Source organism: Sphaerodactylus townsendi, linkage group LG09, assembly GCF_021028975.2.
Source record: "Sphaerodactylus townsendi isolate TG3544 linkage group LG09, MPM_Stown_v2.3, whole genome shotgun sequence".
In the NCBI taxonomy this organism is placed as follows: Eukaryota; Metazoa; Chordata; class Lepidosauria; order Squamata; family Sphaerodactylidae; genus Sphaerodactylus; species Sphaerodactylus townsendi.
Window position 1 is genome coordinate 85,859,313 of NC_059433.1, and position 72,089 is coordinate 85,931,401.

General features: G+C 44.4%; 1 protein-coding gene across 3 annotated transcripts; it reads left to right on the forward strand.

Annotated features, from left to right (window-relative positions):
- The first annotated feature begins 23,235 nt into the window (after window positions 1–23,235).
- Window positions 23,236–34,656, forward strand: ZNF706 (zinc finger protein 706). Of its 3 annotated transcripts, none has more exons than XM_048507736.1 (4): window positions 23,236–23,346; window positions 31,277–31,413; window positions 33,649–33,753; window positions 34,275–34,656. In XM_048507736.1, the coding sequence occupies exons 2-3, from the start codon at window positions 31,279–31,281 to the stop codon at window positions 33,742–33,744; spliced, it is 231 nt and encodes a 76-aa protein (XP_048363693.1). In that variant the 5' UTR covers window positions 23,236–23,346; window positions 31,277–31,278; the 3' UTR covers window positions 33,745–33,753; window positions 34,275–34,656. The 3 variants fall into 3 exon arrangements, with proteins under 3 accessions (XP_048363693.1, XP_048363692.1, XP_048363691.1); XM_048507735.1 differs by lacking the exon at window positions 23,236–23,346 and adding an exon at window positions 23,497–23,650; XM_048507734.1 differs by lacking the exon at window positions 23,236–23,346 and adding an exon at window positions 23,518–23,669.
- The last annotated feature ends 37,433 nt before the right edge of the window (window positions 34,657–72,089 follow it).

A 72,089-nucleotide genomic window follows, 5' to 3' on the forward strand; every position in this document is an offset into this window, starting at 1 on the left:
GTTGCTTCTTACAGAAGGGGTAACAGATCCATAATTTATCATACAAATTACCACCATCCCCATGAAGATCCTCCAGCACTACTATCTACCACCAGTGCCAAAGAGATCCGCCCTGGCACTTATAGGAAAAGACTACATTGTATGAAATCCTGGCACCCCACACACACAGGCCGATGGAGGGAACAAATCCTGTCACAAAGCAGAAACATAAAAACTGTTGGTTTGATACCAGCACTAGATATTCTGTCAAGTTTCGTTTTTACATTCTGATTTGCAGAAGGGGATTAGAGGTTGAACATCAACGATTTCGGGAGTTAAGCAATCCTCTCCCATAACCAAGGCTTTAGTTAACAAGACTCCGTGTTCCACTAACAAATAAGATATGCCTAGGATTGTTTATGCATAATAAATTAGGAGCGACAGAGTATGTTCAGCTATCTCTCTTTATGTATTTAGAGAGAGATTAGCTAGATGCTGATGTGATGCTAGCATTGTGGCAGCAGTTTCTCTGTTCTGTTTATCAGATCTGATCAGCAATGAGAGAATTTCTCAGGCACAAATGATCTAACAATGAAGCTCAGAGTGGTTATGAGCAAACATCTTAATGATGACTTTATGTTCCAGTCTTTGCCGAGGAGGGGAAGAATAAAGGCAAAAGAAGTTGTTTGGAGGGGCACCACAGCAAATTATCCCTAATATCAGAGTGATATGGAAGCCAGGTACAAATTGATCTGACACAAGCAGACTTGGCCTGCTGTATCTGTGGAGTGATGGATCATGGGAGGGGCTGGGGGGGTTGTTTTTAGAAGCGTGGCATAGTATGATCTAGACCCAACAGCTTTATCAAATGGAATACTTTACCCAGTGCCTGAACTATGAACCGGTTGAGGCCTTTAGAAGCATGCATACTAGCCTGTGCTGCAATGCAGTGCCGGTACATTCCCCATTTTGAGGAGAAGTCAACAGGGCCACTAGAGGCAGGGACAATCATATTGTTTTGCACTAAAACAAGCCATATATATGTAGGGATGAACTGCTGACCCAGCTTGGCACCCGTGAAATAGTGCGGCTGGGTTTACCGGCTCTCCTCACATTACTCTGGTCGCACCGCTCCCCCACCCCTCATCCCCCGATGAGTCACGGGTCATGAACTACCTGGCTCACAACCACGGGTGTCCCGGACAAAGGGACAATGGTCTTGCCCCCAGGTGAGGATTAGGCCCAGACGCTGATGCTCTTCTTCGCACGTAGCAGCCAGGTGAGATCATGCATCACATGATGATCTCTCAGTCTCGGCTCTCCCGCTCTCGGAATCCCCGTTCCGCCCTCCTACTGCAGCCCGCTAGAATCATAATAAAGGTGCCAAGAACCAGCACGCGAGAGAAATTAAGCTAGGAACACGGACACCCGCCACTCCCGGCTGCTGGCTCTCCACCAGATGTTATCACCGGCGTCTCGATCTGCGTTCTTTAAGCTGACCTCGCGAAGGCCGCGACTACAAGCTGGTGCCCAAAACCGGGAATCCTCAGAACTTACTCCACCCTGCTCACATTAAGCGCCTGGGAAAGGGCAGCGGTGCGAAGTCCGCTGGATCGGACGCATCCAGGGACCCGAGTTCTGGACACTAACTCTCGATCCGGCGAAACAATGGTGAGTATGGGAGCTTGCAAAAGCAGGGCTTATGACAAAGCTTAGTTAACGAACTAAGCGTTAAGCGAAATGCGAGCAGGAGTCTCCATAAAGAGAGGGGAGCTCGCGCAAATTGGTTGAGGAGATTGAAGCTCAATGTCCATGGGCGAATTACCCGGAGAGGGACATTGAATCTTAAGGATTAGGGGAAAACATCGGGCGCACTCTTCGCTTTTGGGAGCCTTGAAGCGCCGATGTCACTGCTACTGGCGTGGAGAGCAGTGTTATGTAAGCCATCAGCCTGCAGGTCTATGGCTCCCTTGCTGTAGATGCGGCATCACTCCTTTCAACCCTTCAGCTTCAGTTTCACCCCGAATTTTCTCTGTATCCACTAAATTGGACGCGTGTCCTCCTTCTGCCGCCCATGCGCCCCCGCCTCCTTCAAATTCTCCAGCGGCTCGGCCGCCCCCTCACTGCTCCATGCCTTCATTTTCTGATAGCCGCGGCGCCTCCATCAGAAATACGTAATGGCGGGTTTCAAACATCCCTGCGCGGATAGAGCGTGTGCTTAGCCACGAGCCTCGCGAAAAAAAGGAAACCCTGGCGGGAAGAGCGATGCCGATATCCTCGCCCTATGCCCGTTCACTTCACGGATACCGAATGGGAGGGTGGCATTATTGACGGCGGAGTTGTCGAGTACCATGCCCTTTAGGTTATAACATCCTCACGAGCTCCGCATAGGCGATCGCGAGGGCGTAGGAATCACCAGCCCCTATGTGAGAGGCATGCTGAAGCAGTCGCTTAAAGGGAATCACCCTAATGGTTCAGGATGACTGGAAGACCACCTTTCGCATGCTTTTGAGCCCTGCACAATATGTGATCTGGGAAAGCGAGTTCCATGCCGGCAATGTTTCGCTAGGGGAGCAGCCTACCGGTACGGCGCCTACACCGCCCAGCGCAGCTTCTCACAGCCGATGCATACGCCCGTAGCCCAGCGATCAGATTGTCCTGCCAGAATGTCACGCCTTCACGATGCGCCTCTGAATGTACTACTAAGGCGTTCATCCAAAGGTTCCCAATGCCCGGCCAGCCAACCCAAAGCTTCTCCGCTTAAATCCCGGCAAAAACCCCAAGAGCCCTCACAGCTGAATTTGTGAACCCAGGCTCCAGGAGGCTCTCAAGAGGCAGGTAGAATAGCGAGGAGGCCCAAAGCGAGAGCTCCTCATGCGCCTCGCCATGGAAGAGCGCCTCCACTGAGTGCCGCAGAACAATCACGGGCCTAGGCAAAAGATCCTGAACGTAGCCGATATGGCTTAAGGCTTTGCCAGGACATCGGATCCTCCAGCCCACCAAGCTAGTCTCCTCGCCATGCAGCACTCTCCACCGCCAGGGGAACAGCCCCAGGATGATTGCCTTCAATTCGCGGCAGATCAGGACACTTCGGAGGGAGTGTAGGCAGCCCGGCGGGGGGCCTACAATCGATGGAGGAGGATCCCCAGGAGGCCGAGGCCGAGGCCGCCAAAAACCCGATGCCCGGTGCCAGAAAGGCTTCCACTGGAAGCGATTGCCCGTCGGGAAACTTCGGCCGGGCATCTCCCCAGCCCAGGACCAGGAGAGTACCCCAGAGCAGCCCCGAACACCAGACCCACACCCAAACCACCCCCTCTTGTGGCATCACTGGCTCACATGCACCCAGCCCATCTCCTTTAAAGTTCCCCCACGAGGTCCTCGTTGCCCCAACCCAGTATAAGCGACCCCCCCCATCCCAGCGAGGGGACCGATTGGGCTGGTGCTGCCAAAAGGCACCTCCGCCCAGCTGAGCAGCGGTTGTTCATCATCGAGGTCATCGACTCCACGCACCAAGGGACCCATCCACCTCAAGTCTGGACAAACATCCGCGCAGGAGCTGCCAAGCCGGAACCAGCTGCGCACAGCTGATCCTCCACTGCCCCATCAAGCTGCCAGCCACCAATGCAATAATAAAGGCCACTGAGCCCCGGCAGCCATCCAGGGCGCAGCTAACACCACCATCGCTTGGCGGTGGAAACACCCATCGAGGAAGCTCCGCCGTACCTGGAGCTCACTATAGAGGGGTGTCTGTTCAAGGGCCTTGGTGGACACCGGCGCTGATGGTGACTGTCATCAGGGCAGCCGAGTGGCCTGACCAATGGCCAACCCGAGACCTTGTCCGGCACATCTGGGGGTGGGGGGGAAAACAAACCGCTTGAGGCGGAGCATCCGCCTCGCTCATCACGGTCCACAGCCCAGGACTTGAGCTGCCGCTCGCTGTCCGCATTCCATCGTTTCCTGTGGGACATCCCATAGTTAACCTCTGGGGAAGGGACTCCTCATGAGTCAGGTCAAAAGCGCACCTTGGTCTGGGATGGATAAACCCATCACATAGGACCATTGATCCTGATGGCGTGCCTTCTGAAATTCACATTCAATTCCCGCGCCAAAGAAACTGTTTTTCCCTCCTGTTTCTCTCCCTTCTATTCTTCGACCCGCTTAAAGGTGGGAGGGCCAATTTGGCTGACTGTGGCCCTCCCTGGATTAAAAAATCTGGGGCCCATCCTGGTACCGCAAGAGCACTGCCAGGACAGGCCCCAACTCATAGGGGTTGCTGCAAACACACATCCACTCATGATTTGGGTGGGTGTGGTGTTTACCAAAGCGCAGGGAAGCTGTATGAATTCAAGCGTGCAGGCCCATGCGCTTGGCCAAAGCCGCCCCTTAAGGAAGGCCGGTCTCGACAAGCAGCATCTCCCTGAGATAATAATTCGATCACAAATTTAGCACCACTCCAGCCTTCCTGCGTTAACCACCAAGATCCACGGTAAGGTACATTCCCTTGCAAAAGAAACCCCCCCTTGTCCTTTGTGTTGTGGAAATCCACCCCTATTTGCCCCTGTAATCGCCTTACTCTCCCTGATGTATTAGAGTCACCCCCAAAAGCGCTCCCAAAGTCCTCTCTTTGTGTTTGCAGAATTAGCATGCATACCCACAATTACCCCCCCAGGGTCCGCTCGCCCCCTCACTCCCTTTGAGGCTTTCCGGACCCTCTCGACTTGGCGCACTCCTGATGACGCAGCTGAAGCCAGCGCTTCCATCGGGGATCGCCATACCCTCTGCCACTCCCTGTCCAAAACAACTTAAAGAAAAGAGGGAGTAGGCGTGCCCCCAACTTAGAGGCGCATTAAAAGCAACCCCTACGCAGGCTGCAGGATAAGCCTTCGTATATAGTCTTCTTTATATCAAACACTAAAAATCCAACTTAAAAAAGCTTGATCGCTTGACCTCCTCCCGCCATGTCGGCTCTTCCAAGCCTGGCAGGACCCGGCCCCCTCCTATGTAACCTGGGGAAGGGGGTGTGTTTTCAGTCCTTCTTCCTACAGATCTCCTGTGGATCCCGACTCGGCCATGACAGTGCCAGCCCATGGAATGGCGCCAGGGAGGAAACCGTAACCCCATCCCAGAGATGGAACGCCCATCTCTGCTGGAGGATCCCGCCCAGCGGCCTCAACGGAAAGCGCCGCCAATCCGGCGCCCAGATGGTCCAAAGACCCGGATGACCTGGGGGGGGGAATGTCGGCAGGCGACCTTGCCAGCCAAGCTCAAGAGCTGCATAATCGCGCAGCAAAGCCACCCGAAGGCGCCAGCGAGGAAATCTCTGTGCCGCCCTCTTTGCAATCATCACTGCCAACTTTCGGCGGCCACCATCCCTTTGCTCGGTATGCTCTGCTGCCTCCTGCCAGTGGCAGTCGGCCACCCCCTGACGAGCTTTGACCAAACCAACATCTGGGAGCAATTTGCTGCCGCTGCCAACGTTTCATCCTTCTGCCTGGGCCAGTACCTAGGAGTCGGGAGCCTACTAAGCTCCTGCCTGCTCCCCGTTTGCAAAGCCCCTGGAGACTTCCTAGCGGAGTCTGGCTTAAGCCCCTTTATGAATGCTTCGTCCATCAAGTACTCTATAGGGCAGTGATGGCGAACCTTTTTGAGATCGAGTGCCCAAATTGCAACCCAAACCCCACTTATTTATCGCAAAGTGCCAACCTGGCAATTTAACCTGAATGCTGAAGTTTCAGTTTAGGTAAAAAAACGGTTGGCTCCGTATTTCTCCACCCACCCCCCCTCGAGCAGGGGCCAGCCTGCTCTAGCCTCCAGCAAGTCCCGTGCGGACCGTTCTGTGCCTCTCTAGCATCTCTGCCTCCTCTGCGCCCCCACCCCTCGGGCAGCAGCCACCTGGAGCACAGGCACCAGGCCCGCCAGCCGAGTCCTCCCTGGTCACCACGGTGCACGCACGTTGTGCTCAGTGGCCCAGGCCAGCCTAGATGTGTGTGTGTGTGTGTGTGATTTTCCACCTCACACACGATGAACTCTGTGTGCGCGTGCCCACAGAGAGGGCTCCGAGTGCCATCTCTGGCACCCGTGCCATAGGTTCGCCATCACTGCTATAGGGGTACCGAATTGATCCATCCCCAGTACTTGCATCTTAAGCTGACTTGCCTGCAGTATGACCCTGTTTGAGTACTTCGTGCACCATCTTCTCCATACATCTGGGACCAGTTTTCAGCACTTGAGAATGTGAGAAGCAGCTTATTGTAGATGTGATTAATTAAGTCATAATACAACTAAACACAAGCAAAACTAAACAATTAAACTTCCATACAAATAAATTATTAAATCCCTTTTAAAAACAGCGGTTAAAACAGATTTAAAGTCAAATTCAAAAATTCAAAATTCAAAGTGCCCAGCAAACCCATTGTTAAAAACCCTCCCCACGGGAAGACTGCTGGCTCCGTCAATAAGATACAGGTAGAAACGAGAACGGGGGGAGGGGCACCATTCAACGGCTGGTTACTCCAAAGGCCCGGTGGAACAACTCAGTCTTACAGGCCCTGCAGAAATCACCAAGGTCCCGCAGGGCCTGGACAGCATTTGACCCATTTGTTTCTCCCCCTGCTAAAATTAGTGAGGGCAGGGATGGGAGGTTGCCTCCTACCACCAGGTAAATGGCAACCCTAGCTGCCACTCAGATCCGAGCAGGCTCAGAGCAGAAGCACAAAAAAGGCTAAGGGCATTTTTCCTTGGGGCAACCAAATACCTTGGACCAGAGTTGGGGCAGTTCCAGTGAGTGCCAGAAGTGACATCAATATGTTGCTGATGATGTGGGGACTAGGCCTCAGTTTGCCACTGGGAAGTTTCCCACTCCCAACCCTCTCTCCTGCTGGCTACCAGGGGTTAAATGGCAACCCTAGTAGAGATTCTCTGGTCCCTAACTCCATGCAGTCTGTTGGTCCTTTTGGTGTTTTGAGAACAGGAAGTTGCAACAACAAAATAGCTGCCATGGGGCCAGGGCAAAAAAAACAACAGCAAGAGGATCCAAGCCAAGAATTCTCCCATGTTGGAGGAACATGCTTCCAAATGGGACTGTCCCTGAAGACCCAAAGAACCTCCAGGGCTCTTCATACTCCAATAAGCTCAAGAAGAGCAAGAACTGGTATTCTGTTTTGGGGTATAAGATGCTCTGGGAAAGAAGCAAGTAGCTGCCATGCACCCCAAAGGTGGGTTTCATGGTAAGAACACCACATTAAGGATCCACCTTGAAGATCACCATCTATTACTTTGTTTTAACATTTCAGGATCCATTTGGTACTATAAACTTTTTGTGTCTGTTTTTCATCCCTCTACTTTTCAAACAGAATGAGAATTATCTAGGTAGTTTCAGTAGTGAATATCCTGCATATCTAACTCTGTATGTGAACCACTCATGGTATTGATATTTGTCATCTTTGCATATTTCTGTGTCAATTGCCTGGAGTCATTAATATTAAACCTTTCTGTTTTAATTTCAGCAAATATTATAGAGGAACAACCTGAAAGGATTCAACAAATAGACAATCAGCATTTAAAAGACTGGCCTTCTTTCTAACCACAACAACAAAATGAAAGAAGTATAAGAAACCTTAGGCAGAAAATGATGTACTGATAAGACAGAATAGAGCATTCAGCACCAAAATATGGGAGTATAATATAACAATTAAATTCACAAATTGTGTACAATATATCAATAAGTATGGAAGGCATAATATGAATACATTTACAATGATATAATGATATTGATTATTGAAAGCCAGACCATAATTTGTTTTGATTCAATCTTCAAAATTTAACAAAAGTTCTGAAATCTGCAGCCATAATTCACATGAAGAAACAACCCGGATCACAATACAATCTAATACATGTCTTTGAAATAGCTGAACAAATAAAACATGTGTTAATATAGACACATAAGATACAATAAATAAATAATCTAGGATTTCAATAATTACAATTATAATGATTTAATATTTTATGTAGTGAGCTGCTTCAAGCAGGTCTCTGTTGCCATATACATTTTCTTATAAACAAATGAATTAACATGCTATAGAAATCTGAACATTCCCAAAATCATAAAAGGACACTAATTCTTATTCAAATTGATTTTTTAAATTTTTTCAAAATTGAAAAGTATAATGCCCAGTCTCAAAAAAATGGAGCAGCCATCAGGAAGATGAGGAGAGAAAACATCCCAAAGCCAATTCCATGGTTGGCCATAGGTGCAAACCTGCAACCCTAACACTGGGTTTGTCTACTTTGACCAGAAGGAATGATGGGATAAGGATTGTACAGGCAGCACCTTCTACTTGGCAAAGAGGTGAGTCTTTCACTGGAGATGGTACTACAATTATCTTCTCTGGATACACCCAGCAACCTGGAGATGACCCAGCTATGTCAACACGGCAAGCCATCTGGAGTGCTAATTCAGTACACGCAAACTGCAAGGATTGGACATGCAGCTGAGCTTGTTCTCCGGTTTAATGTGGCCATTACTGTCAGAACATCACCTGGAAAAAAAATACTTCATTCCCTGGAAAATATTTTAATGCATCAAATAAAAAAGACTCTCTCGTCCTTTTAAATAAAGGCCCTGTTCCTTTAAGCCAGTAACTGGAAGTGCTTTGGGAATGTTGATTATTATGCTTCATAAATATTCATAGCTTGCTTCCTATTCTTCTTCCCTTGATGACTGAAAGGTAAAATGTCTCCTGAAAGTCAGCACTGACTGATGCTACAGCGAGGATCAGCTTGGAAAGAAGCTCTGGCTTCAGTCTGAATGTACAATTCTGAACAAGCTGGAAACCTCAAACATTTTGGGCAGAGCTTACCCTTATGATGTGGTAATCCTGAAACAAAGCCAGTTAATTAAACCAATAGCTCTTGGAAGCATTGAACCAAAATGCATTTGTACCTAATTTCCCCACCACTTGTAATGTCAAGATCCGTACCACTAATTACACCAAGTATTTTTGAGAGGGGCACTCTGGGGGCAACAGTAACAGAACGGTCCTCTGCATCTTTCCTCAGAAGGATGTTTTGCTGAGCTGAATGAGAATGACTTCCAAGAACGGGTCCATAACATTGTAGGTTCAGGCTGCACTTATGAAGACACTTGCTATGGATTAGTCCCACTGCAGCAGGGTTACAGTGGAGTCAAGTGGCCAACTGGTGGTCATGGGGGGAGAGGGAGGAAATCCTGTCCCTATAATAAGCGGAAGTTGCCAGTTGAAGCTTTTTATAACATGGAGCTAAATAAGGTCACCTGATAATCGCTGTGGAAAGGTACAGCTAGACTCTAGAGCAGAGATTCCCAACCAGGGTGTCATGAGCACGTCCCAGGGGTGGTAGAAGAAGAAGAAGAAGAAGAAGAAGAAGAAGAAGAAGAAGAAGAAGAAGAAGAAGAAGAAGAAGAAGAAGAAGAAGAAGAAGAAGAAGAAGAAGAAGAAGAAGAAGAAGAAGAAGAAGAAGAAGAAGAAGAAGAAGAAGAAGGAGGAGGAGGAGGAGGAGGAGGAGGAGGAGGAGTTTGGATTTAAATCCCCCCTTTATCTCCTGCAGGAGACTGAAAGGGGCTGACAATCTCCTTGCCCTTCCCCCCTCACCACAAACACCCTGTGAGGTAGGTGGGGCTGAGAGAGCTCCGAGAAGCTGTGACTAGCCCAAGGTCACCCAGCTGGCGTCTGTGTGGGAGTGTACAGGCTAATCTGAATTCCCCAGATAAGCCTCCACAGCTCAGGCGGCAGAACTGGGAATCAAACCCGGTTCCTCCAGATTAGATACATGAGCTCTTAACCTCCTACGTCTTGACAATGACAATGCTACCGCCTCCCCCCCTCCCCCCATACCGGAATCAAATAGATTTTGATGGGGGGTGGTGGAAACCTCATGCGTTCCCTTTAAACAACAATGAAAAACAGCATTGTTTTATTTGCCTAAATTCAGCATGGATTGGGGGGTAGATTTAAAGGGAGCTCTCCCTTTAAATCCCTCCAATCCACACCAAATTTAGGCAAACAAACAATGTCAACGTTGCTTTCCCACCCCTCCCCTCCCCCTGCTTGCCACTCCTCCCACCTACAGGCCAAAACAGAAAAACCCTAAAAAATGCAAAAAAAAATTCACATGAACCTCAAGGGTACGCTGAGATATGAAGAGCGAGGTCAAGGGTACCGCGACATCGAAAAGGTTGGGAAACACTGCTCTAGAGGAACCAATTTAAAAGTTGGCACCCCTGCTGTGAAGGGAAGGGAAGGTCTTTGCCTGGGTGCCATCAGTCCTGCACTTTTATGCAGTCATGACAGGGAAAAATGAGAGATGAGAGAACTAAGCAGCACAGGAACAGACGTGAGTGGATGCTATTCCTGTCCCCTCTGGCCCCTGGCTCCCACTGTGGTAATAAGGGTGTGTTTTCACACCCTGGGCTGGATGCAGCCATATTCCTGAGAGTTAGCAGTCCAAGAAGGCTTCTTCTTGATATGCTGCCTACCCACAAATGCTGCATTCACACAGCCAGTTCAATATTATCTAGAATTTACTGCCTCTCGGGTTTTTTTTAAAAAAGGAAATCTATTGTCCAAATTTGTAGGAGCGAACCCTCTCCCCAGCGGTATGTCTGTCAAAGGGCACACCACAAGCAGTATCTCCTATGTTGCTTATAAATATAGCCCAATGACAGGCGAGGGGCATTTCCTGTGTAATACAACTCCTTCCCACGCCATTGAGGAAATGTCAGCCCTGGGTCAGGCACGCTGAGCCCATTCATAAAATAGGGGTGGGGATAGAACATTGCCTGCCTAACCAAACTGAAAGAAGGATGGGCTAAAACTGATCAACAGACAGGCCAGCAGCAGGCAAATACCCTATGGCTCTTCTATGCCAGCATTGCCCTAGTTTTCAGAAGGGGCAACAACACAGAATCAGGATAATATGACCATATGGCCTCCTCTCCCACAGCCCAGAGCATCATCACTAAGGGCAATCTAAGAACTGTAGGGTGAAGTGATAGAACAGACAGTAGTGTTAGAATTCTGTACATCTAGATCACATGGTGAAGTGTTCCTGGTGTAAACAATCTCCTGCAAGAACTAAAATTAGAATATCCCGCTGTACTAATTTATTATAGGCAAGTAGTCTTTGTTAGCACAGGAGAACGTTCGAAATCATGATCCCCTCATGGGCTGTCTGAAGTAGCACAGTCTAGAATTCTACCATCTTATTCTGGATCAGATGCAGATTAGCGTGGACAGCTTGAATTGTATGGCATTTTATTATCGATTTGAGTGAGAAATATAGCTGCACAGCAACCGCAGTTCTCCCACCCCCTTTTGAAGCAGCATGCCTTTTTGCTTCCTGTTTTTGCTTTTTAAACCAAACTCTCCCAAAATTTAGATAATGATCAGCCCTCATTGGGGGGGGGGGGGCTGGGGGTTGGAAGGGAGTGACATTGCACCTTTATGCTTGAATGGAAGTGTTTGTATTATGGACAAAATCCCCTTTTTTGCAGGTGAGATTCTGACTTGCACAAGGGAGAATCAAACATTGTTCCAAACCCACAAATTACTCATAAGTTCAAAAAAGGTGCTCCATTTTCATCTGCCTGATACCCATGATACCCTGTTTTGGCTCATAATATGTCTCAGTGTGAGAAAACGCCAATACATCATGCGATTGCACAGACCTTGGGACTCCTGTTGCATTAACTGCGGAGACCACCAGATGGCATGAGGATGTGAGCCTAGGGGGGAAAACTCTGCAGTTATCTTGCATGCTACTCTTTTAAAATCTCTTTTAAAAAAATGCCTAAATTACAAATGTTAAAAAATGGCAAGTTTGATATCAAGATTTTTCAAGAGACAAACTGATCAGAAAGCTGCGCATGAAACAGATATTAGAGAGCTTTTGGTGCATCCATGAAGTGCTTTGGTCCTGCTTCAGAGTAACCCCACTGTGTAAAGCAGGCTGCCCTGAATCAGGAAGGGAAGGGGGGCATTTGCTTGCAGCCAGCTTCAACAGCACTTGTTTGTGTTTTGTCAGACTTAATCTGACGAGAAGCACATGTGGGGCAAGAGGAAGCACACTGGGACAAGAAATCTTGCTCCAACTCGCCTCTTCTCTCGGCACACCAAAAACAGGGAGAGCGTCAGTATGTTCATGGACTGACCAGTATGTCTGCATTCTGCAAATTTCATAAACACCAAAGAGGAATAGCTTTCAGTTCTAAAGAACTGTTCCGTCCATTGCAGCTGTCTCTATTTCACAGGGAGAGCCCTTTATTCTGGCCCACGTCTTTGCTAAACCACTGTTCTTGTTTTTCCTTTGGGGGGGAGCAATTTTAGTATTGAATGTTAGAGCTCCAGGGAGGTGGGTCAGCTTGGTCTCCAAGGTCTCCAGGAATTAAATCTGAATGGGGTAGTGGTGGATGATCTAGTTTCTAGATGCATATTCATGAATATGAATCCACATATATGAATACAAATACACATTCCATACTACACACCCTGGCACTTTGATATGCTGCAGCTGAGGTAGAGCAGAAGTCCCAGAGAGCCTGGTCTGATGTCACATGATGCAACTGTCTTGCTGGAGCTAAGCTGGGCCAGTTTCTAGATAGAAGTCTGGCTGGGAACCTTATCTATCTGCCAATCTATATAGTTTGTATCCACTTCTTTTTCCAAAGACCTCAGAGCAGCTTACATGGTTCTTGGTTCCTCCCTTTTATTATCACACCCAACCACCAAAACAGGTTAGGCAAAGAAAGTGTGAGTGACCCAAAATCACCCAGTCATTTTCAGCACTGAGTGGGAATTTGACCCCAGGTCTCCCCTGTTTTAGCTGCTCAGCTCTCTCATCTATGGCTGATTACCCATTCCACAGCCGCACCCCGCTGAGAGCATCAGAAGTGCTCTCGCTTTCCCTGGGGAGAGCGAGAAGCACATGTGGGGCAAGAGGAAGCACACTGGGACAAGAAATCTTGCTCCAACGCGCCTCTTCTCTTGGCACACCAAAAACAGGGAGAGCGTCAGAACAAGATCACTAGTGAATAATTGGCCTATGAAGCTACTATACCACACCACACTATGGCACTCCAGATGTTCATGGACTACAATTGGCCATGCTGGCAGGGGCTGATGGGAATTGTAGTCCATGAACATCTAAAGTGCCATAGGTTTGCCACCATGGCCCTAGGCTGTCTTATCTGTAAAAGAAAGTGATTTTTTTGGAACAGTTGTTGGACAGCTAGACTTTTCTAGCTGCTTCTTTTTTCACCAAACACCATCTTGGTGTTCAAATCAAGGGTGAAGAAGGTATTGGAGCAATTAATTACATTCAGAAGGCTTCTGTAAGAGAGAGTCAAGTCGGGTAGCTGGCGGCACGGTGGTCAGCCCCCACACATACAGAACCCAGGAGAGTTGCCATGATGCCAAGTCCACCCCTGACTCCCACCATGGTGAAAAAGTTGAAAGGCAGCAAAAGCCAAGAGGAAGCAAGATGCTGCTGTTTTGTGTGTGATTTTGCTGTCTAGTCACAGCTTATTTCAAGGAAAGTTTTTTCAAGGCAAGAGATGTTCAGAGGTGGTTTGCCATTGCCTGCCTCCATGTGGACTGAGATAGTTCGAAGAGAATTGTGACTGGCCCAAGGTTACCCAGCAGGCTTCCTGAGGAGGAGGAGGAGGAGGAGGAGGAGGAGGAGGGAATCAAACCTGGTCCTCCAGATTAGAGTCAGCTGCTCTTAACACTACTCCACACTGATTCTGTGCTTTATCTATCCCCAAATTCCTATCCAACAGAGGAGAGAATGCAGGCAGTAGTGACAGACAGAAAAGGGAGAAGGCGTTGCTGCTGACGATTTCTCTTCCTTCCTCCCCAACCTGCTACCCCAGCCCCAGGTAGGTGAAGGGAAGAGGGAAATGCTTCTGTCCATCTTTACCTTCACAAGTTTTTTGCATGTCTCTACTTGTACATGTCTACTGCAAATGCTAAACAGGAACAGCTGCATTAAGGCATCACAGGAAGATCGTTTCAAATACATCTCATAATTAGCTGTACTGCTGATGACACTCCCGCTGGTTCAAAAGCTTGTCATCAGAGGAAGAATGACAAGGAATGAGATTGAGTCAGTCTCTGTGACCGACTGTCATCAGCAAAAATGCAACAGCTATTTCCAGTACTGGTAAAACAATAAGGGCATGTGGTGTTCTATAAGCATGCCCACTGCCTTGAAGGGTTTAAGTGCCCCAAACACACATGTGAAAAACAACATCATACAGCAGAGGGTAAAAAGGGGGATTAGGGAAGAGACTGTCTGGCTCATTCCTCACATGCAGAATAATGCACTTTCAAACTGCTTTCAGTGCTCTTTGAAGCTGTGCGGAATAGCAAAATCCACTTGCAAACAGTTGTGAAAGTGGTTTGAAAACACATTATTTTGCGTGTGCGGAAGGGGCCTCTCAGTGGAAGATTATATACTTTACAAACAGAAAGTCCCTGGTTCGGGGTCACTGGAATCTCCATTTAAAGCATTTCAGGTAGCAGGAGTTGGGACAGAACTGGAGAGCTATGTCAGACAGAATAAACAATGTGGAGCAATTAATATAGACTGTAATCTTGCTCTCAAAACAGCCCTATCCAGTTTAAGAAATCAAATGCAGATGTATTCACTAATCTCTGGCAGTTCAGCAATGATCAAACACATTCAAGGCAATATAAAGGTAAAAACTGAAATCTGAAGCTCTCTATTCTTGTTACTGGAAGATTCAGAACTTTGGCTTGTACTAAACCAGGGGTCTGCAACCCGCGGCTCCGGAGCTGCATGCGGCTCTTTCAGCCTTATACTGCGACTCCGCATGGCCTGGAGGTCAAAGGATAGCGTGGGCATGTCCCTCCAGCCCTCCAGAGCAGCGCTGGAAGGAAAGGTGAGTGGAGGGGCCGAACCGGAGGCAGCTCTGTGCGAAGTTGCCTCTCCGGCTTGGTAGATGGGGCCATGGAAAACAGGTCCAAATGGCTCTTTGGGTGGTAGAGGTTGCCGACCCCTGTACTAAACTATAGCTAGTTCCCTTACCCGGATAGCCCCAGGCTAGCCTCATCTCATTAGATCTCAGAACCTCTGCAGGGTCACCCCAGTTAACGTTTAGATGGGCAACCTCCAAGGAACACCAGAGTCATGATGGGGAGGCAGGCAATGGCAACCACCTCCAAACATCTCTTGCTTTGAAAACCCTCTGAGGCCACTATAGTCCAGCTATGACTTGGCAGCACAAGAAACTAATAGCTCCCTTAAATTAATAGTTTTAGAAGGAAGCCATGCAGGCCTGCAGTAGAACATGTAGACTCCATGCTAGTAACAACTTAGAAACCAACAAGATTTCAGGGTATAAGCTTTTGAGAGTCAAAACTCCCTTGAAAGCTTATATCTTGAAAATCTTGTCGGTCTTTAAGGTACTACTGGACTTGAATCGATCTTAAATAAACAGAAGAAATCTGGCACCTTAACAATACCAAGAATGATTTACCAAACTAGTTCATACCTGTAATAACTGAGGAATCTAAAATCCTCATTATGACCTCCTACAATGTCAGACTTCTTGATGAATTAAGTAATTTCACACTGGAGTCTCTCTTTGAAGTTCTTTTGCTGAATAATGGAGATTTTTAGTTAGGCAATATTATGTCCTGGGAGGCTGCTTAGAAGGTGCAGTGCTCATTTGGGGTTTGTTTCTGTCTCTGACTTATACTCAACACACCATTTTAATACAAAGAGAAAAGGAATAAAAGCCTGACATGCCAGACTTTGAGCTTTAATCAATAAATAAATCAAGTAAAATATAACTGATCACTCAATATGCCAATTTTATTTGTCAGGGCTATAACCAGATACACTTTCAAAATTCTCTCTGGAATTATTTTGGTTTGATTAGGATACTAAAATAAAAATTATAGAATATCTTTCCTTCTGTTTATTCTACATCAAAAAGGTGCCTATATTAAAATTTTGGCTCGAAACCAAAGGAAGAAATGAGCAAGAAGGAGAGAAGGTCATAAACAGCTTCGCTCACCATAACTGTTTGTTCACCTAGTGGTCTTCTGTGCAGGCACACATGGACTGTGGTTGTGCAGTACAGCTGTGGAGCATTTTAGATAGCATATTGAGAGCTTCTAGTCACAAATTGGGTGCTCCCCTCCCCCAGTCACAGCCTGGGCTAGCTATCTCTCTTAAGATTCTGCTCAGAAAGCAAACCTAGCCCCTTTGGCTGAACAGGGTTTTTTGGTAGAGGGCTTTCTGGAAGCAACCAATACAGGCAAAACCTCACCTGGCCAAACTGTCAGGCCATGACATGGAGGGTTTAGATTACATGGTGGTGGAGAACCTGACTGATGCTCAGGAGGTCAGCTTTCAGGGATAGATGCGTGTGCCTCCTCTTGGACAAGGTCCACAGGAGACTGAACCAGGGTCTCCAGAAGGGGGCAATCACAATAAGATTGGCCTTGGCAATTACCTTGGCAATTACCTTGAGTATTAACGGCAAGGGTGGGAAGGCATATATCACTGGCATGACCCGGTGATCTGGAAGTCTTCTTCCAGGGAGTGTGGACCCAGCCCTCCCTTGGTGCAATTTGTTGGCATTCATCACTGAAGTGAACAGATCTGTCACCCGTTTCCCCCAGTTGTTGAACACTGGCTAGAAATACTGTCCTGCCACCATCCATTTGGGTCAGGTCTTGCAGATTCAGTGTTGGGCAAGTCCGCTACATGGATCGCTGGCAGTCAGGGGTCATGCAAGATGGTCCATTCCCAGATCTTGCATGCCTCATTGCACAAGGAAAGGGAGCCCATGCCACCCTGCTTGTTGGTATACTCCTTGGCCACCATGTTGTCAATGGCCATCAGGACATCTCTGCCCTGAAGCAGATCTGCAAAAGAACCAGAACGTGTCTAATGGCTCTGAGTTCGAGCAGGTTGATATGGAAAGACTAGTGGTGAGACCAAAGTCCCTGCACAATAAGCCTTGGCAGTATGCCCCACCCCACAGGGAGACATCCGTGGTCATCAGTGTTGAAGGAGCAGGTGCCCCCATGAGCATGCCTTGTAAGAGGTCACTATCCATCTGCCCATTTAAGGGATGCCAGGACATGCTTAGGAACAGACAAACTGTGCCTTTGTGGGTCCACATTAATTCTGAATGCCCTAATGAACTAGTTCTGTAAGGTACTCAGTTGGAACCTGGTAAAGTGAACAGTGGACATTACCGAGGTCATTACCCAAACCCAACAGCTGCTGCACAGCAAAAGCCCTCTGAAGCATTTCTGATGGAACCTGGCCACCAGTCTTTGAATGGCCTGAACTCTCTTTAACAGGGAGGATGGCACGGCCAACATCTAAGTTTAGAGCAGTGCCTGTACACTCAGTCTTGGACATGGTAGCATTAATGACAAGCCCCAGGCCTTGAAAGGTGTGTAAGGCAAATGCCAACTATCTCTGGAGACGGTCTGTCGAGTGGGAGACCAAGAGCCAGTCATCCAAGTAAGGAAAAATTTGGTGCCGCCCTGTAAGGACAGGTACTCGACCACCACTGCCATTACTTTAGTAAACCCTTGGGGCAGAGGACAGACCAAAGGGCAGGACGCAGAACTCATAAACAAGATTCCCCCACATCAAACCTTAAGTACTTGCAGCAACTTTCATGGATGCATCTTTCAGATCTGTTATGGTAACCCAGTCATCCTTAACAAGCAAAGGCATAATAACAGGCATGGGTAGCATGCTAAACTTCTTAGGGGTGATACACTGTGCAGACCCTGAAGAACCAGGATGGGACACTGACCACCCTCCTTTTTTGGTATCAGGAAAAAGCAGGAGTAAAACTGAGACACACCACACACTTGGCACGGTCGCCAATCCGATGAGGATGAGCAGAGAGCATGGCTGGTTGCCTCAAGCAATTCACCATGCTACCTAACACCATGCTACCTAAGTACTCCTGAGCTGCCAAATGCCATCCATTCGCTATTATTTGATATAGCATAAAAATTGATGAACTCAGATTTCACAATAAGCTACAGTAGCATAATTGTGTCACAGTTTCAGGAAGTGGGGAAGCAAAAGCTATTCCAGGAACGGTCACAGAATGCATGTTTATGGATACTGACCATGATACCCCAAAATATATTAGAATGCAGCATAATCTACCATATGGCAAGCATTCATATTACAACTACATGTGTTAAATTGTCCATGGGGCAGCTATGTTAGTATAAATTATCCTTGTTATCACTGTGAGAAACCCTGCTTGTTTCCAAATGGTAACAGAACTTTCGTGGCTGCTACAAATGCAGGCACTGCAATAACAGTGGATGGTCAACACAATGGTTTTCTCATACTTTCCTTGCCTCTGCCCACGGTGGCAGCCATTTGTCCCTAGCCCGTGCCACTAGGAAGCTTCTTTGGGCTTTTTTAAAAAAAGGTAATTGTTATATTACTAGTTCAAAAACAAACAAAACAAAGCAAAACAGAACAGAACAGAACAAAACCCAAAGTAGCCCAAAAGCAGGTGATGTGGGTGAGGAGAACAGTGGAAGTAGGGGACTGAAGCAAAGAAAATGGTGCAGATGTAAACAATTTTAATTCTTGCAATTTGCTCACCATGAATATCCCTTTTCCTTCCAGTTATTTGGCCTAGAATTGTTTCCAATATCTAAATACTTTGGTCTTCTACCTTTTTATAGGCCAGTTCTGTCCTTCCACTGCATTCAAGGGAATTTAACATCCAAGAAAGCATTTGTAGCAATTGCAGCCATAATCTCTCCCTAAAACCAGTTGCAAAAACCCTCTTAAAAACTATTTATTTTCGTTAATGTAGATTGCAAAATACATTGTGGTATGCCACTATTAGCATATTTCAGTCTTCTGTTTTCCTTCAGTTGCGTGGTTGGAAAGCAAGCTTTCTCTTAACATTTTGTTGGACTGTTGGGGTTAAAGTGGGTTCTTTGGCATCGCACAATAACCACAGCTAGAAACTGGGCATCAGCCCAAATCAATTAATGCTGAAATGCTATTGCAATTGTTAACAACTTAGATGAAATTTTCACTTTTGTAAATGCATTAGTGTGGGGGTTTGTTTGCCTTTTTACAGTAGATGTAAGCCAAACCAGTGGTCCTCAACTTATTTGATCCCATTGGCACCTTTGGAATTCTAACACAGGGCAGTAGGCGTAGCCACAGAATGGCAGCCAGGGGTGTAATGAGGCAGCCCTGGGCAAACTGTAGCCCTGGGCAAAACCTGAGTTGGATGCCCCCCCCCCCCCATGGGCGGCCACTCCACCACGACCAAATTTCTTTTTGCACCAGGACATTGGTGCCTGCAGGGGGTGCATTTTTAGACATATCAGCACCAAGATTTCAGCATATCATCAGGAGACTGTCCTTATGGTACTCCCCAAGTTTGGTGAGATTTGGTTCAAGGAGTCCAAAGTTATGGACTCCGAAAGGGGGTGCCCCATCCCCCATTGTTTCCAATGGGAGCTAATAGGAGATGGGGGCTACAGTTTTGAGGGTCCATAACTTTGGCCCCCCTGAACCAAACTCCACCAAACTTGGGGGTGCCATCATCTCCAGATGATACCCTGAAATTTTGATGCCGATACATCCAAAAATGCACCCCCTGCAGGAACCTCCTAGAAATTTGCCCAAGAATCTTTGTTCTTCATTGAGTTTTCTGCATTGCTGTCAATGGGGGTTGCAGGCTGTGGGGGGCACATTTCTGAAGGCACAGTCTCAAAACTTCAGGGTCTCATCAGGAGACTGCCCTAATGATACCCCCCAAGTTTGGTGCGATTTGATTCAGGGGGGCCAAAGTTATAGACCCTCAAAACTGTAGCCCCCATCTCCTATAAATGTAAATCAATCAGTGTTTATTAGCCATAGGCCATATACACATAAAAAGGCACTTCAGCCGAAGCCCTACTCCCCTCAAATTACAAAAGTATAAAACATGTTATGAGAGTTTTTCAAGCTTTAGAATACAGAAGCAATGCAGCCATACAACATCAAGCGAAATATCATAAATCTAGCCACAACAGGACTGTAATTCTAGGAATCTCCAACCACCTTCATTATTTTTATTTTATTTTTTTTCAATTTATATACCGCCCGATCCCACAGAAGCTTAGCTTCTGTGATTTGAATATCAGTTGAACTTTCTCTGATTTTTGCTGCTAGAAACATAAATATCGCTACTTTGGATGTAACCTTAGCATACACATCAGCCATCAGAAAGCAAACTTTCTCCTCCTCGCTGCCTGTCAGGCCTGACAGGATATCATTGATATATTTGTTACGGATAGCAGAATAAAATGGACAGTGAAGTGTGTAGTGTATTATGTCCTCACATCTCCTATTAGCTCCCATTGGAAACAATGGGGGATGGGGCACCCCCTTTGGGAGTCCATAACTTTGGACTCCCTGAACCAAACCTCACCAAACTTGGGGGCTAGCATAAGGACAGTCTCCTGATGATAAGCTGAAATTCTGGTGCCACTAGCCTAAAAACTGAGCCCACTGAAGGCCAAAAATGTAAAACCACTAAAATACCCAAAAACGAACCCAGCATTTTGATGCCCCCCGCAAGGTGATGCCCTGGGCAGCTGTCCTCCTTGCCCAATGGGCATTATGCCAGTGATGGCAGCTGCAAAAGATGGAGCTACACATTCAGAGGAAGCCCAAGGGCAAGGAAAATGGAGCATAATTTTAAACAATACACTGGGAAAGGGGAATGAGAGAAAATAAAACCAACGCTGGAGTCGCTGTCACTGGAACATTATTTTAAGCTGACCAGCCAATAGGATCTTCGGTGGCCAGCTAGGAGTGCCTGACCTACGAACAAGGTTGAACCGAAAAATGTGTCACTGTGGTCCATTCCACACAGATGAAATTAGATGTCCTGAGGATGTGGGGGAAAAGGCATCCTGGGAAGGCACTCAGCACAGCTTAAGACATCCTTAGGATGCCTTATTTCTGCTCAGGACATCTCCTGCCAGGCTGTGTGGAATGCAGCTCAGGAGGCGTCTTATGTTTCCTGCCCGACCACTTTGTTGTCTGGTCAGTTTCACCCTCAGCTTGAACCTGACATTTTGTGTGCAGCTGAAGGGATTCTCCCTGTCACCATTTGCTGAAGTTATTCCCAGGATGTTTGCCCCAGGATGGGTCTACTGCCCACTGAAAAGTGTTGGGTTGATCTGCCCTCAAGAAAGATGTCGGTGGGTGCCTTTGGTGCCCTCAGGAGCCGTATTGTGTACCCCTGAACTATACTAATGCTAATAAACATGATCTGTAAACTTGCACTGTACTAAATTATTCACAAAGTTACTTAAAAATTATGATGGTCTGTGGTTTATACAATGGTTTATAGCTTGTTGAAATGAGGATCCTATTGGTCTCATGCCAGAAATGGAAGTAAATGTGGCTCCTTTAGTTGATGGTAACTGCAAATGCAGATCTCTGCAGGATGTGGATTGAGTTCCACTTTGATATACTGATGCTCATGGAACATTGTTTAAACTTTTATTCCAGTTTTGTCCTAAGCCGGGCAGTTTCAGAGTCTTATAAAATAAAACATCCCACAAATGCAAGCATGCTTGCTTTGGGTTGCTTCAAATGCTAATGTAACTTCACAGATCAAAGGTACTGTCCTCTTTCCTTTTTTTTCCTGACTTCCTGTTTGTGAAAAAATCCACCTCTTAAAGTGACAGATACATTTTCTAAAGAACACAGGTAATATATACATTTTTGAGAAATAGCAAAATATGTTGAAGCTGAACATTGTTGATGGTGCTTTGTTAAGCTTTTCATTGCATCTGGGAAAGATATGCAATTAATATTGATCAGCACTTGGTTTTAATTTGCCAGAATAGAACATTTTTCTATCAATGAACAGCTTGAGAACATCTCATCTTTTGGATTCTTTGTGCTGCCCTATTCCTTTTGTTCTTGTTTTGGCTTCCTGGGGATTAATACACATACCCATATTTTTCTCAGCATATACATGCTCTCAGAAGGCACAGCCAAATGCAATGATTATTCTTTGCTACTAAGTCACTGCAGATTTATAGTGACCCCATAGGTGTTTCAAAGCAAAAGATACTCAGAGATGGTTTGCCATTGCCTGCCTCCATGCCATGACCCTAGTATTCCTTAGAGGTTCCCATTCAAATACTAGCCAGGGTCAGGCTGAGTGATTGGCCCAAGATCACCCAGCAAACTTCCATTGCATGAGCAGGGACTTCAACCAGGTCCTAGTCTAGCACCTTAACTTCTAAACAAATATACAACAAAACTTTTCCCTTCCTCTAAAGAATTTAAGACAGTATATATAGTGCCCCCTTTGTCCTTACAACAGCCCTGCAAGGCAGGTTAGGCTGAAAAATAGCAAGTGCCTCAAGTTTTATGCCTTGTGAGGTAGGTGGGGCTGAGAGAGTTATGAGAGAACTGTGACCACTAGCCCAAGGTCACCCAGAAGGCTTCATATGTAGGAGTGGGAAAGCAAATCCAGTTTGCCAGATTAGGGTCCTCTACTCATGTGAAGGAGTGGGGAATGAAACTTGGTTCTTTAGAATTTACCACTCTTAAACACTACACACACACACACACAAATGCAAGCCTTTCATACAATTTTCATGCAAGAAATGAGTGCTAATCATATCCTGGTCTGATGGTGATCACAGCAGCACAGAGGGTTGCAGACTGCAGGCTAAGAGCCTTGGAGCTTATCATTCAACAAGTCTCCAAAATAGAAAATGTAGATGTGTCAAACCCAGATTTTATTGAGCTGGCTTAATGTTCAACCACTCACTTCCATATGCCCATCTCAACCCTTCAATTACCTGCAAAAAAAAGCTAATGATGGAATAAATGTGTGCAATCTTTAAGATGTCCCTGAATCCATTTTATTTGCTAAAAAAATAAGAATTCAACTTTCTCCTCCAATTAAGAGGAAAGCTCTCTGAAGGTTATTTTCTTAGAAGGGAAAAAAATCTCAACAAACAGGGTAGCGGTGGAAGGAAATAACCTGTGCTACAGTAGCGCGAGTCTCTTGATTAGGATCACTTCAAAATGATTGATTTGGGGTATAATTGTCAGAATCAGATTTGTACTTGGCTCCTCCCTAAAGGCCTGACGCTACGTTAATTCTTGGCCAGGGCTGTTTTTCAAAATGTGAGCCATTGGCGGGACGAAGACGGGTTTCACTTCTGCTCGAATGCCGACTCTCTCCCTCCCTGGACAGCAAAGCCTCCAGAGCAACGGCGAGGGCGGCGCTTGACAAGCCTCCATTTCCTCTCCCTTCCCGCTAAGGTCAGAAAGGCCCGAGCGCGCGCCCCCGTCGCCCGTCTCCCCTGCCCGCGTTATGTAATGGGCAGGCTCTGCCATTGGCCGACGCGAGTAGCGCCGGATAAGGCGTTGGCGGGAGAGGCCCGGTCTGGTTTCTTGGGGGGAGGGGAGGGTCTGCGCCTGCGCACGGCGGAGAAGGCGGCGCTGCTGCTGCTGCTGACGGGCGGCCAGACGGGCTCCTCCATCCCTGTGGGCAGGCGGCGGCAGCTGCTGCTGCTGCTGGGCCGCGCGGAGCCTCCCGTAGCCGTCGAGCAGCGACGCCCGGAAGGTGGGACCCCGCACCGTGGGTGAGCCCTATGAGGGGAAGAGGCGGCCGCGGTGGTGAGAAGGGGGAGGCCGGCAGACCGAGAGGAAATCTCCCCCGCCCTTTCCCTACGAAGGGAAGCCTCTTCGTGGTCCGGGAAGTCTTCCTGTGGGGCGCTGATGGGGGGGGGGGGGCTGCTGCTGCTGCCGCCGCCGCCCTCTGTGGGGCTGAGTATGGGGCGCTTTGGAGAGGTGGGCACAGGGGGCTCTGCCATGCTGGGCGCTTCCTTTTCGCTCCTCCGTGGACGAGGAGGTGTTTTTAATGGGGTGGGGGGTGTTGACATTTGCGCTCGGGGAGGTTGCCTGAAATGGACTGTCTGGTTGCTGGCCTGGTTATAAAGTGGGGGTGGGGGGCCGTATTGCTTAAAAACTGTATTTGAAAGCGTAGGTTTGAAACTTGCTTGATGTCATATTTTTTCGAGGGAATTTGGGGACTGGTTATTTACCAGTCCTAAACTATCCGTCTTCAACTTCTCTTGCACAGAGTATTTAAGGCCTTCCTTTGCGTTAAAGGGAGAAGAGGATTTCGACTGTGTTGGTCTGACGACAAGACCCCAAAGCACACTGGGTTTCATTGGCCATGCTTGGCCTCTGACTTTTTGATGCCAACATACCACTGGCCATCGCTACTGCTGCTGCTGTTGTTGTTTTTTAAGCCGTGCCTTGTCACGTGGTGGGACTGAGCCTGTTGTTGTCCTCTGAAACAGCTTAATGTGTGTATTTGATTATGTGTGTGACACCTGTGTATTGTAATGTGTATGAATGCACACGGTCATGCACTCTAGGCACAGGAATAATAACCTTAAGGTTTAGCCAAGTTCAACTTACACTTATAAAAGGCAGCAACTGGTATTGGACCTGAGGTATGAAACCTCATCACCATTTGTTTCTTGGCCATGTGCATGAGTTGCTTCTAGGAGAAGACTTTTCATCTGAAAGTATGCTCTTGCACAAGAGAATTTTTGTCAGTTAAATCTTTCAGCTGCGTTTTTGAATTTTTCTCCATGTAGCTTCACAGTCTCCTGAGAATTGTGTAGCTGTCTTCTGTTGATAAGGAGCACCAAATGCTGTAGTGTCTCATGAGTTTCGTTAAATTGCATTGTCTGTTTCTTTTAATACCAGCATATGGACATTGTCTAAGAACACATTTTGTAATCCACTGTGACTCTTGCACTACTCAAAGAGTCCATTAATATCAGGGAATGGATGTGCATTTTAGGTTTTGGGAATTTGTGTTTTACGGAAACATCTCCAGAAGAATTGCAGTTCAGTCATCCTATGGTAAAATTCTTTTGAGCAGATTGGACATGGTGGAAAATCTCATGGGTGGATCTGGTATTTGATTGAACAAATTGAAAAAAACGCTGTGTGTTTTAATTCAGCTGGGAAAATATATTTGTGTTATTTGGAAAGGAAAACATCCCAATTTATTGGAGGCCAGAGGGACTCTGTTTATAGCTTACTTTTGGTTTTACTTACATTTCTTTTTTTTTGACTATGGCAACAGATTAGCATGGTCCACAACAGGAGAGTTTCTAGGAAAAAGCAGATTCAAAATTGCTATTAAAATATTTAGTGTGATATTGTAATAGAAAGCAAATTTAAAGAATATAACCCTGCATTCATATGTAAGGCAGGGTATTCAGATACTTTTATGGATTGTACAGATACATTTATGGATTGAGTTGCAACTGACCTGTGGCGATCTCATCCATGTTGTGGTTCCCCATTGCCTTCCTCTGCATAGGAACCTCAACCTTCCTTGGTGGTCTCCCATCCAAGTGTTAACCATGACCAACCCTTCTTACCTTTCAAATTCTGATGAACTCAGTCTTAAGTCGGAGGTATTCAGGCTGTGAAAATAGAGTAGACAGTATGGCTAATACTCATATGACAAAATTCTGCTGCATTCAGATATTACATATAAAGCTCATTTTTTGGTGTGTGATGAAGACAAGCTCCTAAAGCTAGCAGGCTTTGCTTGCTAGCCTGGCCCTCATTTTTTTCTGTATAAGGATGATGCAAAATTCAAACCAAGGAAAAGGACAATGGTTTGTGTCTTGCCTACGCAGAGGTTCTGTACCATGGTTTAAAATCTTGTCTGTAGTCAAGGCACAAAGCATAACTGTTGGATTTCCTGATTTGGATGTTGGTGTCAAACCATGTAGCCTTTAATAATGGGCTGAAGGTATGCCCAAGGATTTGTTTTTGCCAAAAGCAAATGGTGACTTGTTTGTTTTTGATGTAGCCACTGTGGTCTGTGAAGAGATCTAAGTCTTTTTGCGAGCATTGAGTTTGTGGGTTCAAAATGCTTGGATGGAGTGATTCATTATCTCATCCTTAGTTCCTTACTTGTAACATAGGGGTAAATTATTATCATGGAATTATTGGGGGAATGGATTTAATAAGACCACAATGAATACCTCAGAAGGTGGCAAAAATAACTTCTGCAAACTTATTTTGTTATGAAATATTGATTAAACTTTGTGATTTTTAACTGAACTGTTGAAATATTAGTTTTTTTAAAAAAAACCATAAAATGATATAAGTAGCATTAAGAGCTTTAGAGTAAATGGTGGGATGGACATTTTTTAAAAAAGTGAAAATACTTATTTTCTATTGTTCACTGTGGAGGGGGGAGCTGACTGCAGTTCATGAATGTTAACAAATCAGCTTAAAGTCCCAGAGACCTGGTCACTTTTTAAAGGCTTAAATGTTCATTGGGAAAAAGCAGAGGAGTGGCAGACAGACAAATCCTTCCTACTCTCCAGTTTTATCTAGCTGTTTGACAAAATGTGCAGTAGCACATTGCCTGTATAAAACAGCATATTGTGACAACCTTGAGCTACCCATTTGTACGGTGACACAAGAAGCATCTGAAAGAAAATCAAAATAATATGGAAATTCATTTTTGTGGGGTCACATGGTTCCTGCTAGAAAATGAGGATTCAGCAAAGGCAGTAGATAGAAAAGTGAGTAGATCCTGTTTGATACAAAACTGGAAGCTTATGCAAATGATGTCCACCCATGAAGAAAATTGGTTGAGATTTACACTGAAAGAAGGCATGGCATAACTCACACCAAGCTTTGACCCCTGCTACCTCTAGTCTTCACATATGATTTTCCTTCACATATCTATCTGATGAAGTAGCCTGTGACTCGCAAAAGCTCATATTGAAATATATATTGTCAGTTTATGGTACTACTGAATTTTTGTTTTATTCTGAGACACATTTAGCCTAACTGTGTAGGTTGTTATGATAAAAGGTGATTACTCCATTCATGCTGATCAACACTCCTTTGTGGCAAGATGGTATAGAAATGTAGTCAAATTCCATTGACTTATTTTCTGTTACCATATACTCTGTTAAGAGGACTCCCTTGAAAACATGGCTGAGTGATATAAATCATGGATTTAAATAAAGTTCTCCATTTTGTAATCCATGTACTTCAGAATCAAGTGAGCGTACAGATGTGGCTGCTATAATAGTTGAAACATATTGATGTGGAAGCCCTTATGGCTACTCACACAATCTGAAATTGTCAATCATGTGTGCCATTTGCAATACAGAAGTTAATTGCTTAGAAATGGGTAGTAGTGAAATTATTTGCAAAGATTAGTTTGGATGTGCACATTATCAAGATAACACTTATTTGTGCCTTTTGCAAGATCATGTGAAGATCATATGCCTGGAACTTCAAAGAAGTATTGAGTATAGACCAAACATTTATTAATTTGGTGGAAAATAAATACTCGTGCTATGAATTTTTTAAAAATTATAGTCCCCAAAAAGGAAGAAAATGGTGGCAGGTCTACACATAAGCATCTATAAAAAGGTTACCAAATAACAAAAAATATGTCCATGCGCAGTTGTTGCAGTTGATAATTATAAATAGTCATGATTTTGGTAAGTGAACATAATACATTGTAGAGATTGTGTGGATGAAGGGCGCAGAATAAACAAACAGGGGTTCCACAAGGACTTGTGAGATGTATCACTTTTCTCTCCCCCGCTAATTCCTCTTTTCCTTTCCTGAAAGTCCACACAGCCTCACCCCTTTCCCTGCTTCCTGTACACCCACCAATTAATATATAACTGCCATTAAGTTTCAGGTTTCCCTCCTTCTATGCACCCCAGCTCCCTCTACCCAGGAAAACTATGGTCCAACTGCATGATAGAGAAGTTGCAAGTGCTTATGGGAGCGCCTCACCCTTTCTTGTAGACTTCTCCCCACATTATGTCTTCTTTCCCTCCTCTATATCCTCCCTGTTCCCTGCTTTCTGCTGTCCTTTATACCTAGCCACTGACCAATCTATCTTTTATCTGGCACCCATCATCAGCAATATTTATTTATTCATGTCAGCTCTCTCTTTTTGTACAGTGGGGACACAAAGCAGTTTGCATAATTGTCCAATCAATTTTATTTTCACAGCAGCCCTGTAAGGTCGTTTAGGCTCAGTGTGTATAATTAGCCTACGGTTACCCAGTGAGTTTCCACAACCAAGCGGTGATTCAGACCTGGACCTCCACTAGATCCTAGTCTAACCACTATACTCTAACCACTGTACCACACTGACTTTTGTTGAGAAGCTGCTTTTGAATGCTAGTAAACAGCCAGTCCTGGGTGAGTTGTTCAAGTTGCATGGTAGCACGTCACCTGGCTCCAATTGCTGCCGTGCCCGACTCTGATGACTCCTCCCTCCAAGGCCAAAACAGTCCTGAAGAAGACCCTGCCTTCCCCAGTCACCTTTTACTGTTTGTGGCTCCAGTCTCTGGATTTAAGTGTCCGCTGATTTAGCTGTGCTGGAAGCAGATGATGCAGTGCACTTGTCCCTCAGAAACTGGGGGTGCCAGTGCCACTCTGACAATCATACAGACTTGAAGATTGTAAGTCCCTCAATTCTGGCTTCAGTGGACATCCCTGCAGTGTTCTTTCTCTAGTTGTATACATGATTACACATTTTAAATATCGACGTGCCTACCTTTCTTCCTGGCATCCTAGGACCTAAGACAGGTCATGGTTGATTGTTGGCATGTGGACAGTGTTGACTAGTACAGGTTTCCTTGCAACATAATTCATTTTCTTGAGCTACCACAGATAATGATATGATGTGGGTTCAGTGGTTGATCCTGCTGAGATGCAGGGGAGTGTCTGCTGAATCTCTCCTTGCACTAGTGATTCTGCTTTAGTCTATGGGGTCAAGTAGGACATCTACAGTAATATATGCAGTTTGTTACTTACTGTGTCACTCTTAAAGCTTATCATCAGTGGCTAATATTTTGCTATGCAGAAGAGGTGCACAGAAAGCCAGAATTTCATTTGATGGAAATGTAGCCTCCTTATTAAGCTGTCAGAAGCTGTCTGAATTATTTTTGTGTTAAATTTGCTGCTTCAAGCATGCCTCTGGAGAAGCAGTATATAAATTCCATATACAAATTCCAATTTTTAACCTCTTAATTTAGAAAAGATACTAATTATAAAGGAAAATTAAACAGACAAATTTGATTTCAGTAACATTTTCCAAACATCTTTTAGCCACCGTGCTCAAAAGAGGTATGGTTTGCTTGCATAAAACTTATTCTTGATGTATCCATTATGGCTATCATAACTGTCATAGCTGAGCAGGTTAAAGTACCAGTACATTTAACTGCAAGCTGTTGTTTGTAGAGCAGATGGCCTTGTGTTGTGTGTGTGGTTCTGACCTTAACTTGTCCATTTTTTGCTGTCATGTTACTGTGGCCTTGTATGAACTTGCTGCTGCTACTACTACTACCATTTGCAGTGCATTTGTACCTCACAGACTAGGAAGGGTGAGTGTCACTCTGGCATCAAAAAGACCCGAGGATTGTAAGTTCCTTGGCTGTGGCTTCCTATATTGCTCTCACCTTATTCATGTACATTATAAGTGTTAAAAATTGATTTTATTTATACGCTGCTCTTTCCTGGCATGATGGGGATCAGGGCAGCTTACAGTAGTCACAACAATAAATAAATATGCAAATATACAATGAAAACCATATAACCTGGAACCATCGTTCCTAATTTAATAACATAAGTTGGTCCAGATGATGGTAATAGGAGAGCACAACAGCAGAGAACTCACAGCAGAGAACTCGCAGGTTCAAAAAAAGGAACAGGAGACAAGGAAAGGGGGGAGGGGGAAGGGAGGCAGCTGATCTGCGATACCCTTGCTGTACTCACCTATGCACCTTGTGGAACATCTCTGGCCCCTTCCACACATGCAGAATAATGCACTTTCATCCATTTTCACAACTGTTTGCAAGTGGATTTTGCTATTCTGAGTAAAATCCAGCTTCAAAGTGCATTGAAAGTGAATTGAAAGTGCAGTATTCTGCATGTGCGAAAGGGGCCTCTGTCTTACAAGCCCTGCAAACTGTTCTCACTAAACAAAGTTCCAGCAGACTGGGGCCAGGCTCTGGCCTGGTCAAAGGCAGCCAGATGATTGTCTGCCTTTCCTCATGGCATCTCATGACCAAAGATAAGTTAAGGTTGGTTGTTCCTTGGTATGTAGACAATGGTCAGCTTAGTACAGGTTTCCTTGAGACATTGTTTAGATTCTTTGCATTCACTTCCCAATATGGATGACTTTTAGCTGCTTGATCCTTGTTCTGTTTAAGCGCGTTAATGACCACTGGGATATGGGCAGCCCAGTTTAGAGCCCCTGGTGTCTGGCACTGTTGCAGTGCCACCCTGTGCCTCCAGAGGGCTTTTTGGCAGTGCAGGGAGATAAAATACAACCCCCCCCCCCTTCCTGCCACTGAAAAGCCCTCCATTGGACTCAGTGGGCTTACACTGCCTAAAAGGGAGAGTCCATGCCTTGGGCCACCATGTATCTGGAGGCAGAGCCAGGGTGGAAGCGGATTAAGGTTGGCTCCATCCTGGCCATGCCTCCGGCCTGCTGGGGAAGGCATTTCCTCTGGCATAGGGCCACCCCACCTCCTGATTGGGCTGTAAACCTCAGAAGAAAGGAAAGCATCAGTATGTTACACACAGATTGCTCAGTGGAAGACTCTGCTGTGTTAATACTATCAGTTCTGAATTTCTGGTATTTGCGAAAGGATTTGAGCCACTGTGAATGAACAGGTATCATTGTGTGTGTAAAGTGGCATCAAGTCACAGTCAATTTAATGGGATCCCAGCAAGGGGCTTTCAAGGCAAGTGAGAAGCAGAGGTCATTTGCTGTCTTCTTCTGCAGAGTCTTGCTTGGTGGTCTGCCATCAAAGTACCAACCCTGCTTAGCTTCCAAGATTAGGCTGTACTGGCCTGTCTTCCCTCCCACAAGTGAACACTGGAGCACCCATTATGCAGCTAGTAATGAGAACTTTTTGCGCCAGAAATTGTCCAAGTTTGGGAAGGATACATTTGCCTCAACAAAAGTTGCTCTGTATGGTTATGTGAAGAAAACAGTTGCAATTTTCTTGCATTGAGACTTTTGGAGAAATGTGGTCTTCAATACATTCACTCAGAAACATTCATTGAGCTTAGTGGCACTGAGTCTTGGGTGAACATCTGAGGACTGTCCTGTAATTGAACCACCTGCTATAATTACTGTCACACTTGTTTTTAGATATGGCTCGTGGGCAGCAGAAGATCCAGTCACAGCAGAAAAATGCCAAAAAGCAAGCTGGACAGAAAAAGAAACAAGGCCATGACCAGAAGGCTGCAGCAAAGGCTGCTTTAATATACACCTGCACCGTCTGTAGGGTAAGAGCCTCTGAAGGAAAGTGTTCCTGTGGCAACCTTTTCAAGTCTGTTTGTTTGACTCTTACAGTATGAAAGCATAGGACGGAATGGGATAATGATGTTCTGCACAAGACAGATGTTCATACAGCTAGAAGTTTTGTATATTTTGAGTAAAGCACTCCAGTTGCAGAAGGTACTATTTGAGAAGGGATTATTCATTTCCTTCTGATCCCCCTTGAGAGATCCCCCAAATGCTTCTCTTGTGTATGTGACATACATGGAACGACAGCAAGGTACTATTTGGGGAGGGATTATACATTTGATTCTGTTCTCCTGGGGGCTCTCTCAATAAGTTCTGTATAGGAAATGCACAGAGCAACAGCAAGATTACCTATGTACATTCTATATCAGGGGTCTGCAACCTGCAGCTCTCCAGATGTTCATGGACTACAATTCCCATCAGCCCCTGCCAGCATGGCCAATTGGAGAGCCGCAGGTTTCAGACCCCTGTTCTATATGATCAATCTTTCTCATCTCATGGCTGTTATTTTATGAGTACCACCTTCCTGCAGTACTGACTAGCTCATGGGTCTGCAACCAATTGGCCATGCTGACAGGGGTTGATGGGAATTGTAGTTCATGAACATCTGGAGAGCCGCAGGTTGCAGACCCCTGGACTAGCTGCTTTACCCTCCTGTTTTGTGCTGCTAAATCAAAAGCAGCCAACAGAATCTCACTTAGAATGAAGATATGCATCTGTCTAATGTAGCATCTGGCCACTCCTGCAGCTTTTGGGAGATCACATGTCCTGCTCCACCAACATTTGATAAGTATTACAGCAGCCAGAATGTAATTGTTAATATTGATCAATAGGATGAGGAGCCAGGGAGAAGAGAACATTCATTCATGCTTTGTGGGGCCTGAGCAAGGGGCAATACTCCACTGTGCATAACAGACTTGAACACATAGGGGATGTACATGAGCATGCAGTGGTAACCAACTTCTGCTGGCTGAGATCGAGGGATGTGCAGGTAAGCATGTAGATAGGTTTAGCACATTTCTGCTTGCGTAACAGCTGACACTTCCCTCTGATATACATCATAAGGCCCAGAAGTGGCACAAGATCTTGATCAAGTGAGAATATAAAAAGTTTGACTTAGTGCAAGGGGCTTCATTGGTCTTTTTCTTGGGTTTACACTTGTGCAAGAGTTCTAGCCCTGGCTAGATTCAGGTTATTGTCTGGACACGTAACTGAGTAACTGTGCCGCACTTGGTAAAGTATTTACCTATTCTTAAGTAGGTACATATTGTTAAAGTGTGTTTGGTCTTGTTGATTAGTCATTCAGGGTTACACTGTTTCCCAGCAGTTGATGGAGTCTTGGTATTCCCGGCAAAAAAATCATAATTTTAAGTGTCTGGTGTTAGGGGCCCAAATAGATATTAGTGTATCAAAGATAATCGCTGTTTACTTTTTTATTGAAGTTGAGAGCATAGCAAAGACTTGTGCAGTGAAAGGTCTCTTGGCTTGATTTGTGTTGAATTTTGGCTAAGGGTCTACTCTTTAGTATTCTGTAGAAAAAATGTGTTTTAGACCTGAGAGCAGATTACATGATTCTACATTGATGAAAGTATTTGTAGAATGAAAAGTATATTTTTGTGATTTGCCTGAATTTTTATGTCTCAACAAATCATGACGAGTTCACACGTCTTGCCCTTGCACATGAGCAGGGGGAAGAAGACGTACATGAGCCAGAGAATGATAGAGCCACAGTCAGTGTTGGGGAAAATAACAAGCAGCATGCCAAATTTAATCAGAAATGTAACTGAAAAATAAAATCATTTTACTGAAACTGTCAGCAGAGATGCAGTAGGCTTAGTTACCTTAAACATTCCACAGCTGTCATGATCAGAGTGAATAATACATCTGAAATAAAATGTAGCTACACAGTGCTTTATTTCCCAACTTTCATAAACTGTGTTTTAAAAAACTGAATCCATCAATTTCTGAAAGGATTGCTAGCCAAGTACTACCCAAAGTAATACCAAAGTAATGCAGCACATGCAGTTATGTGTACAAGTTTATGGGAAAGATTTGAACTGAAGAAGTATGAGTGGGTAGTATAAAGCAGAGGAATAAAACATGGCAAAGAGTGGGGAGTAGTACCTGTTCAGCCCCAATAGCTAAACAGGAAGGAGGAGGACTCCTTTGGATGTTCATGTGTGTTTTAAATAAAGGTCCCTTCTGTCCTTGCTCAGACACAAATGCCAGATCCCAAGACCTTCAAACAGCACTTTGAGAGCAAGCATCCGAAGACTCCACTTCCTCCAGAACTGGCCGATGTTCAGGCATAAAATTCACAGGTGATTATCTACTGTTTTAAGCACTTCTGACTTTAAATATGGGCTTAATAGATTAGATCAGGGGTAGGGAACCTGCGGCTCTCCAGATGTTCACGAACTACAATTCCCATCAGCCTCTGTCAGCATGGCCAATTGGCCATGCTGGTAGGGGCTGATTAAGGAGTGAATTCCTGGAGGCACCGCAAAGTCCCCTGAATAGATCAAGCTGTTGCCTCAGATACTGAGTTCAGGAAGTTAAAAAAGGATCCAGGTGCTTTCATTTCCCCTGTCACGTTTAAAAATTCTTTAATTCATACAGCAGTGTGAATCTAACTAACAAATTGGGAATAAATCAATATGAAGTATAAAATTTGCAGGATGTCCGAGTTCCTGTTTTGCTTTTGCTTTTTTTCCCCAGATGGCTCTGTTACAAGGGTATAGGGAGGTTCCCTGAATTACAAAACGCCATCGCGATTAATAATTGGCTGCTAGTTTTTGGAATATGCAGTGATTTCATTTTAATAGGTACTCTTGTATTACAGGTGAACTCAAGGATCCTGTTGACTCTTCTACTGTCAGGCATTGCATAACAAACCTGCAGATGCTTTCCTAACAAACTGTTGATCAGCAAAAATGAAGGGGCTATGGAAACACTCATATTTTTATGCTGTTCCTCTTGGGCTTTATGTAAAGACAAATCTATAACTGTACAGTTGTGCCCTACCTGGAAATCTGAAAATTGGTTCATTCTTAAATTTTTTACAGTTGTAATTATATTGATGTTCATATTGTGTAAAATAACTCATTTAATAAAATAGTACTTTGATTTTACAATATCACAGGTCAAATGCTTGTGGAAGTTGTTTTCAGTATCTCTGTTTTACCTGCCTTATTAAAAAAAAAGAATTTCTTCCCCTGTCAAAATTAAGCAGTGTCATTATTCTAAAATGAATCTACTTTGTTCCTTACGAGTCCAAATTAACCAGAAAGTTTTGCAGCCCATTATGCTGTGTAATTTCAGCTAGATCAGGGGTCTGCAACCTGTGGCTCTCCAGATGTTCATGGACTACAACTCCCATCAGTCCCTACGGCAGTGGCTGATGGGAATTGTAGTCCATGAACATCTGGAGAGCCACAGGTTGCAGACCCCTGAGCTAGATCATTATCTAAAAAACATCGGGCCAAATTAAACATGGTGCTGAAGATCCATGATTGGAATCCCCATAAAAAATAATAGCCCCACTTGGGGAAGGGTGACTAGGAGGTTTGATGGTCATAACATCTTCCTACCGTATCTTCTCGTTGTTTACCATTGCCTCTACAAAGCTGCAATTTGTTCGGTCTTTGGAAAGGAGAAAGGTACGCCATTTGTACACTAACTACAGCTTTGGAAGGGCTCTTTAAACTGTGTGGAAGAGACATAGGCTCCAGTAACTCTTCCTTGATTTCAGCCATGAGGGCTGCTTGTCACCTTTCAAAAGGCCATGGGCGATCCTAAGCATGTATCCTTTCCGTCTGGTCTAATTTGGCCTTTCATGTTTTTGACCAAAAATGTTCTCTTATTTCTATTAGTTTGGAGTGTGGAGTGCCTGACTTGCTGTCCGTGAATGAAATTTCAGTCTTGTATGTAAAGGAATTTGTACCTTGGTTTCATGCACTGGAGATATGATGTGGTGGACTGGCAAAGATACTGAATGGGCTCACTTGCTATTGGAAATTAAAATAGGTCTCTGTTGTGAAGTTCCCTCATGTAATGTTGGCAGATGGCCGGGTAGCCAGCATCCAGAGGCCAGCATGGATATCAGAGTGTAAATATGGCTGCTGTGATGGTTTCCGGTTGAAAACAAGTTCTAAATAAGACCGTGTTGCAAACTACAGCATGACAAATACTAAATACCCCAAAAAAGTTAATCAAAATGTGATCAGTTTGGACTGATGAAAGAATTCAGAGTAAATGTTAAGTTTTTGCTATCTGGAAGAACTGGTTTGTGTTTTTGGTTTGTGGTCTACTCCAAACATGTTTCAAACTAGATTCTAATCTCAGGTCATATAGTGCATAAAACCTGTCCTAGTTCATTTTTACTTCCATCCCATTTAAAATTTGCAATAATTAATTTGTGTGTCGATAGTTGGACATTGAAGGAAATACTGACCAAACTGTCCTTGATTTGTGCCTGGCATTTTTTTAACCATGTTTATAGACAAGATTTTATGTTAAGAGAACTAAATGTTCGCTTGAAAGAGCATGCTTGCCAAGTAGCCGTTTTGGTGTGAAAAGATCAATGATAAATATCAGTTCATGTAATAATTTGTTCACCATTATGGTAAACACTTTAACCTAAGTTGTCTTTACTTCTGTCACCTGAGGCTAAACCCTACTACTTACTTAACTGTTTTGCACTTGTAAACCTGACATTAGAATGTAGTCTTTGGCTTTGTTTTCTTGCCTGATAATATCAGGCTGCTTATAGACTAGATCCCAGTTGGCAGGAAATCTACCTACCAGACTGATGTGGTGTATTTGCAACTTGGGACTGAAGTGTGTTTTTCTTTTATTTTTAAAGCAGTTAAATGAGACATTTGTTCAGTGACTTAATTTTACTCAGTCTGTCTTCGGAAGGCATTCTAAGAGGTTACTTTCAAATAAGTTCATTCCTAATGCTTTCTTTCAGGATACATAGATAAAAGGGCGCCTCTTAGGATTTCTGTTTGGGAACAGTAAACCATAAGTTTCCCACTGGCTGTAGGACAGATAACCTGCTTGCAATCACACTTCCTGAACTTTTGTCATCAATAGCGGATGACTCCACTAATTAAACTTTGGTTTTACACACTGACTAAACACTGTTATAAATTGGTAACACAGTTGCTTCTAATCAGTTAAAGCCACCAGAGAATTCTAAAGTACAACACATATGGGGATGAAAGGGCCAAGGGAGGGAACTTAAGTGGTAGAAACTGTGAATACTCTTGTGTGTTGATTTAAATGGATGGGGGTATGGGATAGATGTGGGGAATTTTTTTTCCTCTTTCCAAATCTTATGGATGGTAACCCTGTTAATTCTGGATCAGAAGACACAATTGTGCATTGTAATGTGTCTGATTAAAATCTTTTAAAAAGCAAAAGTGTAAAATGTGATATTTACTGCCTGTTCAAAGCAAGTGTCATTATAACAAAGTTGATGCTAGCTGGGCAGCTTTCATTCTTTGTTCAGCACCAAGTGACAGAACAAACATTTCACTCAACTCTCCAAGCATGAGTAACTGTGAGTTTGGAAATACCAAGACAGAGTGGGGGCGGACTTTTGGCATAACAGACTTTTTGGTGAACTGCCAAATTAATTCCGCTCTGATGAACCCTTGGTTGATTAGGAATTAGAAGAAGAGGCGTTTGAATTTATACCCCACTTTCCTCAACCATAACGAGTCTCAAAGCGGCTTACAAATTCCTTCCTTTCCTCTTATCACAGTGGACACCTTATGAGGTAGGTGGGACTGAGAAAACTATGACTAGTAGCCCAAGGTCGCCCAGTAGGCTTCATGTGGAGGATTGGGGAAATAAACCTGGTTCACCAGATTAGAGTCCACCTGTTCTTAGCCACCATTATCACAAAGCAAGCTGAATAAACTGCCATTTGGCGGTTGCATCAGGCTTGAGATGGGAGGGTACAACTGGAAAAAATGCACTATGATGCATTAATTTCATTCCCGGGGGTTACGCCTTCAGTATAAAATTGGATGTCTCCATACCAAAGATTCAAGAACTGTTTGCTTGTAGATATGCTGATACAGCATTCTTGTGAAATGTAGTGGATATCTCTGTTGAAATGCTGCATCACCTTAAAGCTTGGGTGTTGACAAGGATGCTTGTAAAATGTATTATAAAAATATAGACTTCATCTTCCCATTGCAGTGAATCTCACAGATTAGTAGTGGTTATAGAACAGCATAACCCACTCACTTTTAAAACTTTATGGGTCATTTTGAGTTTAGAGGTTAGCTTTTTTCACTCCAGCTCTGCAGTATTCTCTTTTTCTGCTTGGGAAATGGTACATCTGTACCTCTGGGTTGCAATTTATGCATTGCTGTGGAGATCTAGATGGTGATTGCACAGTGTAATGGGTAATTTTGGCTCAGTATAATTACAAAATGGGTAGTCTGAGGTCTTAACTAGCGCTGCTTGAGCCAGATTAAAACTTTCTAAAAATCAGTCCTGCTTTCAGGAAAATTAAATTTTGTGTGGTATATCTTTCAAAGGTCTCACAGAATGATACATATGATTTGATTAGAAATTAACATTTAATGCACCCAACTGCTGGTAATACTAACATGCTTTCTGGATAAGATCAGGGATTAATCTTAACCAGTCTCCTGCAGTGAACAGCAAAATGCCTCTAGGAAGTCCTTAAGCCACATATGAAAGTAACAAATCTCCTTTCTGTTACCAGCATAAAAAACCCCAACTTGTATCCTGGTTTCTTTTGATCATCAGGACTCAAGAGTGGCAATTCAGAGGTACTGTAACTTTGACCATGAAACCTCTGTTTAACTAAGAGCTCCTGATAAACATATCGAACACAGTCATAATTATTTCCGTCCAGCCATTTCACGGTGTGTACGATGATGATTAACCACATTGTAGGTGTATGTACGCAGAGTACCGTGAGTGTAATTATTGGTTTGGTATCACTGTCAGTTTTGAAGAAGACTTAGCTTGTTATTGAGCCACAATAAGGAATAGCTTTCAAGTGGTTCACAGTCTTGAGGATCAAAGTGCTAAGTTTTGCATACCATAAACAGACCAAGTGGTAGTAATCACCATTTTTAAGGTGCAAACAAATGCTTTCCAGACTGCATTCATGGCACAGTGTAGGGTAACTTGCCATTGGATAGACATAAATGATAGTTTCTAGATAAGTTCTGTATTTAAATGTGCAGTGTTATCACCTTATCAAACCAGGTGTGAGCATACCTTTCGAGTTCTTCTGGGTTGCTGGCTGAGTATTATCTGCATAATTGACACAAATATTATTTTGCCCCTCAGGTTTAACCAGCAGGGCGGACTTACTGGCCCCCCTCTCCCAGGGCTGCTTCAAATGGGCCTTGAGAGATATGTTTTGGGTGCTTCCAAAGGTGGTTGAAGTACTGTGGGTCCTTTCACAGATTTCAATTTGTGAGTAGGAGCATTCAGCAGGGCACAAACTCCGCATTGGTTGGTTTCTTATTGTCCAAAGAAGGATTCTTCTCCATGGAACCACCGGTTGTGTTTACTACTATCGGAGGATGGATGGATGGATTCTCAGAGCTTTCAGTGTTCCATCATCATTAAATTATAACTGCAACAGGGTGGCTTGTCGATGCAGTAGTGTTTTGGCTTTGCTGTGCTAATGATGGTCATGCAAATAGAAGATTAGCTGCCCACTCAGGCCTCTTTGGGAGAAGAGTGAGATGGTGCAGAGAGGGCTCTGAATCAACATAATTTCCAGTTGAAAAAGCTCCCCTTTCTCTCAAGCAGTTAGGTCCATCTTCACTCTCCTGCATGCAGCTGTTCGTATACAGTTGTTAGCACCTTGCTTTTTGTGATTTGTTAATATTTATAGGTATTCATGATTCATGAGCCCCCTTAAGCAGATGTCTGGAAAATTCTTGATAATAAGTTTGTCAATGATATAGGAATGATTTTCATACAGAAGAAGCCTTTCTTTGGAGCTTTGCCATAAGACAGGTATGGTCTGCCTTCATCTGCAGGGCTGGGTACAGCAGAGCACTTACCTGCAGCTTCAGTTAATTTCAGCAGGTAGCAATGTTGATCTGCAGTAGTCAATTACAAAGTTAGTCAATTACAAAGGGAACTTGGACTCTCAAAAGCTCATTAACCCAAAGTTGATAGTCTCTAAGGTGTTACTGAATTCAAATCTAGCTCATTTGCAGATGCAGTTGGACATTGGGTGCTGGTGGGTGATGCCAGCTGATGCAGTTCAGTGAAAGCTAGTAATTCTACAAGATCCTTCCCCACTGGGTGCTGAACTTACAGGTGGCATTTTGCGTGGCAGGGTTGTTGCTTATGGTGTGTCTTATTATGGAAACTTGTTCTGTATTCTGTCTTGTTTGTTGGCTTTAGTTGATGTTCCTCTTCCCAGATCCCACTGAAGCTTTGAATCATCAGCCAGCCCCTAAGAAAGCACTTGATGCAATAGTCTGCTCTGCACATAGGTTCCATATACGCATGACAACTGTATTTGTTCATTCATTTATATTCTGCCTCTTTGTCCAATGGTGACCCAAAGCAGCTTACACCACCTCCATTTTATCCTCACAGCAACATTGAGGTAGGTGAGGCTATGTGATTGGCCCACAGTTACTCAGGAAACTTTCATGGCAAAATGAGGATTCGAACCTGTGTCTTCCAGATCCTACTATGACACTAACCACTACCTCTCACTGGCTATTGTCCTCATATTTGTTCGTGAATAATTCAAGGACTTTGCATTGCACATATGACTGAGGGGGAGTTGTGCCTCCAAGATGCCCACCAACTCTTTTTTTTGGTTGGCAACCGCAGTACATAGGCAACGGCAACTTCATCCTTTTTCTTTTATGCTCTTTTTATGTCTGCAGACACTTTCATGGAGCGACTATTGGTGCCCTTGTTAAAAATCACATTACTTTGGTGATCATACACAGGTTTCACAATGGAGCCAATAGCAGCACTGCAGCCTGGAACCCGTGAATTCTCCCTTGCTTTCTAGAAGATACAGATCTAGATGTTGCTTGAAGGCCTTTGCTGGTATGCATTTACATCCCTTGTAAATTCGCCATTAAGGTTGCTATCAATAGATTTAAATAAGGGAGAGACAGACCTTACTGTAGCTATAGGCTACAGTATTGATTCAGTTATACTTGTTCCTTGTACAACCCCCACCCCAAAAAACCCCTTCCCCAGTTCTAGACTCACATCTTCTTCTTGCTAATCTTATGATAGACAAGAATATCGATGACCTCTTAAAACTGGCCCACATAAACAAAATTTCGAACTTATGATGAAGAGATAGAATTCCTTGTATTTTACCATCCTGCTTAAAATGGATTTTAATTCAAAAAAGCAAGAAATTGTAGTGTCATATTCAGGCTGTACCATTTTTATGTGAGATTGAACGAAGCATCCTGCCGTAATAGGCAGAGAAGCTAAATTTAATGATACAAAATGTAGGCATGAAAGTACATTTTGTTCCACAGTTCAAAGAGCAGATCTGGACTCCGGCTCGCACCCCCTTCTGTAGCTCTTTCATTTTTACTTGTAGGAAAGGGGGTCGTAAATGCATCTGCTGCCATTTGTCTGCTGAATCAACACATGCTGAGAAGAATTAATCATCATCTGAAAAGTCTGTTTTTTCTATGTACAAAAGAGAACTACTTTCATTCTCTGCATATCCACTGGCTTTTGAGTCAAACCATCTCAAAACCTCCTGTGCCACATATCCTAAAAGTATAGGCTAGAAAAAGCATAGTATTGATGCCTACATGATAGTGGTGGCCACAGCTGTTGATGATTTTCCCCATATTTTTATATCATCTGGAGCTCCATCTGGGAGGTGTGGGGGGAGCAAATCCACCAGTGGAAACAGCTCAGATTTTCCCTCCCTGGGGCATTTACTCCGGCGGAGAAGCAATCCCACCGGCATGCACGCAGCGCCAGCATCCCAGCGCTCCTTGCGGCTTTACGCCAGTGGCCGGGAATTCAGGACGGCGTAAGTCTATTGAGCCCTATAGAGGCTTCTCTGGGGTGGGGAGGCCTCCCCACACTGCCAAGAAGCCTCTTTTCCAAGCACAATTTATCAGGGAACTGAAATTCTTCACCTGCTTTGCAAGGTAAGTGGTTGTAATTTAACATTTCCTGAATGAATATAACTTCCTGGAGGTGTGGTATTTGCAAATAGAAATTATATTATAGATCACACAGATGATGTCTTGTCATGCCAGTGCTGTAGTAGATAGCCATAGATTCTCATGCTAATGTGTTATCCACTATTGGCTGCTGGAGATCTCAATAAATACCTAGCTCACCACTGCCGGCATGCAGTGCTGTCCAGCTGCTCTGTGGCCCAGGGCATGGGAAGTTTGAATCTTGTCAGCTGAACAATCAACAAAAGTGACCTGTGAGACAAGTCCAAAGTTAAACACAGTCCAGCAATCAGTTTCCAACAGTGGCCAGCTTCTGGGCGTGCTCACTAATGGAATGGAGGCAATCGATGTTCTATCCTTAGCATCAGACCGCACTCAAAGATATGCTGCCTCTGGACATGGAAGTTTTCTTTAGCTATCCTGGCTAATTGCCATTGACAGATCAACATGATTTTGTCTCTTCTTTTAAACACAATCTGCCAGTGCCCTATCTTGTAGTAAATTTCTTGGGGAAGGGGCTTGTCATAAAAGTAATCTGAATATGTATATATGTCTCGATCTGTCTAGCCCTGGCAAGCCTGATCTCATCAGATCTCAGAAGGTAAGCAGGGTCGATCCTGGCAAGTATTCGGATGGAACATCTTCAAGGAATAGCAGGGTTGTAACATGGAGGCAGGCAGGGGCAAACCAGCTCTGAAAGTCTCTTGCTTTAAAACATTTTTCAGGGGTCACCATCCGTCTACTGTGACGATGGCAAATCCACACACCTAAAACTGCTCAATATGTGGCAAAAACCTTCGTGAAATTCTGCCTCTTCAGACCTCAGGGGGGGGATTGTACCGAGTAATACTTCTCCCTGCAAACAGAAAATTAAATGCCAGTGAACTTTCTAGTCTAACTGATCCCTGACAGGCTAATTTTCAATGTGTAGGGCTGTCCCCACCACCCCTAGAAGACTACTTATCTCGCTGGAAGTCTAGATCAGATTCCTAAGGTACTGACTAGTTTTGCCTAGACTAGACCTTCATTCTCAGTGGCAATCTGCCACCCAGCAGAAAAACTAAATGTGGATGTGGTCACAAACTGAAACGGACCCAATGGAAGCAGTTTGGTTCGAGGATGAGCCCCCAGCTACGTATGTTCTGAGCTTAGTTCCAAGCCCCAAAGTCAGGTCTCTGTTCCGCAGCAGGAGAAAAGCACCTAACGCTTCACTTACTCTGCTGGAACTACACGACCATTGGCTCTCCTCCCAGAACTTCTGTCCTGTTCCTTGTGGTTGAGGTCCAACCTAGACGTGATGTTTTATACAAGTTCCCAACAGGGATTGGCAGCTGTACTGCAGCAGTGAGCCAAGGGTTGCCAGCTCCAAATTGGGAAATACCTGGGAATTTGGGGAGTGGGGCATGAGGGCAGGAATTGGAGAAGAGAGGGACTTCAGTGGGGTATAATAATGCCACAGAGTCCATTTTCCAAAGCTGCCATTTTCACCAGGTGGACTGATCTCTGTCATCTGGGAGATCTCCAACCACCATTCTGGAAGTTAGCAAGCTTGGGTGAGCCTGGTGGCACCTCTGTTAAAGCACCACAGGGGCTTGATTTGGACTGGGGCCATGATGCAGCAGGAGGAAGATGAGTTCCAGCATGTCTCTGCCATCATTTTCCAGAGCTAAAAAAACAACAACATTATTTGGTCTGTCACCCAGCCACATGCACACTGAATACCCGTATGTGCAGCCCTCCAACTAAGCAAATAACATCGCTGGTGCCATTTTGGGTAAGGAAAACGGCACAAGGGGAAGGCAGGAATTCCTCTTCCCCATGCTGTTGTCCTGCCAGAAGTAGCTAGGGTTGCCACCTTCCGGGTGACAACTGGAGATCTTTTGGAGTTGATTTCCAGACTACAGCGATCTGTTTCTGTGCAGAAAGTGGCAATTTTGGAGGGTGGATTCCATGGCATAGCTCGCTGAAGTCTCTCCTTTTCCCAACTTGCTCCCGAAATCTCTGGAAATTTTCCAACCCAGAATTGGCAAAGCTAGAAGCAGCACAAGCAGAGTTCCCATAAGGACCGTGCTGCTGAAATAGGGCTGTAGGTCCCATAGCAACCACATGGCAAATGTCATGTCTAGTTTGGCTCTGAGTCACCCCCCAACTGGTGCCAATAAATTTCTGACTGATAATACTGGGACTGAGGCCCTGTCTACATATACAGCAAAATGAGGTGGGAAAGCAGTGGCTAATGCTGAGGTGGCAGAATGGATTCATATTGCAGATAAGAGAATCGCATCTTTCATAGTTCCCCTATACCAGATGTTCATGGACCATAATTCCCATCAGCCCCTGCCAGCATGGCCAATTGGTAGATGCTGATGGGAATCGTAATCCATGAACATCTGGGAAGCCAGAGTTGGACACCCTTGCACTACACTAATATTTTGGCATTAGTAAAAAACACACAATGAAAATAAAAAATGCAGCGCTAAACCCTTCCCCCTAGCAGGGAGGGGCTTTGCAGGGACTTTTAAAAACATCGAGCAAAACGGTAAAAATTCAGCTGCGCCATATGTAGCCCATTTCACCATCTCAGGTTTCTTACCACCTTCTGCTGCTGCATGTGCAGAGCAGGCCTGAGAAAGTTATGTATTATGTCCTTGAACTTCGTTTGTAGTCTTCCATTTTGAAAAACATTGTGGCAACAACAGACACCAGGATATTTGAAAAAGAATCTTGTGAGCACGGGGATTCAACTTCTTGTTTACATGTTTCCTAAACTTAAGGTTTCTACAGTTAAAAATTAAGCTCTTGGAATTAATTATTTAAAATTTTTGATTGAAAAGTTAAGACTGGTCTTTTGAGAGTTTGTTCAATAATATTTGTGTTGTGATAAACTGCTGTGATCGGTTGAATGGTTCATGATGGTTAGCGGGCTGTTTGTTTTGGCAAAATCTTTTTATTTTCTCGTATTTTTCCTGGCTTTCTTCCAAGGAACTCAGGTAGCATGCTTTTCTGATCCATTATCTCCACAACAACCCTGTTGGGTAGCTGAGACAGAAACTCACCTAAGGTTACCTAGAAAGTTTCATGGTAGAGTGAGGCTTGCCCAGAAAGGGGAACATTTGTATAAATATCTGCCAAATTCAACTATGTAAGGAAATCTACGGCTTGCTTATTTTTTTTGAATCTGCATTGCAACATGTATTACAAAACAACTGTGTCATGAATGAAATGGAATGGAAGCCTAGTCATGGGACTAAACTTCTGTCTTGTAACCCAACTGGCAGCTTAAGCTGCCTAGTCAGGAATTACTCTCTGACTCTAACGCAAAAGCATGCAATTATTTCCTCTTTATGTAGAAAATGCTTTGATTGATCTTTTGTGGCGACCAGTTATAGATGAAGGCTTTCAAGGGGGAGAAAGTTAATTGGTTTCTTTTTTGTCTCACCAGTTTGTGTGTGTGTGTGTGTGCATTTGTAAGTCACTCAAGGGTCCCCTTTTTAGAGGGCTGTGCAAAATATGAATATTATAAACAAAATACAACAGATTGGTTTTTTAAAAAATCAATTTAAGCAGGGGTGAATCCAATGGAGGCATGAGCAGGCATCTGTGGGTTTCTCCCCCAGAGGGCCTGTGTACAGTGGATGCTTTGATGAGGGAGGAATAGTTCAGCTTGGCCCGGAATAGGTGTGTGATGATGTCATTGGGCAACAGGGACAGCTGACCTGACCCCCACCCTGGGAGGAGCCTCAAACCACTTACTGCCCTACCCTGAAGAAGCGGGGAAAGAATACGAAGAGCAGGTTCCACTTGTGCCCACTGCATCTAGGGCTCAGGCAGCTGGCTTCAGAGGAAGTGGCAGCTCCACCAACCCTCCCACCCAGTGTGCCAGCATGGTATAGTGGTCAAGAACTGGGTTTGACTTCCCACTTCTCCACATGAGTGGTGGACTCTAACCTGGTCAGTCAGGTTTGATTCCCCACTCTGCCATATGAAGCCTGCTGGATGAACTTGGACCAGTCACAGTTCTCTCTGAACTCTCCCAGCCCCACCTGCCTCACAGGGTATCTGTTGTGGGGAGAGGAAGAGGAGGAGTTTGTAAACCACTGTGAGATTGCTTCCAGGGAAGAAAAGTTGGGTATAAATCCAAACTGTTCCACTTCTTCACATCCATGGAGAGAGGGGCCACCCTAGCTTGGCCTCAGTGGGGAAGCTGGCAGTGAGGTGGCAGTGCTTCTGGGTAGCCATTCTGGGCTTTTCCCCAGGACCCCAGAATCATTCAGACAGGCCTGGGATAGTCTTCACTTCCTCCTCCATTTATTCCCAATCCAGTCCTGCCTCCTGATCATAACCAAAGCTTTGATGCTTCTATAGGGGAGCTGACAACGAGACTGCTGGGGTTAGCTGACCATCTGCCCAGCTACTATATATATTCTACACAGCTATCCAAGTGTCTTCATCATGCTTATGTTAATCATTGGTGATGCACTGATGTCATCCTGGCAGATGCTTCTTCCAAAAGCTTTATTTTTTGAACAATTCTTACTCACCATAAGTGGCCTGGGCTAGCTGTTCGGTTGCATTGTCCTGTGGTGTATGAATATGGGGGTAGTAGGAGTTGTTGTCGCGACCTGTAACCAAACCTGTCGTGTTGCACTGCCAACACACCCAAGAGAGAAGCAAGGTTGTACAAATTGTTGATGGATCCAGACCTGTGTGGGAGGCCCTTGAAGGGTTGTGCTTGTCAAGTGGGAACTTCTTTTCTGGAAGGGCCTTCGGTGTGGCAGGAGGGCTGAGATGAGCCAGCCATGAAGGGAGAGGGATGACACTATGGGAAGCACACAAATTCTCAGCACGCACGGTGGCTGGGGGTTATATGTAAACATTAGCCTAACCTTGTGGAGGATACTCATGGGAAACCACTACCAAGAGCCAAATACACAGGAGGAGGACTAGGACAGAGAGCTAGATCAGAGTGTTGTGTTGTGGTTTGGAGCACAGGTGTCAAACTCGTGACCCTCCAGATGTTCATGAACTACAATTCCCATCAGCCCTTGCCAGTATAGCCAATGCTCATGTTGGGAGGGACTGATGGGAATTGTAGTTCATGAACATCTGGAGGGCGCGAGTTTGACACTCCTGGGTTAGAGAGGCAGACTAGGATCTGAGAATCCCAGGTTGAGATCTCTCTGCTGCTGTGGCACTTTGGTGGGTGGCCAATTTTGACTTCGTAGGCTAATGTTCCTCACAGGACCTCTGTGAGAATAAAATGGAGGGGAGCTGAATAATGTAAGCTGCATTCAGTCTCCACTGGTGAGAAGCATTGGGTACAAATGAAGCATGTAAAAAAGACAATTTTCCCCTGAGACTGGCCAGAGAGTACTGAGTATGGTGTCTGGAAGGTCAAAAAACTCCCAACAAGCCAGCCATTGGTCCAATGAAAGCAAAACTCTGGAAGTCCCAGCGAACGCTATAGATCTCTGGAATCTGACGTCTCTGGATTGCCCTGAGGTGGCCAAGGAGAATATTTGAGCTTCTGGAAGCAGTCCAAGCCAGGAGCAGCTTCCGGGCACAGTATTGTTTGGTTGGTGGTGGGAAATCCTCTTTTCAGTTACTCTGGGTCAGGGGTGTCCAACTCAGGCGCCTCAGATGTTCACCGACTACGATTCCCATCAGTCCCTGCCAGCATGGCCAATTGGCCATGGCGATGGAAGCAAAGAATGACAGGCTGAATGATGGAAGGAACACTCTGGGAAATGCAAGTGTCTTGGTTATTTTGAAAGTTCTCACCATTCACCTGCAGAAACTTGCCCTGGCTAACTGCACTAATTGCAACTTGACTCATTCGGTACTTAAGAGTCTCACAGCTCATTTCCTGAGCGCTTCACTGAACCACACCCTTTTATGAGGGTGCAAAGTTGCCTGGCAGGTTTCAGCCTCCTCCGCCACTGATGTACACAATGCAGGTGTTTTTTTTTAAAGGCCTTAAAAAAAAATCAGGCTACTGCCAGGCAATGCAAGAGCTGGCAGTTTCCTGTGCCTGACATGACACACATTGGCATAACGGCATTGCGCTGTGAGCCTGTGAATACACGCCCTGTTTGATTGTTTAAGGCTTCAAAAGAAATGGGTCAAAACAGTTGTTCTGCATTGTGAGAATTTTTTTATCTGAGACGAGATAACGATGCTGGGATTGCCTTTCCCATGATGATGTTGGGAATCAGAACATGCGCTAGGTCATCAATCTGATTCTTATCGGCATTGTGCAATAATTTAAAAAAAAACACCCTCATCCCTGGTGTGTATGTTGATTGCAGAGAGGCCCTCTAACAGCCATCTGGAAATGCTGACTATTGGGACTGCAGTTTGCAGTTTAAAGGCAGGTCATAATTATGAAGAGCCACATGCTTCTAAGTCCATATCTGCATTGGTGCAGTAAAATGTGCCTACACATTCTTCTCTTTTTTGTCCCAACTGCATGTTTGGTCTGTTTGCTGCACATGCAGACTCCATCTCCTATGATAACTAGTCATTTTATTTCTTACTTGGCAACGGAGGATGTGGGCCGGATTTTTGTTTTCAGCAGCCAAAGTTAGACTCCCATTCCATAGCATCAAAATAAGGAGCACCGTAGCGCCTTAAAGGTTGATAGGTTTATTGTGACATATGCTTTCAGATTCTCATCAGTGGCATTTTTTTGGATTGGGGGTCATTTGAAGGACGAAGAAGAAGCGGTATGTGATTCAAGGTGTAATCAATAGGGCGAGGAGATATCTAATGCAATTTTAGTAGCACTGCAGAAATCTGAAACAAGATTCAAAGTAGGGGTGTAAAAAAATGGGAAAATTTGGATCCAGGTATATCAGAACTGAAAATGTTCAGAATTCCCCCAAAAATCTGAATTTCCATATAGGAATGAGGTTTTTCCATTAATTGTTTTTGATGTGGGTGAAATCTGTAAAAAAATGACACAATTATAGCCTATGAAGAATCTTTTCAGGGCTTGTGGGGAGGGGGCCCTTTCTAAGGCTGAGACATCAAATTTTCAGCAGCTGCTGGTGATAAAACCCTTTACACATAAGAATTAAATATTGCATGTTAAACAATGCTATAACAAAGACCAGGGATTCCCAACCTTTTTGGATCTGCAGGCACATTTGCAATTCTGACACTTGTGGGGGGCAACCACAAAATGGCTGCTGCCCGAGGTAGAGCCAGCCACATAATGTCGGAGAGTGAGGTTATGCATCAATCCAATAGTAACTTTTTAGGCAGAAGCTCTGCTTACCAGGATGCCTTTTTAAATGAACTATTGTTTAAAAGTATTAGGTAACTTCCTCAATTGGACTACTGTAAGGCTGACCTTGAAGATGGTCTGGGAGCTGGTGCGGCATGTGGCAGCTAAGCTGTTAGCTGGCACATCTGGATGCGCATCACTCCGGTCCATAAGGAACTGCACTGGCTCTCAATTCACTCCCAGGCCCAATTCGAGGTGCTGATGTTGACATACAAGGCCTTAAATGGCTTGTGCCCTGCCTACTTGATGGAGCACCCGCATCTGTATGTACCTGCCCTGGCACTGTGGTCACAGGGGGAGGCACTCCTGGCGGTACCTCCCCCTGCCAAGGTGTGAGAGGTATGGGTATGCTTTCTCCATGATTGCACACAGGCTCTGGAATCCTTTTGGAGACTCACCATGTGCCTACCCTTTATGAGTTAGGTGCACGGTGAAGACCTTCCTCTTTGCCCAGGCATTTAACTAGCCCCCCCTGAAAACCCCCTCTACAGCTGCTGGTCTTGGGGTGGGTGGGTATTTTAATGCTGTTTTTATTGCTGTTTTGATTATTATATTTTATTTGTGATGTTTTTATTGCTGTTTTTGTTGTTTTTAACCTGTGTAAGCCACCTAGAGTTGCTGGTGTAAGCCGGGGTACAAATATGAATAAATAAATAAAATATGATCTTGCTTACATGCAGCATACCTCCAGTCACAGTGGTGTAGTGGAAACTGCTGCCAAAGCAATTTTTAAAAAACAAATCTGCACAGTTGATCAGATATCCAATGGCCAGTCAGAAGCCACACTGAGAAGCCCAACCTGGCCCAGCCCACTTCCTGAAAATACTTGGTGGGCACAAGGAAAGGTATCATTTGTTCCATTGCATCCAAGTGCACCGTGCATAAGTACAGGTACAGCTGAGTGACAGCAAGAAAAAATACTGCAACAAATGTTATATGTATATTCTGTTGTAATGCAGCTCTTTTGCCTGTATAAAAATGTACTCTTTAGCAGCTATTTTACGTAGTTTGTGGAAAGCCAAAAGGATTAGAGCCTTCTTGAACATCTCAGGAAGGCCATTCCAAAGGTTGGGAGTTACTATGAAGAATGTATATGTATCGGCAGTTGTTGATTTTGCCCATTTGCAGGTTGGTACCTGCAGAAGGCGCTATTCAGTTGAGCAAAGTTGTCATGGTAGGGCACAGGAGGAGAAGCAGTCCAAAGTAAAGTAGATGTTCCGTAGATATTGGGAAATAGTTCATGACGATGTCATGGAATTTGTAGACCATCAGATAGTGCTTCCTGACACTTAACAATTCTTCTAGGTCAGTGGTGGCGAACCTATGGCACGGGTGCCAGAGGTGGCACTCAGAGCCCTCTCTGTGGGCACGTGCAAACAGAGTCACCCCCCCCCCCCACACACACATCTAGGCTGGTCTGGGCTGCTGGGCTCGATTATTAGCATTAAACCTAAGACTTAGTTTTGGGGAAGCAGTGTAGGTAACCCTGTTAAGTGCTGTTAAACCCCACTGATTTTCATGCAAAGAACTAAAGCGTGATCCTTTACCTGGGGGTAAGCTCAGTTGCTGGCAATGGGGCTTGCTTCTGAGCAAACCCTCCTAGGGTTGTGATTCACCCGTTGGAAGAGTTGCATGGTTGCTTCAAAGCAAAGCCACCAACAACCACCAAGCTTACTCCTGAGTAACACAAGCCTCGGAGCCAACCGTTTTGTCTAAACTAAAACCTCAGTATTCAGGTTAAATTGCCGTGTTGGCACTTTGCGATAAATAAGTGGGTTTTGGGTTGCAATTTGGGCACTCGGTCTTGAAAAGGTTCACCATCACTGTTCTAGGTGATCTTGGGGAAAGGATAGTCTCTCCATTTTGCTGGCCAATAAAGTAGATGATCTAAGACAGGGGTGGCCAACCTTTGGCACACCAGGTGTTCATGGACTACAATTTCCATCAGCCCCAGCCAGCATGACCAATTGGCCATGCTGGCAGGGGCTGATGGGAATTGTAGTCCATGAACATCTGGAGTGCCATAGGTTGGCCACCCCTGATCTAGGAAAACTGAAGAGGATCACCAGACATCTGGGAGAGGAAACAGTACATGACCTCTTTGTCCAGTGCTTAGGATAATTTATAATACAGAGCAGTCTGCTGCCATCTTGATTATGCAGGAAGGAGAGCTGAAGATTCTGGTAAAGGAAGGTTTCAATCAGCCATCAGGATTTTTTTAACCATATGAATCTGATGGCATGGGGATAGATGGACTGCATCTACAGGGGCAGAAGCAAGAATGACGGAACCCAGAAGTGTCTATTGCAAAGACATGTCTAGGCACATTGCACCTATGTGGAGCACACCTGCCGTTAACTGCATCCCCCGTAAAAACTGTTGAAAAGGTATTCATAAGCAAATCTCCTCTTTGAAGCTATTGTGAAGTATGATCTGCTCTGAGGACTGACGGAAGCGGGAGTTGACGAGTCGAAACCCAACATGAGCTATCACACTTGCCATAGCATGCTTGGTTTATATGTTACTTGTGGGGGGGGGGGGGGGATATGGGTGTGGCACTTACTCTGCTGGTCACCTTCCAGTTTATCTGAGCTACTGAAGCAATTAGACTAAAAGCATCATGCTTAATGTTAGCCTCGTAAACTTATTTTATGGGACTGAAATCAAAGGAGCCCAGAGAGGCAGAACACTGAGAAACCCCAGAGACATGACTTGTTTCCAAATGCACTCAGTTTCCTCTATCCCAGGGGTAGGGAACCTGCGGCTCTCCAGATGTTCAGGAACTACAATTCCCATCAGCCTCTGTCAGCATGGCCAATTGGCCATGCTGGTAGGGGCTGATAAGGAGAATACTCAGACCCTGAACTATCTGGAAAACTTGCAGATTCCTACATTCTATCCCAAATCTCTTTTTACTAAAGTGTAATGTGGAATTAGGGGATGTATGCTTAGGTCTGAGTCTTTGAATAGTTTGGTCCAAGATCAGATTGTAACCAGCAGGCAGGAGGATGGGCAAAGGGTCACTAGCAGACTTGCATAGATAGAGTATGGTATATGGCAGGGGTAGGGAACCTGCGGCTCTCCAGATGTTCAGGAACTACAATTCCCATCAGCCCCTACCAGCATGGCCAATTGGCCATGCTGACAGAGGCTGATGGGAATTATGGACCCTGAATTTAGGCTGCCCTGGAAAGATGGACCTATTACTATAAGGATGCAAAAGTTACCATCATGAGAGTACTGGTACTTTTAAAAACTCTCTAGTCTCTAAGCCAGTGAAAAGGGTTTTGAAATGTGTGAGGGTAATGTCAGGTAAAACTCTCGCCTTCACAGGACTTCCAGGCATTGAGAAAGGGAGCTTCAACTTCATGTTTAGCATCCCTTCCCCCACTCCCTTTTATTGCCATCAAGATACAACTGACATGGTGACCCCTGGATGGTTTTCAAGGCAAGAGATGTTGGGAAGTGGTTTGCCATTGCCTGCTTCCATGTCACAGCCCTGGTCCCCCATCCAACTACTAGCCAGGGTCAGGTCTGAGAATGTATAACTGATCCAAGGTCATCAATCAGGCATCCATAGCGCAAGTGGGGATTTGAAACCTTCCCAAGACCTAGACTGACACCTTAACCACTACAACATGCTGGCACTCTTGCCCATTCTAATTACTATGCCCTGTTCCTCAAAAATACCTAAGTAAAATCGTAATTTCATCCACCATTTCCTCCTGCCCCCCCTCCCTCCATGTGCCCTCCACCCCACGTCGCAGACTGGTCTGGACTAAACAATGAGGGGGGGGAGGCAAAGAGGAAATGGTGGATGAAGTTACAGTTTTACTTAGGTCTTTATGTGGAACAGGGTATAGAAATATATAGAATTATGCAAAAAACGGGCAATTACATACAAAGTTGCTTAATTTGCACGTAGCTCAAAGAATGCTGAATTTCTTGGTGCAGAACCTGGATCATTTTTTGTTCAGAAACTTGACACATTTTAATTGCAAAGTGCAAAGAAGCCCTAATCATTGCAGGAGTAGGTATTATATATTGTTACACACTCCCCATTTCCCTGACTAGTTCCAGGGGTAGTATTTTCTGGCTTTCTTCCCTTTGGGTTAGAGATCACTGGAGACTAGTAATGTCTTCAGCTGCATAATTGTAAATAAAGCAATTGCAGAGTATAGGTATGGGTAAAGAAGCACTGCTACAAATTCCCACAGAGTATAGAGACATCGATCATGCTCTCTAGTGAGATTTACCTGGGCCCCCCTTTGACGAAACCATTCTGGGTCATTAGATTAACAAAGGAATTGACAGCCAAGAATCCTGGGGTTGTATCCAGTATGTTATCTTATTTGTGCTTCTGCCTTAATGCACATCTGAACAGCTCAGTGTCTGAGATCAGAGGCATAGCTCCAAGGGGGCGGGGGGGGGGGCAGGTGCGCGACACAACGGGCGTGCCCCTGTGGGGGTGTGGCGAGGGCATAGTGGTGGCGGGACAGGGGCGGAGGACTCACCAGTGCACCGGGCACTTTCCCCCCTTGCTACGCCTTGTTAGCTTCTAAAACTGTTTCTGTTAATCAGTAGCAACCTGAGACATTTTTGCACTTGAAATAAAATGGCAAGGTGATCCTTCCTCCCTCCACCTATTCTTGGAATACTCATTTTTTTTAATTTTTATGACGGACTCCTAAGAGGACGTAAGAACATAAGAAGAGCCCTGCTGGATCAGACCAGGGGTCTATCCAGCTTGTGTTCCATACAGAGGCCTACCAGTGGCCCTAGACGGCCAAACAAACAGGGTATAGAGGGCAAGTCCTTCCCCTGATGTTGAAAGGATTAGAGGAAGCTCCAGTAAGTCACCACGGCTAGTAGCCATTGATGAACCCCTCCTCCACAAGTATTTAAAACCCTTTTTAAAGCAGTCTGTGCTCATGTCTCCTCTTAGCTGTTTTTTTTCTAGGCTAAAAAGTCCCAGACTCCCCAGCCTTTCCTTATAAAAAAGCTGCTACTACCTACCAACCACTGTGTTTCCCCGCCCCACTTTGTACTTTTTTTCCAGCTCTGCAGTGTCCTTTTTGAGTTACAGGCATCAGAACTGCACATAGTATTTCAAATGAGGCCACGCCATTGTCTCACACTAGGGTATTATAATGGTGACTTTTATTTTCCAATCCCTTTCCTAATAATTCCTAGCGTAGCATTTGCTGTTTTCACTGCTGCCACTCACTGGATTGACATTTTTGTCAAGCTTTCTCCTACAACCTCAATATATCTTCCATTATCAATCTCAGCCAGTTCAGACCCCATCATCATATATTTAAAATTGGGATTTATTTATTTTTGTTCCGGTGTGATTGCCTCAATGATTTTCCCTCAGAGCATTTCCTGGTAGCAGCCCCATTGAATAAAATTGGTTTTACTGTGCCAACGTAGTATTGTTCTCACAGAGGCAAGAGATTGGTGCTCCTCTCCCTGGGATCTGCTACCCATAACAATTTTTTTTATATTACTTCTCCCCAAAAAGCAGGGCCACCATATTAAATTTGTGTGATACTTGATGGATGTGTGTGTGTGTGTTGGGGGGGGGGGATGTTATAGAGGTGAAATACAGAACTGGAATTTTCCTTGACTATAAAAAATGATTAATTTGAGCACTGCTTCAGCTTATGATGAGCTGTACAGCTCATGAAACTGCAGGAGACGGTGGACTTGTTCAGGTTCGCCACTCTGTCCAAATGGTTACCTTGGGGTAGCTTGTCTTTAGATAAATGGTACATAACTTTCCTTGACTACGACCTTATATGCCTGTTGTGAGCTATAGATTAGGAGTGTAGGTAAACATTGCCTTGGCATGCCCTTAGCCGACTGTTGACCTGTCTGTGAGTCTAGTATGGGTAGTAATCAGACCCATGTTTGGCAGATTGGGGCTAAGCAGTTGTGCCAGATGCTTTGTTTCCTCCCCTTGGCCGAAGTGAATGGCACTATCCCAGTTTAGCTCAGCTAAGCGCAGGGGTGGGGGAAACGTTCTGGCTCAATCATGCCACATCTTTAACATATGCTTAGCAATTCCTTCAGTGGGATTTCTCATGGTCTTAAAATCAATAATGTGTCCAAGCACTTTGCAGAGTCAAACAACAAAGCCTGCCTCCTGGAAGGATTAAATTCTAGCAGTGTGAGGCACCAGCCATGTGAGGGCTTAGATAGCAACTGGGGATTTTTCCTTCCACTCTTGCAAATCAATTGAAACAATTCCAATTCCTAATTGTAATATGATGTGTTGGTTTGTTACTATTTCAGGGGGTGTCCCACAGGGACTCCCCCTTGTCAAATGCATCTATCTCTGCCCCTCTTTTCCTCCATAACAGACTGTTCCACTTCATTTGCGTTTAGCATTTGAGTCCTGCAGGGATGTGGCAGTAATCTTTCCAGATGTCAGAGCTGAGCTGGACATGTCAGGATTGGCTCAGAAGTGTCGTTAAGATCAAGACTTGTGTTATGCAGCACTGTATGCTTTGCAGGATCAGCTCATTGAGGGTCCTTTCAGCCCTGGTGCCTTTTCGTCCACACATGAACATATATCATTACATGTCCCCCACTTTTCCGAATATTGAGGCATTCCAAAGATAAGGCTAATAGATTTTATCATGGATGAGAGAGCAGCTGTGTAGGAATGATGGCTGTTCTGGTGATATTTGCTTTATTTACAAGTATAGGACAGCACCAGTGGAGGCAGAAGTATTCGTTTCAGATATTCCGATCCAAAAAGGATGATTCTATACCCCAAGGCGCCTCAGTTCATTCACAGCTGTCTTTTATACACACACCGATCTGCTCCCCTCTTCTGAAAGGGTCTCCTTTTTTTCAAGGTATTATGGGCAACTGAACAGAGCTAATCAGAGGGACATCTCCCAGCAGTTAGCAGCCAGTGCAGAACATTAACAAATGTTAAGAAATATATATATTTTTTCTGTCATCTCAGATCAAGATCACTTCAGAAAACTTAGCATTTTCACAGCAATATCTATTTAGTAATCTGGTGCGTAGCAGGAGCCTGGGGGAGGGGCAGAATACCCTCACATTGGATGCTAAAATGTTGATAAGAATTTCTAAGAATTTAAGGAGTCCTGCTGAATCAAACCCAAAGGTTCAACTAGTGAAATATAGTGATATCTAATTTTCCACATTGGAAATGTCCAAGCAAGGCAAGAAAACATAAGTGGTAAACTTAGGTTTTGGCCACTTTAGACAGGTGAGAACTTCTGTGATGGAATGCTCCTGCATACAAAACAAAGACACACACATACAAACCACTTTTTCTGCAAAAATAAAAACAAAAATGTCAGGAGAGGACTAAGGCCTTTTTTTAAGGCCTCTGAGGAGACTTCCTGAGACAGGGAAACCTGAGGGATCACCTGAGAGATAGTAAAAACCAGCTCCCCTAAAGAAGGGTCTTAAAACATTTCCAGTGTTATGGAAGCAAAACATCCTCTCCATTAGGATGCCTGTGATCATTTTGTGGGAACTGAACCATTCAAAAGCTACTTTATATATTTAAATGTACAATGAGTCCTTCAATTAGATAGCTCTCCCTTCATCCTCCAGTTGTATTAAATATAATTATTTTGTAAAGCCATCTCATGATTGGGTTGGTGGAAGGATAACAAGGCTCTGAAGTTTCCTTTGGCAGGTTGTACCTCACAATTTTGAACCTAGGCCTTTGTTTTGCTCCAAGGAAGTCAGCCTCATTGAGTGGAAAATCTTTGGTCCGTGTAAATGCTCTTGTGGATCCAAGCAATGGAGTCATAGAACTGTTCATCCTAGCATTTCCTTCCTTCAAAAATACCTGAGAAAGGCCTCTTTTTATTCTTCATGTCCCTTGCCAGTCTTAAATAACTTTACGCTTCAGCTTTTCTGGTACTCCTTACACAATGGGTGCTTGTCTGAGATCCCCAGTGACCTGTCCCTCCCTCATATGTCCATTTTTGAATTTATATTCCTCGCTTAGCTATTTATGCAGCCACATTTGCTTCTTTAGACATCTCCGATTTGCCATTGGTATTGTTCATAATGATTGTGCCTTTAACAAATCAGTAGTAAGGAACTTCTTTTGTCTGGCCATGGTATCTTACTGAGTGTTTCTCTAAGCTTTCCATATATTTAAGAAACTCATTTGATTATGCTCAGCTTTCCATAAGATCAAGCATTCCAGTATTATGTACCTGGTCATCATTTCTCCAAAGTTCCCCTGAGTTTCACCTTACCAGCCAAATCTTCAGTTTGATTTGCTTGCTCTTTCCTCTGCTTTCTGAAAGAGAAAGATATTAAGAAGGTATGTCAGGAATTTCTTCAGTTTTCCATGCATATTAGTATTTGTCTCCCAACAGATAACAATGTGGTTGGTCTGCCATTATTACTTTTTACTATTACTTGCTTGCCTGGAATATCCTTGCTTGCCTGGAATAATCTTTCCTTGGTTCGATGATCTTTAATAGACAGTTATTCTTACTCAGATGTTCTGGTGAATCCTATAGTCAGTGTGGTTCACACACACACAGTAAAACAACTGCATGCATTCCATCTTATGCCGCTTTTTCTTGAACCTAAAAACCAGCGGAGGGAGCTTTACAACTTTATAGTGTTTTAGTAATGTATTGCACGATCTGCTGGCTTTTAAAAAAATTCTAGCTTTCATGTTTAAAAGGCTGCCTTTTTGTTGCACAGATATAAAGCATGTTAAAGGAAACAAAGAAGTGGTTATATATGTTTTTTTTAAAATAACCCTAAGATCAGATCCCAAATTTTACTTCAGCACAGATTTACAATCCACTGAGTTCTTGAATACTGCCACAGGAATTTGAAGATCCTAACCACCATCACCAGACTGGTCTGATCATGGATCTGCTGAGAGTGCTCGGGTAGTAAGCCAAATCTGTTGAGAGTGCTCGGGTAGTAAGCCCAATCCCACTGCTTGCTTAGAGCTGTTCTCCCCTAATATTCTAGTTCTCAGCAGTTTTTAAAATATGGGAAAATGCAGTTTCTTCAACTGCAGTCAGAATGGTGCACTCCAGAAGGAATGGGACTCTATCGCGTGTTCAAGTTGGCTTTAAGCTGCTGTACATATTTTGCTCACCCAGGGACATTGCTAAACAGCATCCCCTACAGCTTGACAAATTTTACATCCCTTGTTCCATTTTGTTTAAAGCCGTTCACTGTATACATAATCCAACTGTGAATAACCGTTGCACGGCTGATACCCATCCACCTCACCCTTCCTCCAAGAAACTCATATTGGCACCTGGAAGCCACTGGTGGGGCCTAGTTGCCTACAGTGTGACAGGGGCTATCCACACAGTAAGATCTTTAGAAGGTTTTGACAGAGGCGGGGCAGAAAACTTGTCACGGGAATTCTGTTTTGGATAGTATCCTTGGTCACAGGAACTGTCTGCCAGTGAGACGGGGCTGCTGGCCCTAGGAAGTGTGGAACAGAGTGGCAAGGGGTGTTTTCATATTATCCCCAGGCCCCCCAAATTCCAAAGCCCAAACCGGGAAGAATGTGTCATAACATTATTCATCAGAATTTGACAGAGTATTCCAGAGATTTTAAAGAATGCGGCAACACTTTGGCTGTCTGGGAACCGCTGACTAAAACTGTGAAGAAAGTGTTTTCATGCCTAATTTTTTCAGTGCCACACCAGGCTTCGTCATGTTCCTCTCTGAGATTATTGCCTGTCATGTGACTGTGCAAAGCCAGCTAACGTGGAAGAAACAGAAACGTTTTCTGCAATGTCTTCTGACAAGCCATTCAAGTAGGCCAGTAATTCCTAAAAGGCAGGTATTTTTAAATGGCTCATGTAGGCCATTCTCCTAATTCATGCAGACCAGGAATTTCCTATTGTAAATGCTCGACTTAAAATGTACTGTATTATTCATAAGGACAGCATGGTACAGTTGGAGAAAAAATAAGAGATTTTCATTTCCTCCTGACGATATTAGTAGTATTTGTAAGAGCTTGGCAGGCAATGGGGGAGGAAAAGAGGAAGCTCCAAGATAGACAAATTGCCTGATCCTCCCTTCAAGTGCCAAATAAAACAAACCCATGCAGAAGGAAAAGGGCTGACACCACTATAGCATTTTGAGGAATCTGGCCAGAATTAGATTTCTTTTATTTCCATGTGAATGCTTCATTGTTCACAAGAACGATATCGTAGAATCAGAGAAAGAGAAAATTGATTCCTGGTAGGTCATTTCCCAGAATCAGGGCAAAATGACCTTCAGTTTTATTAAGATCCATATTGGGGAGTAACAATGAATGGTGATCAATTGGTAATCAAGGTTAGTGTCACATGACAGGATATAGTAGGTCAGGGGTCTTCAAACTATGGCCCCCAGATGTTCATGAACTACAATTCCCATCAGCCCTGCCACTTGGCCATGCTGGCAGGGGCTGATGGGAATTGTAGTCCATGAACATCTGGAGGGCCATTGTTTGAAGACCCCTGCAGTAGGTTATCTATGTTGTGCAGTGATCCAATGTATTGGGTGCCATGTCACCCGCTGGTTGCTGTCATATACTCAGTTCTTTCTCCCCGAACACAAGCCAAACCTGACTTTCCTCGGTTTCACTGGAGTAGAAACAGCGGCATTTGTGTGTTTGCAAGGAGCACACAATTGGAAAGCTGCCTCCATCACAGAAAGGTCCTTGATTTTCAAGGATCCTTGATTTGCAGCCTTTTTGTGATCATATTGAGCCCTCGTGACAGCCATTCTGTGACTGGTCCCACCCTCAACTGCAGCCATTTTGACATGGTACCCTCTACCTCTTCTGTACATTCTAGGAATACCCCAGGCTGAACAAAATTTGGAACTCTTAATTCTGTCCTCCTTAGAGCCTTGTTTAGTAACAATGAATGCTGATCCACTGGTAATCAAGGTCGGTGTCCCCTGACAGCACTAGAAACATCACAGCCCTTCAGTCAAGTCCACCAGTGTCTTCATTTTCTTCTTCATCATCATCTTTCAGTTCCAATTTAGGAAGTACTCTGACCTGATGGATGAATCCTAAGCTGGGAGCTCTGAACTGTGCAGAGTAGAGCCACTTCCACATAGGTGGACAGATCAAATTAATAGCTGCTTATTGAACCCATTTACCCCATGTAGACTGCAGACTCTGGGTTCCTGGGTCAAAAAACCATATACAAGGGATGTGTTCTGTTTAATTCATTTATGTCCATTGTTTGCTATTTTTTTTAAAAAACTCAGATGAGTTTAACTGGGGCTCCCCCTTAAGGCACTGCTCAAGTGCAGGAGCTACCAAAGTCAAGCCAACAGATAGGAGAAATGTGACTGTTAAACAACTGCCAGGTAAACTTCGCTATAAGGTATCGTGCCATGAAAGGTTCTGAATGAAAATAAATATACACTATTAAAAGGGTGTGTGCCTATGACAGGCAAAGCAGTGACAATAATCCTAGCAACAGATGAGCCAAGGAAAATGATGCTCTGAAACAACCCAAGAGGAGGTGTGTACTGTCAGTTGGGTATTGACAGTTGGGAGTTGGGATTTGAAAGTTGTGAAGGGGGAGCAGAGTTTGGAAAAAGGTTAGGGTAAGAGGAGAGTGGATTAAGAACAAAGTCCTGGGAATGAAAATGTCCTAAATCAAATTAAATACAGAAAAACATCTGGGAGCTGTAGATTATATGCTGCATGCTATCAAGACTGTAACAAAAGCGTTAAAGTCTGCCTAGAAATGTTTTTCCCGCCCTGACATGTAAAAAAACCCTGCCATGCCACTTCAAAGTTCTCGGTTTTACCTCAGTTTTTTTTCTTTTAAATGAACTTTGTTCTTGTTTCTTTGACCAGGAAACCATTCTGTTCCTGTCAGTTTGCCTCATATCTCCTAGTGGCTTGGGTGGTATTTATACCCAGGCTCAGATGTTTATTCCTGAATCTGTTTAATTCCTGCTGGGAATTCTGGGGTAGTGGGGAAGGTGAGAAAGTGATAGAGAATCTATTGTCGAAGGCTTTCACAGCCGGAATCACTGAGGTACTGTGTGAGAGAATCCTTTGGGTAGTTTCTAGCCCTGGGGAGCTATCTCAGAGGTTAATTCTAGGAATACGCCAGACATCTGAAACCATGAATCTATGGCCTTTCCACACAAGTCACCTAGAACATTTCCAGAATGTTTTCAATCCCCACCTTTTACCACTTATCCATTCTCACCTCCTCCAAACGTTTCATGGCCACCATGAATATTTTTAAATTTTTTGTGGGGGTTATTTTTAGAAATGATATTTCATTGATTGTTTGCTTCGATTCCCTGTAGCTCCGTTTAATCAGTGCTTTGTAGATTTAACCAAACAACTCCTCCACCCCAGAAATGATGACAATGAAGAGGCAAGGGAGAAGTTAGGGGCATGAAAAAATGGCACTGAAGTGCGATGGCACAGAGGTGTACAAAATGGCAGCAGGAAACGGCACTGCGAGGGAAGACAACTTGGAAATATTTCAGCAAAAAGAATCATGTAAAGGGGATTTTAAAAAACAGAAAAAGCTGCTTGGAAACTTTTTCAGAACCAAAGGGGGAAAAACCATGGAGAACTCCACAAAGGAAATGTTTTATTACCAGCCTGAAAATGTTGTAAGTTTTTTTGTGTGGAAAAGGCCTTATGTGATAAGGCAGCCATAGCTTTACATACGAAGGTTCCATGTTTAAACTCTTCAGTTAAGAAATCTCAGGCAGGAGTACTGAGAAAAGACATTTGTCAGTACAACACCCTGGACAGCCACTGCCAATCAAAAGAAACACTGTTTATTCACAACTCTCTCTTTCCCCCCATGTGGACTCCAAATGGCTTCTAACAGTTCTTTCATCTCCCATTTTATCCTCACAACAAAAGCCCTGGAAGATAGTTAGACTGAGCCTGAGGGAGAGAGTGTGACCAACACCACTTAGTGAGTTACATGGCAAAGAGGGGATTTGAACCTGAATCTCCAAATCCTTGACTAACACTCTGACCACTATGCTATGCTGGCTAGTGCTAGATAGACAAATGGTCTTACTCAGTGTAAGGCAGTTTCATAGGCATCTTCAAGAATGGCCCAGCAGCCTTGTAAATTTGCACTATGCGATCCATGAAATTGAATTTAGTCTATGTATTGTAGTTTGCCAGGATTTTGTTGAACTTGGTTTGCCACTGGGGACAGCAAAACCATGAGAAATTGACAAATATCTGAAAGGTCCAGAATGCAGGGCAGACAGAAGATGCAATTTCTATTAAAGAGCAGCCAGCCACATCCAGGTTGCTCTGGCACTGAGGCGAGTCAAAAATCTGTTCTATTACAGTTTCTGCTTTTTTCCCCACCTTCAAATCTCTCTCTTCCCATTATTTGCCAAACTCTGCTGCATTTGTCATGCCTTCTCCCAAACTGCCCCGGGATGACTCTTTGCTGAACAAACACCAGGATCCACCTTAATTCAGAACTGTAAAAAAATCTTCGACATCCCACCTCTTCTATGAAACATTACACCAAGCCCCTGTGGCTGCTCATTCATATGAGGTGGCATTCCATGACCTAGATTTCTCCACTCTGATCTCTCCTCAACTCGCTAATTGTTTCTTCCCCTGCATTCAACCCCCCCAACCCCCACCAGCATCATCAGACACTGTGAAGCTCCCAACTTCTGCAGCAAACGTTCTTTTGCTTTTGACACTCCACTTGGTTCATCTCTTTGGCTCTTGGTGGTGATCATCTGTGACTTGCCACAGCATCGGCAGAAAGCGCAGGACAAAGGGAAATTGCTTCTTCGTATAATTCATAATTAACTTATGAAATTCACTGCCATGAAGTGAGATGACAGCCGTTAGCTTAAATGCATTTTAAAAAACTGATATTAGCAGCTCTTCTCCAAGGCGCAGCCACTTTGCATGCAGAAAATCCCAGGTTCAGTTCCTGGCAACCGCAGTTGAAAGAATCAGTTCATAGGTGATATGAAAGATCTCTCTCTGAGACCTTGGAAAGCCCCTGCCAGTCAGAGCAGATAATATTGAACTTGTTCTGAATGCAGAAACCCCCAGGTCCAATCTTCAGCATCTGCAGTTTAAAAAATCAGGTCATAGATCAGTGGTGGCGAACCTATGGCATGGGTGCCAGAGGTGGCACTCAGAGCTCTCTCTGTGGGCATGCACAAACAGAGTCGCCCCTACCCCCCCCCCCCAACACATCTAGGCTGGCCTGGGCCGCTGGGCTCGATTATTTGCATTAAACCTAAGACCTAGTTTTGGGGAAGCAGTGTAGGTAACCCTGTTAAGCGCTGTTAAACCCCACTGATTTTCATGCAAAGAACTAAAGCGCGATCCTTTACCTGGGAGTAAGCTCGGCTGCTGGCAAGGGCTTGCTTCTGAGTAAACCCTCCTAGGGTCGTGATTCGCCATTGGAAGAGTTGCACGGTTGCTTCAAAGCAAAGCCACTGACTACCACCAAGCTTTCTCCTGAGTAGCACACGCCTCGGAGCCAACCATTTTTTCTAAACTAAAACCTCAGTATTCAGGTTAAATTGCTGTGTTGGCACTTGCGATAAATAAATGGGTTTTGGGTTGCAATTTGGGCACTCGGTCTCGCAAAGGTTTGCCATCACTATCATAGATGATATGTAAAATCTCTGTTTGAGACCCTGGAGAGCTGCTGCCTGTCACATTAGACAATATTGTCCTTGCTTAGCCAAAGGTATGTGTCAGTATGAGGTGGCTACGTGTGCTCATGTTTTAGCCATGATATTAATATTCATTTGGAGGAAGGTGATGCCTATCTGGACATCAGATATAGGGGATAGATGCTACTGGGAAGGCCCTAGTTATAAACTTTCTGAAGGATCTGGCTGGGCTCTACTGGAAACAAGATGTTGGATTACATGGATGTTTAGTCGGAACCACTGGGGCTTTTCATATGTTCTTGTGACCTGTAAACAGCAAGTTCATTGTTACTGGCCTGTATCCAACCACATTCTGAAGACTTACGTTGTATGAGGAGGCAGCAACTCCTACCAACTCCCTCCTCACATTGTAGTTCTCACACGCACACACACACACACACTTTGCTGTTCCAGAGGATCTACTGACTCTCAGGAACAAAATTTTATGAGGTTCAGTGGGCAGCAGCATGAGAAGAATGAGCAGGGAATCATTAATTGCTATTCATGAAACTTTGTCACAGCACTGGAAATCTGGGGCATTATTGTTCTTTCTATTTATAAAAAGAAGGAATTAAGCCCGAAAGGTTGAGGCTTTCCAAATTGGGGTCCCCAGTATGGCGCCCATGGGCACTGTGGTGCTTCCTGACACCTTTCCTGGTGCCTGCCGAAATACATTTAGAAAGTGGGTGGGGCCAAGTGAGACTCCTGCCCAGCAGGACTTCTGATTGGCCATTGGAGATCTGATTAGCTGTGCAAATTAAAATAGCATTTTTCAGCAACAGCTACCACTGCAGTATTCATTCTCTCATTGGCTCATTCTGCACTTGCAGAATAATGCACTTTCAAACTGCTTTCAGTGCTCTTTGAAGCTGTGCGGAATGGCAAAATCCACTTGCAAACCATTGTGAAAGTGGTTTGAAAATGCATTATTTTGCGTGTGCTGAAGGGGCCATTGTTCTCTCCCTGTAATTACTCTTCTTGCCCCCAGCACTTGGGCTTCCTTTGTGTATGGCTCCACCTCCCATAGTGGCCACTTTGTGGTTGCACTCACCACCTTGTGTCAGAATTCCAGGGGTGCCCATTGGCCCCAAAATATTGGGGATCCCTGTTCTAGCAACAACAACCTAAATGAGCAGTAAAATGCCATGGCCTCTAAGGCAGACTGAATGTCTTTCCCGCATTCCTGAGTTGTTATTAATGAGTTCTCACACATCTTTAGGAGTTGGCACTTTGGGGTACCTTGGTAAACAGCTATAGCTGTGATAACTTTAACCACAACTGAGAGAGATTCTGTATCTTTCTGGGCTTCAGAGGTACTTGGAAGGAATGAGAATGCTCACTGCTCCTGCATGTCTCTTGTACTCAGTTTCATGCCAGGGAGAGCCCCCAATCCTTTTTTGAGCCCAGAGAAAGGTAGAAATTTTGTCTTACTGGGTTTTGGAGATCCTCCGAAGCAGCACTTTCGAAGTGCATCCAAAGACCAGTGTTAGGTCAAGTAGGAGCTACCACCTGCCTCTAAATCAGGGGTCCCCAAACTTTTTAAACAGGGGGCCAGTTCACTGTCCCTCAGACTGTTGGAGGGCCAGACTAAAAAAAACTATGAACAAATTCCTATGCACAAATGATTGTAAAATGTTTGATTTCACCTTTCAGCCTTTCTGTCATGGTCTATTTTTAGAACAGGGACCAAAGTATGTCAAGTACAGGGTGGGCTCCAAATATTGTTGGGGAGGCTGTGGAATACCTTCCCCTGTAAAAAAAAAAAAAAAGCAGAAATTTCCCAATGAAGCATTCCATCTAACCCAGGTTCAGGTGTCTTCCTGGGTTCTTTCCTCCATAGCAGCCAGCGAGTGATTCGCCAGCCTGGCTGATGCCAATGGGAGTGAGGCAGAACAGAAGGCCTGAGAGCAACACATGGAGTAGTCGAGAGGGAAGGGCGGAGCAGGCGTTGCCACATGTAAGGGTCAGAAAATGCATGGAGATTTGGGGGTGCCATCATGTAACTGCAATCAACGGCCATTGGGGCCGGTTCCTCCTCTCCCTCGAGCCCCCACTACACATGAATGGAGCCATCGCCGCCATGCCTGGCGGGCCGGATAAATGCCTTCAGGGGGCCACATTTGGCCCCCGGGCCGTAGTTTGGGGACCCCTGCTCTAAATTAAAAGCAGTGACTATCACTGGAGAGTAGACAAAGGTACTGGCTCACCTGATTTTCTTTGTTACAACCAGTGGTGGGATTCAGCAGGTTCACACCACTTCGGTGAACCGGTTGTTAAAATGGTGCTTGTAAACAACCAGTTGTTAAATTATTTGAATCCCACCACTGGTTACAAAGGGATGGCTTCCAGGGGATAAAGACAGGCTGGCTTGAGACAGGCTTCATTTTCTGTCTATTGCCTGAATCTCAGGGTGAATTCACAGTTCTCCCATTCCATCCTCACAACAACCTTATTAGATTAAGCCAAGAGAGGGCGACTGTCCCAAGGTCATCCAACAAGCTGCATAGCTGAATCTGACTCAGTCTTAGTTTGGATCTTACTCAGTCCTAGTTTGTCACTGTAACCACTACATTGGATCTGCTTAGCTGTGACTTGAACTGTATGAAGGCTATTATACCTATTGAGTCACAGCAGCCAGAGTACCAACCGGAAAAGCAAGAACAGGATTCACTAGGATTTCATCTGCATTGTTGTTTAAAGTTTAGCAAAGATGCAGAGAGTATCCACTGTTAGCATTAATGAAGACACTGAATATGATTGCTGTTCAAGTGTTCATAGCATCAGTTACCAAACTTTAACACAAAATGGCATTCCAATTTGAAAACCTTATTAATCAAACTTTGGGTTCTCAAGACAGTTTAATGAATAATGTCATTGTCAAGACTTCTGCCAGTGGCAAAATAAATCCTATGTTCAAGGTTGTGCATGGTGCTTCCCCCCTCCCCACCCATGCATTGAAACCACCCCCTCCCCATCCATGCATTGAACCATTATATCTGGAAAATGGCTGTACAGACAGAACTCAATGGACAGATGTTCCAACTGCAGTGAAAGAATCATATTGTTGGAGTCTATGGGCTCCCTCTTCACAAATATGGCAGTCCAAAGATGGGAAGAGGACAGGAACACTGGATGACACAAGCAAGTAAGTGCAATCATGATTTGCTCATCATGTGTAGCCACATGCCCAGAACAGAATCATTTGTTCCCATCTTCCATGGTTGCTGGCTGAATCTGCTACATCAATTCTGGCAAATGCCATGAGAATTCCTTGATTCTGAAAGGTATTGTGTTAACTGCTGCTGTTTATAACAGCTTAGTGCTGTTGGATGTTATAGTTTTGTATTTGTACATTGTAGTTTTCTCTATTACTGTAATCCTCTTTGACCATCTCTGATCACATTGGTGGCTTAGACACTTTTCAAAGCAAAAAATAAAAACAAACCTCTGCTTTGCTATTTCTACTTCTGCCTTTGGTTAATGGATTGTAGTTCAGCTAGCACGCCTAGACAAAAAAAATGAGCCAAATTCCCACACAGATTGAAGTGTGTTTAAAACTGTGCTAGAAGAATATGATGGTCTTTTCTGCACATCACAAATGTCTTGAGGACATTAAAACAAGCGTTTGGAGGAAGAAATCCACACAGCTTTTCCCTCAAGACATCTTCAGGATATTTTATATCTGCTCAACCCTGGTTTTTTTAGAAAACGCTAAGTTAGTAATTCCCCAAAGACAGGGTCAAACTGTTTCCTGCTTGCTGTGCGAAGAGCCGGGAATGTCTTATTTTTCCCATCTGACTTCTAAAAGTTTTGACTTTCATTTTCGCTGTAGTTTATGCCTTCCATTTTCTTCCACTTGTGATTCTTCCTGCCACTTTTCCCTCAAAGGTTTCCTCTGCTTGCAGCTCACCCGACTGCAGTTTCACTGTATAAAACAAATGCACATGCCATCTTTCCTTTTTTTTTTTGGTGGTGGTGGTGGTGGTGGTTGTGTTTTGAGGGAGGTGTCTTCGAAGCAACAATGACTCAAAATATGCACATGTTGCAGATTCTCATATTGTGTTGACGTATCTTTGAAGACACCTCCCTCAAAACAAAGAAGAAAAAGAAAAATGACACATGCGCAGGATTGCCAGTCCAGCTAACTTTATTCATGTACTTTTTACATGGAAATGGCAGATGGGCGAGCTGCAAGCAGAGGAAACCTCTGAGGGAAACCTTCACCAAATGGTGGATGACCCAAATCACAAGTGGGAGAAAATTGCAGGCGCAAGCTGCTGTGAAAATGGAAGTGAGAGCTAGTGGAGGGGGGAAGTGGGAAAAAGAACGACAATCTTTTTTTGTCCACGCTATGCGGACAGAAAAAGCCAAAACAGTTCTTTTTTAAATGTCTGCAAGACATTTTATTCGTGCTGTGTAGAAAGGACCCTTGTTTGACAAACCACCTGGGTGCTTTGGTGCTTTCAGTTTTCTTCCAGGGATCGATGAAGTCCAGCCACGCCACATTGTGACTTCTCAATCAGAAGTGATGCAGCTCTTTTTACATCCGTTAATCAAACAGCTCTTGTACCATCAGATTGGACCCATGCGATTATAATTCCTGTCTTCAAAAAGGGAGATTTTTTGCTCCCTTCCAATTACCGTCCGATTAGTTTATTGTCCATCACTGGCAAGGTATATGCAAAATATTTGCACAATAAACTCTCTTCATGGATTACAGAAAACAAAATCATTGGCCCAGAACAAATAGGATTTCAACATGGGAAATCTACTTTAGATCATTGTTTGATCCTTAGGACTCTCGTCACAAAATACACCAGCGGAAGCAAATCATCCCTGTTTGTGGCCTTTTTGGACTTAAAGGGGGCATTTGACTCTGTCTCCAGAGATCTACTGTGGAGAAAACTTGTTAATCTAGGAATTGACAGAAGGCTACTTACACTAGTAATGGCCTTTACATCCATGACACTACCTGTCAAAGTCAAATGCTCTCCTGATGGTATACTTGAGATCGCTTATATACCAATGTAACAGGGGGTGTTGTCAAACTTGGGGGGTGTGTTTTGGCCCCACAACCCTATTTAATCTTTTTTTTAAGTGATCCTGGCTTCCCGCTTTTTTGATGGAGGATTCCTCGCACTGCCCTGCTTTGAATCATATGACCATACCTTTACTTTTGGCTATGCTGATGACGCTATCAATTACTCTCCCGTTACAAAAGCTGGCTTAGAGAAACACTGGCAGCTGTGTTGAATAATGTGTAGTCATAATAACCTGGCGGCTTAATTTTTACCAAAGTCAAAAATAATGGTTTTGCTTGTTCTTGGAGACCATTTAGTTGGCCAATAAATAATGAACAGCTTGAAGACAGGTCAAACATTTTAAATATCTGGGTCTCCATTTTAATTATAACTCCTCTTGGGTAACCCAAAGGAAATTGGCCATTGAATCAAGCAAACTTAGTTGCAAGGCCATGTAGCAGCTATTTTTAAGCACCAAGGTCATGAATTTTGTACCTGCAGCCATTAAGGCATTTTAATGCTAAAATCACCATGCAATTACTATCGCGAGAGAATCCCACTGTGGATACAAGCATGGAGCTCGCGATATGGAAAGAGTTCAGTCATGCTTTCTCCTATAGTATACTTCGGCTTACCTCACTCAGACCCCCATATGCTCTGCAGGTCTGTTTGGAGGTGGGCCAACATCTACTCCATACAAAGAGCATGGTGCATGACAGCTTCCAATTCTGGATACGATTGTAGCTTTAACAACTGTCACAAAAGTTTTACCTACCAGGCTGCTTTCTTTCATAGCCAAAACCGAGTGAAGGGTGGTCCTTTGTTGAGGCGAAAATCCATAGAAATGGGTCTATCCTTGGATGCATTGGTTTTAATGAATGCCAATGAGCTAAAGCTGACTATCAAAAAAGAGATTGTATGATCTCGATTATATAGTCACCTGATGCAGCAGGCTAATAAACGCTGCTCTCCCTTGCACTTGGGTATACCATTAAAACCCTATACCATGGCCAAGTATTTCCATTTGGTCTTAGAACCCAAATTGCGACGGAGAGCCCTGACCCACTTGCCAGGTGCAATATTCTCCCTTCAGCTACCACTCAGGGCAGAATACAGAAAGTGCCTTTTAATGAAAGATTTTGTCCCTGCAGTTCAGCTTCACGAAGAGAATCCAATCCAACACGATGATATTACGCTGCCCGTTACACAGTTTAGCCAGGAATAAATATCTAAACCCGTGGTTAAAACCCCCCATTGATAATATTAATATATCAATTGTGGTAACGATGTTGGATTGTGGTTCTGCAAGTGTATTGGAAGCGTTGGCTAACTTTTTGTGCTCTGTCATCAGCAAACGGTTATAACTGTACTGGAGATTGTATCATTACACTGAGGTCGCCATTTTTCTGGTATATTGCTGCTGTTTTAATTATGCCATTAAAGGTTTATATATATAATCAGAAGTGATGTTGCTCTAGGAATCTCCAAAACTCTATGGTAATGCTATGCAATACCCAGCCCTGCCCCCAGAAACTTCCATGACTGGTAACCCTAAGCTACACTGTCACCTTTTTCATATAAACAAAAGCATAGATGTTAGGCATCATGCCTACATTATCCATAACAAAACTTATTTTGGTATCAATAGTATTCTGAGTTGTGTCCTGGGCAGCCCTGGCTAATTCAGGGCATGATCTATTCTGTTCAAAAATAAATATACTTATTTGTCCATTTCAGTGTTAGTATGTCCCTTATATTGTGCTTTAGCAGTGATATGCCCTTAGACATGGGATACAAGTAACTGGTTTGTTTTAAAAAGCTGCACACAAAATTACTTCATATATCCTATGCTTTAAGTTTTCTTAGAAAGCCCCCCCAACACACACACACACACACTCAATTGTGATTGTCCTTATTTTAAAAGAGATACAGAGAGAAAGCAATGTTTTTCTCCATGCAGCAAGAGCTTGGCAGTTCAGTTTTAGTAGGCAAGCTTGCCTGGAACGGGTTCATTTGGTCCCAGCAGCACAACACTCAGTCCAGACTCCTGCTTGGCCATAAGTGCTCCGGAATTATTCCCATTAATGGGGCTAACAATGACAGTAGTGAGATCAGCTAACAAATTCACTCCTAAGAAAATGCTGATCATTGTCTTTCTTCAGTGGCCTCCACATTGATGTACACAGTGGCTCTCTGGCTCAACAGATGACAAAATTGTGGCACACACCCAGGGAAATGGGCAAGTATTTCTCTGCTGAATACACTGCCGTTGCTATGAGGACATATAAGACAGGAATGAATGCATGATTCAAATCTGGGTTTTCCAGATCCTACTCCACCACTCTAACCACTACAAAACACTACTGTTGTAATGGAGGTGGTAGGATGCAGCAAGAGAGGTCTCACTCTGCAAAGCCCATTGTGGGTTAGATCCACAACTACAGACTTCAAGCAGATCAATGAATGAAAATGGAGAGGTTTTATTAGCAAGAGTCTTACGTGTAAAGAATTTTAAGGCTGACAAGGTGACTACGCCTAATATTTTTGCTACTGGCTTTGTATTAGACTGGACATCACCAAGTGTACCTCACTGGCAAAAGATGATCCATACATTTTTAAAAAATTACTACCAGAGGAGTAGGAAACAAATTTGTTCAATAGCACTAAACATATTTTAAATTAAAAGAAAATGGGCTCAGGGAGGGAGGGGGACACCCTCCTCCTCCCCTCCAGGAGAGCAGTCCATATTGTTTTGGGCAGGGGAGGCTCAAGGGGTGGGGGGAGGTGGGTGGGGAAGGGGGTGGAATGTTATGAGTCCTGCACACCCATTGGCTAGAGGTTCGTCGTCGGACATTCCATTCCTTAGGCAATTATATATAAGGATATGAGCCAACAACTCACATGGAGAATACATGAAACTGAATCAGTCCATCAAGGTCAGTATTGTCTAATGACTACTCAGTCTGGCAGTGGCTCCCCAGGGATTCAGGCAGAGGTCTTTCACATCCCCGCCTGGTCATTTTTCACTGGAGATGCCAGGAACTGAACCAGTGACCTTCTGTATGCAAAGCAGAAGCTCTTCTGTTGATCCACAGACCAACCCCTAACAGGGGAACACCTTAAGCTGCCTCATACTGAATGAGATCATTGTAAAGTTAAGATCTGTACTCAGACTGGCAGCAGCTCTGATGAGCTTCAGGCAGAAGTCCTCCCACATCACCTGTCCTGCTCCTATTGGCTGGAGATGCTGGGCATTGAACCTGGTACCCTCTGCCTGCCAAGCAGATGCTCTTCTGCCAAGTCAGAGCCCCTCCCTTTAACAAGGGTTGCCAGCCTCCAAATGGCACCTGGAGATCCCAGGCCGACTTCTGATCTCTAGACTACAGAGTTCTCCATTCCTCTGCAGCAGGGGTCTGCAACCTGTGGCTCTCCAGATGTTCATGGACTACAATTCC

Bases quoted from the DNA above. Each gene is read 5' to 3' on its own strand.
- ZNF706 (XM_048507736.1), top strand. From the start codon at position 31,279: ATGGCTCGTGGGCAGCAGAAGATCCAGTCACAGCAGAAAAATGCCAAA. The intron at 31,414-33,648 runs GTAAGAGCCTCT...GTCCTTGCTCAG, and splicing joins ACACCTGCACCGTCTGTAGG to ACACAAATGCCAGATCCCAA.